Consider the following 72089-nt stretch of genomic DNA (forward strand, 5'->3'; position numbering starts at 1 on the left):
CAGACATTAAGATCTCCTCTGCTACAACCAGTCAGATCTCCAGCACACTCCTTTCCATCCTCCAGGAGCCTTTCTGATGATGATGTGGATCGTGTGGTGTGGAGCCTTTTACTGACACAGGCACTTGTCAAACTGCTGTCGGCTCCAACCCAGAGGGATTCAGAACCAACCAAGTCTTCCCCTTAAACATCGATTCCTTCTCCGAGCTGACTTGGAACCTCACAGCCAGAATTTCTGGAACGGATTGTAGTGGAACCAATGGTGCCGAGACCTATCCTGGGATCTTCAGGCCCAATTTCTGCTCCGACATCCTCGGTTCCATCTGAACGGTCGGGTCCAGAGAGGAGAGTTGAATTGAACATTTGTTTGGTCTGAACTTGTCACTCAGGGCTTTGGCATGGGTAAGCTCGGCTCCTACATTGGACTTGGAGCCAACCCTTTTGGTCCAGGGGATGCCTTTTGACTCTTCGGAGCTGGAGGTCTCCTCGGATCAGGGGCAGGGGGCTTTCAAGGTCATGAGAGTACTGTCTCCACAGTCAGCTCCACTCTCAGGTCCTGACATTCTTCCCCCAAAGGCACCAGGGTCTGTCTCAGCACCACAGCATTTACAGACACATGGAGACCCTAGGCCTCAGGGTGCCCCATTGGGTGAATCCCTCTCTTCCAAAACCTCCCCAGAATATCCTTTTGAAGTGGTCCCTCGTAAGAGACTTTGCAAGAGGAAGCATTTAGACTCCCCAGAGGAGTCATTCACTTCTGATACAGTCCTTGATGAGTCAGAAGGGCCCCCATGGTTGCCCTCTGATGATGTCTCCTTTGTTGACATCCTGGAAATCCATAAACAGAGAGGCAACTGGAAGTCCATCAGTCCTTCTGAGGAGGAATCTGTATACCTGAAGTCTTTCAAGTCTCACCCTTCCGACACTTGTTTGTCTTCGTCTTTCAATGAGCTCATGGGTTTAGTTAGTCAAAAAGCGTGGGAGACTCCAGACTCAGTGGAACCTGTTCATCAGACATTTCTGCACCATCAGACAAAACATTTATTACCAAAGGTGTTCCATTAGATGCTATGGTGGTGACAGCAGGCACCAAAAAGGAATTGTCAGAGGCATCCTCATCTGTCCATCTGCCAAACAAAGTGTCTTGTACAATGGACAGGTATGGGAAGCGCACATTCTCCTCAGCGATTTTTCCACTCAGATTGCTGAATTATCTGACGCACTTTACTAGGCTACAAAGAGATCTCCTGAAGGAGCTAGGAGATACTCTCCAAGGCTTAGTAGCTGCAGGGGTATCAGACAAGGTTTCCTTTCAGCTCTCCACCTTAAACTCTTTGGTTAACTCCTCCATGAGGCCCACTTCTTGTGCAGCAGATTGGACAAGTAGAGCAGCGGGTTCAGGAATTTCCCTAAGGAGACATTCCTGGATGTGCTTGTGTGACTTTGCAGAACCCTTCAAATCTACCTTTGTTAATGCCCATTTTGATGGCTCATCCTTGTTTGGGCCAAAAGTCAAGGACACAATAATCAGGAGTGAGCAAGACGGAAAAACTCTCTCCTAGACCTTACCCAAAAGGTCAAAAGGGAGGAAAAATGTGGTTCCAAAACTCCCAGAGAGTGTTTCAGGACACGCATGGTGAATCTTCCCCCAGGGGCAGAGGGGGAAGCAGTATTGGAAGATGCCGTCCATGTGGGAGAGGTGGTCTGCAGAATCAGGGTGACAGGGAATCATTCCATGGTAAGCCTTTCCAACTCTCTTGAAAGGAAGCCCATCTGTCTATCTCTGGAGGCAGTCGGGAGTTGCTTAACTTTGTACCCAGAAGCCTGGCTGAAAATAATAAAAGTGAAGTGGGTACAGAGTATCGTATACAGAGGCTATTCTATACCCTTTTCCTTCCCCATCCCAAACACAAGAAACATCCCGGGCATTCCACCCAGTCAGAGGGAACAGGCAACTCTAGAAATTCAAAAGTTGCTAGACAAAACAGTAATCCAAACATTCTCTGCAGATCAGATAGGATCCAGAACTTACTCAAGGTTCTTTTTAGTACCAAAGTAAATGGGGGACTGGAGACCCATATTGGATCTCAGCAGATTAAACAAATCAGCCAGAAAAACAAAGTTCTGGATAGTAATACTGCAGTCAATATTCCCTTTGTTGGGAAAAGATGATTAGATGTGCTCAATAGACCTCCAGGATGTGTACTACCACATAAAAATGGACAGGCCATCCAGGAGTCATCTGCGGTTTCGGCTGGGAGCCAGTCACTAACAATTTCAGGCTCTGCCCTTTGGTCTCACTACAACCCCCAGAGTGTTCACCAAGTGTATGGCAGTGGTCACAGCTCACTTGAGATGTCTAGGATTCCGAGTGTTTCCGTATCTAGACGACTGGCTCCTAACTGCTACCACCAATCATCTACTACTAAAAGTAAGAGACACCACATTACATTTCTGCTCTCATCTAGGAATCACGATAAACTACAAAAAAATCTGCCTTGTCATCACAGTGTATCATTTTTTATAAGAGCAGAACTAGATACAACAAAAATGATGGCAAAACTTTCCCCAGAAAGAGTTCAAGTGCTACGACATCAGATCTCAAACCTTCTTTCCAGGAAAAAAACTACAGGCAAGAACATCCCTGAAGGTCTTAGGAACCATGGCAGCAGCAATAAACTTAGTACCATTAGCACGCTTGCACATGAGGATTCTGCAGTGGCTACTGTTCACTCAGTGGTCCTTACAAGAACTTCCCATGCCCCACGAAATTTCCATATCGGAATTTTGCAGGAAAGATCGTTGCTGGTGGCTTCACTCCACTCATGTGACATCAAGTTGACCCCTTGTTCTACAACAGTCATTAGCCACAGTAACTACGGACGCTTCCAAGATAGGTTGGGGGGGCATTATCTGGGGAGGACAGTCCAAGGAACTTAGCAGGATCACGAGGCCCATTTTGACATCAATGTTATAGAGATGAGAGCGGTGCTGTTAGCATTGCAAGCATTCCAGAACTCTCTTCCGCTGGGAACTATTGCAATACAAATGGACAAAATGCCAGTCATTTGGTACATAAACAAACAAGGTGGAACCAGATCTTGCACCCTTTGTCAAGAAGCTCTCAGAATATGGCAGTGGGTGACTTCCTCCCAATGCTTTCTGATAGCAGCGCACATCCCGGGGAAATCCAGCATGATAGCAGACAGACTCAGCAGAGCGATTCTGTTGCCTCACGAGTGGTCCCTAAAACATGAAGTGGTGGAGATAATTTTCTGCAAATGTGGCCAGCCTTGCTGCGACCTTTTTGCCACATCCATAAATGCCAAATTCAGTAGCTTTTTTGCCCTAATCTCCCCTCCAAGGGAGTCACCAAGGGATACACTTGTACATGATTGGCCCTCGGGTCTCCTGTACTCCTTCCCTCCCTTTCCCTTGATACCCAAAGTTCTTCAGAAAGCCACCTCAATGGGAAGAAATTTGATACTCATCATGCCATACTGGCCTCACCAAGTCTGGTTCCCCTTCCTTTGGCCTCACCTCCAGGAGGAGCTGTGGGTTCTGAACCTTTTGATTCATGCATCAGGGATGCTCCATCCTTCTCTTTGAACCCTCAAATTGACAGCTTGGCTGCTTCGATTCCAAACATAGCCAGGCTCCCCAACCTTTCATCTGTGAAACATATCTTGATCTCATCCCATAAGGCTTCAGCAAGGAAGTTATACATGAGCAAATGGAAAAGGTTTTCTTCCTGGGCATTAAATAACCAAATTGATCCCTTCTCTGTACCCATAGTTTCTATTCTTGAATTTTTGACAACGCTATTTAATGAAGGCACAACTGCAGCAACTATTTAAGTTCAGTTAGGAGGGATATTTAATTTTCACATAGATGACTGGGGCCCAAATCTGATGTCTCACAGGCTATGCAAAGCTTTCTTGAAGGGCACTATTTTATTAAGACAACCCATTAAGACTCCTCCAGCTCCATGGGATCTAAAGTTTGTTTTATCCCGTTTGATTCTCCCTCTGTTTGAACCTGCATCATCCTGTGATTTAAAGTTTTTGACATGGAAAACAATTTTCTCGATTGCCTTCACTTCTGCTAGAACACTATCAGAGCTACAAGCATTATCTATAAAGCCCCCTACATGCTTTTCCACAAAGACAGAGCATCCCTTTGAACAAACCCATCTTTCCTACCAAAAGCATGCTCAGAGTCTAATTTGAATCAGTCCATAGAACTACAAGTCTTTTTCCCAAACTATGGCAACAAGGCAGAATACATGCTTCACCAACTGGATGTACATAGACAATTACGTATCTACTTATGCAGGACAAAGAACTTTAGAAAATCTGACCAATTATTTGTTTCATTTTCAGAATCTAAGAAAGGTGCTAAAGTATCTAAGGTCACACTTTCAAAATGGCTATCAGATTGTATTACTTTCACTTACAAATCTCACAACAAAGATCTTGCCTTTAAAATCAAAGGGGATTCCACAAGAGCCATAGCAGCCTCTTCAGCTTTTTGAGCTAGACTACCAATTGACACTATTTGTGCTGCCGTAACATGGGCAAGGACTCATATCTTTATCACTCATTACAAAGTGGATTTGGCCTCCAGGAACATGGCCTCCTTTGGGTCTACTGTTCTGAAGAATATTCTCCATTGAGCTACCCAAGAAATATGGTGCTAGGAAGGCTGTCCCAACCAGTGAAGAATGAAGGTGAGATAGGACAACATCACATAAAGAAGTTATGCCCTCAGCATAACATTCCATGTGTGTGTTGTCCATATTGCCTTCATTCTTACATCCAACCCTCCTTTCCCCAGCCTTTGGCTCCTGACGGACAGAGTGATCATGATTGGAAACAACTGTTTTCTCACCTTCTTTGCTCTACAAGTTCTTGGATTAGTTTTTATAACTGCTTATAGTTATATTAGGAAACAAGATCTGGGGACCTTTCCTAGAGCATGATGGGATAAGTATACAGCCATGAGTTAGTGGAAGTCCTCGAGCTTTTGTATAAGGCCGAGTCGAAACCAAGGATTAGTTCCAAACCCAAGCAGTGAAGAATGATGTCGAGATGAACAACACACCTGGAACGTTATGGTAAGTACATAACTTCTGTTTTTATACAATTTAATTGTGGTAGACATTTTGTGCAGAATGAAATTATCACTGAGCTTGACTTTTAATGACTCTAACAAAGCAGATCTGTTCCAGTTCATTTATTTCAAAGTGCTAATTTTGATTATGGAAACTTCTTAACTTTCACTAGGGCTAAGACCAGCAGGTACACTAAACAAAAGAACAAAAGGTGGATGCACTACTATATAACCAAATAAAACCACACTGAAACAGGATAATCCACTAAACAAGTAGGTTACTAACTCCAGAATGCAATCAAGATGTACGCACTTGAGCGATAAAACTTTTTATTCTCCAAAAACCAGGCAAGATTTTTAAGCTTGGAAAACAACAATTACTTTTCATCCTAAAACAATGAACAGGGCTTCATCAGAAAATGCATCCCTCCAAAAGAACAAGCTTTTTAAAAGATAGAATCAATTACATGCCATAGCAAAAACAATTAATTAAATAATCAAAAAATGAACAACCAGATCATGCAAATTACTCATTAAAATAATCATTTACCTCATAAAAAAAAAATTGTAAACAAATCCATATTGATAATAGCCCCTATTTTGCCTGTTTTCCTACCCCTGTTTGAGCCATCCCTCTTGGAAAGATCTTTCTCCATTCTTATGTTGGCTTAGTTCTTAGAATACTGTCTGCAACTTTATGAATATTATAATCTGTATGGTATTAGTTCTCCTTAAGGATCTGCATCACTTTTAACACTTGAGTTATAACCCTTTGCTTATACTATGTATGAGCCATAAGTGCATAGCTCTAAAATAACCATTCAAATCAGGTAATCATGAGCCTCCTTGTTCTGTGGGGGAAATTAACTTATCCTACTTAACTCTTGCCCTGTTTTCCTCATAGATTCCTTCAACTCTAGTTATTCAAAGCTAAGAAAAAACAGTCTCTTGCACCATAGTCCTCTGTACGTAGCAGATCCACGAATATCCAAAAACAAGCAAACAGAGAACAACCACGTTGATAAAAGTACCAAAAAACTTTATTTCCACAGATGAGCGCTTTCAGGCCATATGCCCTTCATCAGATAACACACAGTATAAAACCTCACATATTTAAAATAAATATCAACCTATCACATTTCAATAAAAAAGCCCTCCTTTTCTTTAGGATGGGTTTTAAAGGTATATACCCATTAATAACAGGAGACCTATCTGCTCCTAATCGCACTATCCACCTGGTTTCAGCACATTCAGTTTCATTTAGCAAATTGCCCCCCCTGGTGTTTGGAATCACAACTTGTATCACCATAAATAGAAATGAATGTGTAGGGTTATCCTTCACATGTAATGCCAAAGCATTACGCTCATTACCAAGTCTAATATCTGATAAATGTTTGTAAATTCTGGTCTTAAACATATTGTTGGTTTTCCCTACATAGTAAGTTTCACATCCTTGACATACAGCTATATATACCAAATTCTTAGTTTTACAATCGGCATATCCTTCAAAAACATATTGTTTATTTGTCCTGGGATGTATAAATATTTGAGATTGCAATATGAAGTGACAAGCCTTACATTGATAACATGGGAAGGTACCTTTATTATTAATCTTAATATTTCTCTTATTACTAGGTTCCTTACATAATATATCCTTTAGATTCTTATTCCTCCTAAAAATAAATTTCGGAGCATTCCCTATTTGTGTCTTAAGCTCTGGATCAGTGTATAATATTTGCCAGTGTCGTTTAATAATATCACAAATGTTGCCCACGTCACTGCTATAAGTGAGGACCATTTTGATGCCCTCACTATCATTTCCCTTGGTAAATATTTTATCTTTATTTTTCTTTACCCCTTCATGCATCCTTCTATTCATCCATGGTTTAGCTGTATTCTTCCTCATCATTTTACTATGATCTATTAGGGAGCTAGTCCTATCAGATTTATACCCTCTACCTATTAGATTCCGTTGGAAGCATTCCACTTCCTCATTAAATTTGTTATCATCACTGCATATCCTGGAAATCCTACACACTTGACCTTTAACTATGTTGTCAAAAGTGTGTCTTGGATGCATACTACTATAATGAAGTAAGTTGTTACACCAACATTCTTTCTTAAACAGTGAAGTGGTAACTTTCCCCATCACATCCCTTTCTATTCTAACATCTAAAAAATCTATATTACTGGTGGAATAATGAATGGTAAATCTAAAAAATGCTGAACTATCTTCTAAATACTGAACAAACATTTCTAACTGTTGTACATCTCCATCCCATATGAAAAAAACATCATCTACGAAACGTACATAAAAACGCAAATATTGTGTCCATGCATGTGTAGAATTAAATATAGCCTGATCTTCCCAATGCACCAATACCAAGTTGACGTACGAATTGGCACAGGGTGTACCCATGGCAACACCCTGTTTCTGTCTATAATATATGCCCTGACAATCAAATACATTGTTTTCCAAAACTATTTGCAATAATTTATACACACATTGAACCTCATCATCATTAAACTGTGTTTTACAGCATACTAATTGTTCTATTGCTTGAACTCCATAGACATTATCAATAACAGTAAATAAATTATTGACATCCAATGTCACAAACATTGACCTTGTCTCATTACTTGTTAATAAATATTCTGAAACAGAACCCAAATAATGTGCTGTGTCCCTTAAAATCCTTGGAACATCCTCCACTATAGGTCTCAGTGTAGTCTCCAACCAGATGGATATGTGCTCAGTGACCCAACCCCTACCTGACACAATAGGTCTCGGGGGTGGGTCTTTAGCATCCTTATGAATCTTAGGGAGGGGTTTAAATATCGGTGTAACAGGATTTTGTATGAATAAAAAATCTCTTAGGTCCTCATTAATAAAACCTGCTGAATGCATGTTCCTAATAGAATTGTGTACTTTACCTATGTGGTTATTAACCATAATGGGATTCATCCTAATGAAAGTGTGCATATCACTAAGCATCACATTTAATTTGGAGCAATACATTGATTTGCTCATTATAACAATTGCCCCCCCCTATCTGCTTGTTTCACAATGATGTTTTCATTTTGTGTTAATTCTTGTAATGCTTTTTTTCTGTTCAAGGGTTAAATTATGAAACTTTTTCTTCCTAAAACTATTAAAATATTCTTCAAATTCTTGTTCACACATTCTAATGAAAACATTTAATGCTGGATTAAAAATTGGCATGAAAGTGCTAGGATGTTTAAGTTTTAACATAAGTAGGGGGTTAACTTTATGAAGCAAGTTCCTACCATCTGCTTCATTGGTCAATTTGTCCAACGTTCCTCTAGGATTATAAGCCAATTCCAAACTTCCTTCATTAAACTCCGAAATGTGTGCTAAGAGAAAGATACCACTGTTCACAAAGCTAAGAAAAACAGTCTCTTGCACCAAAGTCCTCTGTACGTAGCAGATCCACGAATATCCAAAAACAAGCAAACAGAGGACAACCACGTCGATAAAAGTACCAAAAAACTTTATTTCCACAGATGAGCACTTTCAGGCCATATGCCCTTCATCAGATAACACACAGTATAAAACCTCACATATTTAAAATAAATATCAACCTATCACATGTCAATAAAAAGCCCTCCTTTTCTTTAGGATGGGTTTTAAAGGTATATACCCATTAATATCAGGAGACCTATCTGCTCCTAATCGCACTATCCACCTGGTTTCAGCACATTCAGTTTCATTTACCAAATTGCCCCCCCTGGTGTTTGGAATCACAACCTGTATCACCATAAATAGAAATGAATGTGTAGGGTTATCCTTCACATGTAATGCCAAAGCATTATGCTCATTACCAAGACTAATATCTGATAAATGTTTGTAAACGTTTGTGCTGAAACCAGGTGGATAGTGCGATTAGGAGCAGATAGGTCTCCTGGTATTAATGGGTATATACCTTTAAAACCCATCCTAAAGAAAAGGAGGGCTTTTTATTGAAATGTGATAGGTTAATATTTATTTTAAATATGTGAGGTTTTATACTGTGTGTTATCTGATGAAGGGCATATGGCCTGAAAGCGCTCATCTGTGGAAATAAAGTTTTTTGGTACTTTTATCAATGTGGTTGTCCTCTGTTTGCTTGTTTTTGGATATTCGTGGATCTGCTACGTACAGAGGACTTTGGTGCAAGAGACTGTTTTTTCTTAGCTTTGTGTACACTGGTATCTTTCTCTTAGCACACATGTCGGAGTTTAATGAAGGAAGTTTGGAATTGGCTTATAATCCTAGAGGAACGTTGGACAAATTGACCAATGAAGCAGATGGTAGGAACTTGCTTCATAAAGTTAACCCCCTACTTCATTTAGACGTACAACGCTTGACTAATATGGATTCTGATGCAGAAGTGAATAATGAAGGTGAGCCTGAATTTCAAGAGTTGGCCCTGAAGCTGTACAAAGATGTTATGAGACTGAAGCGGCTTCAGTGGCAAATATTTCATCTAGAGGCACGCCTGAAATATAATGTAATCCCTAGGGGCATGCGAGTTTTATGCATGCCGACACAGGGTGAACTGTATCCTAACCTTTTAGCCAAATGGCAGGAAATTAACCTGCAAGCTAGTTTATCCTACATACGTTTGTTGCTAGAACACTTCAGCTCTATTGAACAACAACTTGTTAGAGACATTCAAGAGTTACAAAAGGATATGGAGAATCGCTTTTTGGCGGAGCATCCAGTGGAGAGATTAAATAATATTTTTTACTCAGCGTCAGTGTATGACAGCAAATTACAACAAATTAGGACCAAAAAATTAGAGCGAGATCTCAAGGATTTCTCCCTGAATAATATATTCAGTTGGCCTAGGGGTAGAACGGACACGATTGAGAGGCATATGGGCGCCACCAATAGGGAGCCAGCCCCTAACCAACAAATGGAGGAGAGATTAGCAGGCAAAGAGAACACCACCAATAGTAAACAGAGTACGTGCCCTCCACTTCCTGGTTCTATGGTCAATCCCTTGCATACAACAACCACAGTGTGTATGCCTTGCAACACGGAGGAAATACGACAAGGACATTCTGTTAACAATGAATCCAGCAATGTTGGACTAATGCAGGGAGCTAGACCAAAGAATGTTTCTAACGTTTACAGCAAAACTTTTCCAATGCTGCCAGCACCAGTGCGCAAGAAGAACATTCGCAGATGGAGTTCGGCGCAGACAAATGAACACAAGAGACGAAATGTGTCAGAATGACTAGGGGAGTCAGTGACAATGGTGATATTGTTGTTAATACTTCAGATATTATTCTGGATGATATAACATTGGAAGTACTCAATAAGGGACTAACGTTTATACCAGAGGCTCTAGCAGAACACAGGTGATTTTAGATATTTTAAGTTTCGCAAGAAATGTGATGTTACAACAGATGTATCAGGATACTAGAAATGTTATTAGTAATGCAAATGAAAATGTAAGCAATGTTTTAAAACTTAAACATCCTAGCACTTTCATGCCAATTTTTAATCCAGCATTAAATGTTTTCATTAGAATGTGTGAACAAGAATTTAAAGAATATTTTAATAGTTTTAGGAAGAAAATGTTTCATAATTTAACCCTTGAACAGAAAAAAGCGTTACAAGAATTAACACAAAATAAAAACATCATTGTGAAACAAGCAGATAAGGGGGGGCAATCGTTATAATGAACAAATCAATGTATTGCTCCAAATTAAATGTGATACTTAGTGATATGCACACTTTCATTAGGATGAATCCCATTATGGTTAATTACCACATAGGTAAAGTACACAATTCTGTTAGGAACATGCATTCAGCAGGTTTTATTAATGAGGACCTAAGACATTTTTTATTCATACAAAATCCTGTTACACCAATGTTTAAAGCCCTCCCTAAGATTCATAAGGATGCTAAAGACCCACCCCTGAGACCTATTGTGTCAGGTAGGGGTTGGGTCACTGAGCACATATCCATCTGGTTGGAGACTACACTGAGACCTATAGTGGAGGATGTTCCAAGGATTTTAAGGGACACAGCACATTTTTTGGGTTCTGTTTCAGAATATTTATTAACAAGTAATGAGACAAGGTCAATGTTTGTGACATTGGATGTTAATAATTTATTTATTGTTATTGATAATGTCTATGGAGTTCAAGCAATAGAACAATTATTATGCTGTAAAACACAGTTTAATGATGATGAGGTTCAATGTGTGTGTAAATTATTGCAAATAGTTTTGGAAAACAATGTATTTGCTTGTCAGGGCATGTATTATAGACAGAAACAGGGTGTTGCCATGGGTACACCCTGTGCCAATTTGTACGCCAACTTGATATTGGTGCATTGGGAAGATCAGGTTATATTTAATTCTACACACGCATGGACACAATATTTGCGTTTTTATGTACGTTTCGTAGATGATGTTTTTTTCATATGGGATGGAGATGTACAACAGTTAGAAATGTTTGTTCAGTATTTAGAAGATAGTTCAGCATTTTTTAGATTTACCATTCATTATTCCACCAGTAATATAGATTTTTTAGATGTTTGAATAGAAAGGGATGTGATGGGGAAAGTTACCACGTCACTGTTTAAGAAAGAATGTTGGCGTAACAACTTACTTCATTATAGTAGTATGCATCCAAGACACACTTTTGACAACATAGATAAAGGTCAAGTGTGTAGGATTTCCAGGATATGCAGTGATGATAACAAATTTAATGAGGAAGTGGACTGCTTCCAACGGAATCTAATAGGTAGAGGGTATAAATCTGATAGGACTAGCTCCCTAATAGATCATAGTAAAATGATGAGGAAGAATACAGCTAAACCATGGATGAATAGAAGGATATATGAAGGGGTAAAGAAAAATAAAATATTTACCAAGGGAAATGATAGTGAGGGCATCAAAATGGTCCTCACTTATAGCAGTGACGTGGGCAACATTTGTGATATCATTAAACGACACTGGCAAATATTATACACTGATCCAGAGCTTAAGACACAAATAGGGAATGCTCCGAAATTTATTTTTAGGAGGAATAAGAATCTAAAGGATATATTATGTAAGGAACCTAGTAATAAGAGAAATATTAAGATTAATAGTAAAGGTACCTTCCCATGTTATCAATGTAAGGCTTGTCACTTCATATTGCAATCTCAAATATTTATACATCCCAGGACAAATAAACAATATGTTTTTGAAGGATATGCTGATTGTAAAACTAAGAATTTGGTATATATAGCTGTATGTCAAGGATGTGAAACTTACTATGTAGGGAAAACCAACAATATGTTTAAGACCAGAATTTACAAACATTTATCAGATATTAGACTTGGTAATGAGCGTAATGCTTTGGCATTACATGTGAAGGATAACCCTATACATTCATTTCTATTTATGGTGATACAGGTTGTGATTCCAAACACCAGGGGGGGCAATTTGGTAAATGAAACTGAATGTGCTGAAACCAGGTGGATAGTGCGATTAGGAGCAGATAGGTCTCCTGGTATTAATGGGTATATACCTTTAAAACCCATCCTAAAGAAAAGGAGGGCTTTTTATTGAAATGTGATAGGTTGATATTTATTTTAAATATGTGAGGTTTTATACTGTGTGTTATCTGATGAAGGGCATATGGCCTGAAAGCGCTCATCTGTGGAAATAAAGTTTTTTGGTACTTTTATCAACGTGGTTGTCCTCTGTTTGCTTGTTCAACTCTAGTTATTGTTCACAGCTCTGGCTGATAAATATTTGCCTGGCCTATATATAAACTAGCAGGACTAAAAACATTTTCAACACTTGTATGCAAGGGAGCCCGCAGGATTTTTTGCAGGGGGGTGCAAACCCAGAGCCCCACCCACATAGCTCTCCCTGCCCCCACCAACACAGCCCCTCCCAAGTCCACCCACCCCAAGCCCCGCCCACACAGCCATTCCAGAGTCCCATTACTTGGCTATTTCTCCCCATTTGCCATAGACACTGTTCAAATCTCTGTGTGCATACTGTTTTATGCTTTAGTTCTACAATGGTTACAGGCAGTTGGATTTAATTTACAACTTTTATTTCAAACATTATCGCCCAAACACTGATAGACATTTACTAAACCTAAACAAAGCAATAGTCTTGCAACAAAAACAAACTTGGCATTAAAGCTTCTCTACTTTTGAAACTCACATTCAATGAAACAGCATTGAAACCCACATTCAAAGAAAATGCATCTGGCCAGTGGCAGGTTATTTACCTTTGAACTGTTTTCAAGCAATAGGCTCCTTGCACACTGTTAGGGCCATGCAAAAGTTATTTGATTTACCTGATTGTATTAATTATAATATATAATTGAATTATATCCCTTACATTATACAGCAACACTTGAGTGTTTTAAATTTTTAGTTTTGAACATTTTTCCAGTAAGCAATGAAACAAAATATACAAACCAATAACGACAAACTGCCCAATTCAGAACATTTCAACCATAAAAGGCCACTCATTACAATCCACCAATATCAGTCAATACACACAATCTCTGCCGAAGTAAAAGTAATCTGAATAATTCCACATTAAAGATATCTGAAACTAATGAAGAGGTTGTTGCTAGAAAACAACTGTATATTTCAGTGTTTAATCTATAAATTTTCAGTGCCTGCTGCCGTAAAAGAATAAATTGCCTATGTTAAATTAATAAAAAATGGTAAGCTGGTATATTGCAATAGAAAATGGATGGCAAGCTGAAAAACAGGTTCATAGTTATTAGGCATCTCATCCAAAGGAGGACATCCTCAGGACTGCAACATACAAATGTACATGCTGTAGGAATAAAACCTCAAGCCTCTACATTAAGATGCAAGTATTCTACTTGTGGTGCTACTAACATGGCTTTAAAACTTTATACCACAATAGAGATACCATTTGCTAAACAAAACAGTTGCACATTGTAAATAGACTTGGCATGAGCAGCAGTAAACTTCACTTCCCTTAAACCTCACAGTTCCTTGAAAATGCACTTGAAAATAAATTCCACCTGCTAACTCTAACTTGGGCATTTCACTGTCTCTCTCTCTCTCTCACACACACACAAACATGCCACACCCCTCAAGGCCTCAACCTTAGTGCAAGAAATCTGGACAAAGCCTAAAATAAATAGGGACAGATTATAAATATGGCTCTCAAACTTAGAAAATTGCAAGAATAACAGGATTTGTGTTAGTATGCATTTTTCTAAATGATATGATGTCTAAAACTGAAATGTGTCTCATTATTTAGCAACTTCAATCCTTTTTAGGAGGAATATTTGGCAAAAATCTGGACATTCTGCAAAAACCTGGACAGCCGAGGGGTATGCTACCTCCCTCTTACACACACACACACACCCCCCCCCCCAAATAATTCTGGTCAAACTTGAATTAGTTCTGGGAAGGTTGCATTGAACGGCACCATGCTTGATCTGAAGTGGGTGAAATCCTGGTAGCCAGTGATAATAACTGATCTGCAGCTCAGCAATGTAGTGCATTAAAGCATTTTTAGCAGAGCATTGTTTCATCACTACCTATTGTGTTTGCACATAAGCTGTAGTTATTTCAAACATTTGCCTTTTTTGATTACTACAGAGTACATTTACCCACCAGAGCTATTGTGTTTTGACTTCAGTGTGGAGCTTACCTAGTTGTTGCAGGGCTTGGCTTTTAAGTAAGGTAGCAATGCTTATTTACCATATACCATTAAAGCCACCCAACTACAAGTGTACTAGCACACAGACACTGCTATAAGACACTGGTCTCCAATAAAATGTAATGAGCTTCTGAAAATACTGTAATCCTGTCCTTTTATTACAAAAACTGTCATATGCATTTCAATACCCAAGGCTTATACATTATCTAGTTATGTAAATATTCTCTGCATGGCAACAACGAAAAGGCTTTCAATGCTGGTAATTCTTTAACAGTATGCTTACTAAAGCTTACTTGCATCTTACAATCTCCGACAAGCTTACCTGATGTTCATTAAACCATGGCTACTTAAACAGAGCAACAGGGCACTGTGACAGCATGCAGTTCCTGAATAATAAGAAGCATAAATCAACAGTATAAAAATCTGATAGAAAATCAGAACATTCTGCAAAATCAAGGACAGATGAAAAGCCACGGTCGTATTTGTGATCTACCTTGGATGGGGGAATATTCTGCACACTTAACACTGCATAACTGCTCCTTGCCTTCCTTGGACACATCCAGAGCCACTACAATGGGGGGTGGGGTGCAATAAGTATGTCATAATTTGAAATGTCTCTGGCCGACAGTGATGGCACTGACACTCATACCTCTCAACTTCAGAGCAAGAAATCTGGGCAAAACCATACATAGAACTAGAAGTGGGACACAGGCCCAAAAATAAGGCCAATTTTTAAATATTGCTCTTATTAACTTAGATAATAGAACAGTAGTAGATCTTGCATTAGTACGAATTTTCTGAAGGGTGTAAAATCTGAAACTCAAATGTCTGCCATTATTTTCTAACTTTAATCTTTAATGACTTGCCACTAATTTGCCAGAACACCACAATTTTATGAAAAACGGACCAAAATGTGATGCAAAAATATAAAGTTGCCACACAATACAGCTGGGAACCTTTCAAAAAAGGGACACCTTTTTAATATTAACACTGTTAACTTGAGCAGCTAACAAAATAAGAGCATCTACATGCATTTCTGAAATAAAAGTAATCTATAACTCTGATCATTAGGTGGAGAATGATGTGTATGTGTTTCAGCAACATAAATCATGAACTTGTACTATAAAAAACTGGGCAGATCTTTTTTGCGCTTACATGACTATGTGTTTGTGAAACTGCAGTTTGCTAACCAAATTCAAGGATATCATTTTAGTTCCACCAGCAGCCAGGTTTGGAATCCCTGGAGATTCCATTATGAGTCCCTTCTTTTTCTGTGTAGATATCAGCCAGGCAGCTTTTCCTGCTCTTTATCTACCTGTAAGACACTCCGATATGTCAGTGATGTCATTTTCTGCAAGCATCTACTATCAGTAGAGATCCTGTCCACAGACTTCCTGAATGACTTTGCTTTCTGTGTAAAACTAGCTCTCCTAAAATAGATTTCTTTTAAATATCATCAAAAGTAATAGTGTTGTTAAGTTCTCAGGTCTCTACATGTTACCCATCCTCATTTCAATCAAAATATGAAAATCATCAATGTTACTTACGTCGGATACCCTAGTTACCTTGCACCTTCCTTTTAAAGCCTATAAGCCTGTATCCTAAACATCTGTAATGCCACAGGTACTATACTTAAAACATGCATTTAGAGCCACTTCTGTTCTTTCTATGATTCCCAACTTGCTGGTTATGGCTTCACACTCATTTTTCTTGCCCCAGGGCCCTCCCTGTTAGTTATATATTTATAAATCTGTAGTGTGCTCCTCAGTACCCAGCAGATTAACTTAGTCCAGAGTTATATCTGTCATTTTGTTCTACCTGTTTCTAGACTTATCCATCCTTGCAAGCTCTACTCCCTGCATCACAGGTTCCACCGAAGTATTAGGTCATGATCATTTTATCTTTCATTAACCACACAGTCAGGTCACAAAAACCTACAGAGTCCTACCATATATCTACACTCCTCAGCTTTGCCTGGTTGTGCCACACCAGATCCTAATGGCATCTTCTGCTCCACGAGGATCAAGTTCACATGCTCACAACCAAAAACTTTCATTGCATGTGATCTTCTAAATTATAGCCTGAGTACAAGCATTCCCAGAATATTTGCAATTGAAGAACCCAGGCCAGATCTTGTTAATGCTGTCACAGATCACCTGATGTCATTAGAAACTGTTGCTGATACATCTGAAATCGGTCCATCCCAGCTGTACCTTGACACCCAAGTTGCTATCTACTCACAATTGTGTTTCTGCTTTAGGAGAAAATACCCTTTAAAATAGTTCACAAAGATGTCTGAGTCCCCGGGATGCCTTTAGGATGCACAACTGGAAAAAGTAATTTTGGAGTAATTCTGGGGGCTAGGAAACTAGCTTGTAGAACAAGCATGGGTTTGGAGCACTGCTGGCTGGGCCGGTAAGAACGATGTGGAAGGGGAGCACCAAAACTAAATAAAGAAAGAAAGAAAGAAATGCAGTTTATTCTATGATATAATAATGGCCTGACTTAACCACTTTGATCTTAAAGAGGTTCTGTATATTGCAATTTGGAATGTCTAAATGGTACCATGTGATTTTCTACTTGATTGTGTAACATTTCAATATTTAACAAAATTCTCAGTTCTTCATCACTGAGAGCTTGATAAATGAAACAAATTCTTTCCCACAGCCAATGGTAACTAATAGAAAATAAATAATTTTTTTCTACATGTTCTTAATAAGTAAAAATTTGACAACCAATATTTCTCCTTGCAAATTTCCTTTGGATGCTCCTAAGCATTGCGAGATCTCCTTTGAAAATCATTAGAATAAAGAGATAAATTCCATTATCAACCTTATATAAATAGTATATAATTTTACAAGAACAACATGAAAAATGCACATTAGTCCTGAGGCACTGACTAAAAGTGTGAAGCTCTCAGGGACATTCTGTGAAACCAGGGACAGTTTCAACTATGTTTCACACAGTCACCCAGGAATATATATTCCATTGTATTTGGTACAAATATACACTAGTCCTATAAGGAAAGATTTAAAAATAAGCAAACAACAAGAGGGTAGGTTGCTTTCACCCACAGCCACTCCCTTACTTAGTGACTACACTTATCAAGGATTTGCCAGAAAACCACATAATTTGTGAGGGACAGACCAACAACATAAAGCAAAGTCAGGGACATTCTGTGAAATCAGGGACATTTTCAACTATGTCACTTACAGTCACTAGATAATAAATATTCCAATGTAATTCATACAAATGCAAGCTATTCATATTAAGTCAGACATTAAAATGATCAGTCAACATGCAGTCAGACTTTAAACTGAGCAAACAAGTTGTTTTCATCCAGATTTAAAAAAACAATCAAATAACAAGAGAGTAAGTTGCTTTCGTCCACAGTATGATCCCCCCCTCTAATTAGTGGCTGTAATCCTCAATGATTTGCCAGAAAAAAATATGTGGCATAGACCAAAATAGGAGACAAAGTCAAGGACAGTCTACAAAATCAGGAAGAGTTTCAACTTCATTTTACACACAAGCTGTGACCACAAAGCAATGTATTCAGACTTTAAACTGAGTCAATCAGAATAATTAGAAGTTGCCCTCATCCACAGCCAGCCTGCATCCCCCTTATTTACTGACTGCAACTATCATTGCTACATCTGGTTGCCTGCCAGGATAAAAAATACCCTCATGTTACTATGACCCTCTAGAGTAGCCCACAACTCTCTATTCTACTATTTAACACTTGCAGGCTTTCTGCTCATTGCATTCTGAATGAATCATGGAAAGGCAATAATCAGAATGTTGTTGCACTGTACATGTAATCATGGTGGCTGTTTAGTTTTAAGTAAAGAATTGTTTCTTTACTTAGAAATAAATAAATATAGATATATAAATAAAATAGTGCACTGGCCTGTGCTGTACATGTGCATATTGTAGGCATTGCCTGTATACAGAGGAAGCACTCACAGTGCGTATTATTTAATGTTTCATGTATTTTACCAAATGTAAACATATTTTGTCAGTGATTATTATGTTCAGCAAATAAGCTATCCAAAATTAGCAATTATAAACATAAGAACATTTTTAATTAAATTATTTTGTTGGCTGGTCATGGGCCCCATTGGAGCTGTGAAGCTCAGGCAGCCAACTGAATTGCCCCTGTTAGAATCTGCCACTGTATACATCGTTAGTTTCTGGTTGTCTCAGGCCTGTTCTATTCAAATGTATATACCATTAGAATTGAGGTTCCACAGCATTGTCTTTAGGGATGATCCTCTTCTCCTTGCTTACTACTGACCTAACATTTCATCTTTCAAAAATGGAGGTGACCATGAATGCAAATACCCTTCTCATTAAGCCAGGCAAAAACAACTTCAGCCCTCCAAAGAGTTGCAAAAAAGATTTTAGCAATGTCTGATAGTGGATGAATCAGAATAAATTAAGCCAGCTCTAGAAAGATTTAAATAACTAGCAGTAGTTTGACTCTATCACCAATTTAACTTTACCATTTCCAGACTCAACAGTAAAGATACCTGGGGTCTGAATCAACCTAACCATTTCTTTTAAGTTTCATGTTGGGATATTTACAGACTATGTGCTAAGAGATAGTAACACTAACACACACACACACACACACACACACAGTCCCATCTTCCGTCCAACTACTCACTCTGAAAGTGTCCCATCTTCCGTCCGTTTCAGTTTCCGCTCGCTCCTAAGTATCCGTCCATCCCGCTTGCGAACCCGAAACCGTCCGTGTCCCGCCTCCATCTTCAGTGAAGTCCGTCTCAGTTCCCGCTTGCGAACCCGAAACCGTCCGTGTAAGTTCCCGCTCGCAAACTTGAAAATATGAGCACTGCGCGATGAGCGATGATGTCAGCACACCCGCGACTGGACTTCTGTCTTCTTAAAGAAGAACGCGCCCAAAAAAAAAAAAAAAAAAATTTTTAAAACTAACTAGTCAGCCGATTCCAGGGGGGTGCAAGTGCACCCCCTTGCACCTGCCTGCGGGCGCCCTTGCTTGTATGTGCTATCTGTATCCCTAATTAAAAGCTTCCAATTTCAGTATGTTTTTTTTAGTTTCTTCTCACGTCAGAATCTTTTTTTTAATCCATGCAACTAGATCCTTATGTTCCCATCAATACACGTACTGTTGAAAGAGTTTGCGTGGCTACATTTTATTGTTTTTAATTTTACACCTCCAAAAGATTTGGAACTATCTCAAAATGTTCCAAAGCAGCAAAATATCTTTTAGATTTATCATGTACAAAATATCTATAAATAAAGCTAACGATTCTATGTATACTTGAACTTGAGAGCCCCTTATTTTCTTTGCCAATAGCTCTAAATATAAAGGAAATAAAGGTGAAAGAGGACACACTTGCTTGGTTCCTCTTTTCAAACACAACTTGTCAGAAAAGGAACCCTTCCACCTTAATTCTTGCCTCTGAATCATCATGTGTATTATTCTAAATACCCTATTATTCTATCAGATTGCAAATACTTCCATTGCTCCACTCATAAAATCCCGGTTGACTTTCTAATGCTATCTCTGCATCAAGACCCATCAACAATAGTGGTATTTCTTACATTGTGTGTCTCTGGATCATCATTGCTCTATTAATGTCAAATGTTTGCATCTCCTCCACAAAACCACATTGATTGATCTGTATCAATTTTGGCAACATTTGCCACTCTCTTTGCTAATACAGACAAAATTTATCATCACAGTTTAAAACTGAAGTGGGTCTATATAAAGTTTCTAAACTCACACATATTATCTAATCATTTTCCCTTTAACAGTTTGCAGTTGCTCCTCTTGTTCTGTGAGATTCCCTTTGTTCTACAATACTTCATTTTTTGTCAGCCCTCTAAATAATTCTTATTACTTTTTTGTACTTCTGTCATTTTGCCATATTTTAAATTCCATTTTCATTTTATCATAATCACTAGCTGTCCCTTCAAAAGGAATGTGCATCTTCCTTAATAACTCTTGAATAATGTCTACTTACCCATTTCTTAGATTTCTCTTTTTTTAACTAAACACATAGGAAAGTGCCAGCATCTCATCTGCACTTCATTATCCTGCATATTTATCTTGGATTTATCTGTGCATGATCTGAGTTAGGAATAGGTCGTGCAAGTTTTCAGTTAAATACATATGCTCATGTGAAATAATTTCTATCCACTTTAACCTAGTTATTGTACCTTGGGGAATATTTAAATTATGTCTGGGTTCCTACTACTGAATTCAAATCTTCCATACCAAATATTCTCCTTTCTTCAGAAATCTACTCTGGGTTCTGATGATACAAGTACATATCAAGTTCCTGACCCCATCCATAAATATTCCCAGCTGAAAGCTGATTAATTCTCCCAAAGTTTTCCGTAATAGCATCATTTGGTGGAACACAAATAATGCCAGCTAAATCCTCTTCCCATAACCCTTTAGTACCACAAATCTACCATTGTCTTGTTTTCTCTTCTATCACTATTAGAGCCTCTCTACCAGCTAGCATTACTATGCTTTGCCATTGTCTCTGATTTTCTGCTGAATGTCCATCCAGAAATACTGTGATAAATTCTCATGCTCATTTCGATAAAAATGAGTCTCCCGTGGCATTGCTATTTTCACCCTACATTTCTATTTGCTTTTTGTCTGTCTCTATAAGGCCATTTTCATTCCATAGTAATGCATAGAATAGCCATGAAATCTATTACCTCCATTTGTTATACATGACAGTTCTACCAAATTTCATGGCTATTCTATGCATTACTATGGAATGAAAATGGTCTTACAGAGACAGACAAAAGCAAATAGAGAATTTTAAGAAATGTAGGGTGAAATTTTCAACTTTTGGCTTACTTGCACACACTGTTAGGCAGACTGATCTTTTAAGTAGTTGTTTCTTCTCAACTCTGAACATTTTTGCGTCAATGGAAACAAAAGTAAATTTTCAGAACTCTGCCATCCCCTTTCAACTTGGAGCAAACCCACAAAATGTACATTTATAAAAAAAATTACCCATCCAGATAGCTGTTACACCAAAATGAAATAATGGCTGTACTCACAGGCACTTTCTAATCTAAAATTAAGGTTACCCAGGCAAAAAGTATATGTTTATAGTCTGTGTTTCCACTTACACTGATTGATCTCTGTTCTTTTCTTCTCTTTATTCCCACTCAGATGTGAAAACAGATTGCATGCTTTCAGTAAATGTGGACTTTTTAGCCTCTGGAAAAAGTGCTTTGGCAGTCTTTAAATAAATAAACTAAATTGTGTTATCTTCTGTTAAATGCATTAATATATATAGGCTGCTATGGAAGCTACTGCTACTTATTCATATCCCAGAGTTTTAAACTATTTCAGTTGTCACTGCACTGTTAACATTTCTCAGTTTTTTCCCTTGTATTGCTAACTTTGTAAATTAATGAAATAATCTTTGTAACTTTTATTCAGAACCCTAATGTACAGACTTCCCTGGCCAGCTGTCTATATCTGCAGACATTCATTCCCTGCGCCAGCACTAGCTAGTAGGAAACTTTTTTTTTTTTTTTTTTTTTTTGCAGATGCAAGAAATATGCAAATCTGATGTTGTTAATCTTCATTCATCCATTTCTTACTAATTGGTGTTGGTTCCGTCCTGGGAACCGAGTCAGCCTTATAACAAGCTCATGCCAGCCAAAAAACCCTTGAGTTAAGCTTTTACCCACAGTGCCCTTCTCCCTGTTACCTCAGATCTCATTTGCCATGTAGCCGTAAAGCTGTGTCAAGCCAGCTCTCAGCTGAGTACTTCAAAATTTTCAGTATTTTCGTATTAAAAACCTTTTCTCTTATTAATTTTCTGGTCTAATACCTTTAACGTATTTCTTAGTTTATCGTTAACTTTACCCACTCCTTTACCACTGTTGTTGGTCTACTGTCTCCCTTACCTACTAGGTAATCCTTAAATATCATTGTTGGTACAGCCCCTTTCTCTCTCCCTTTTTCTTTACCTTACCCCTGAGGTATTTGTATACCATTGTTGGTATTCCCTTTTCCCTTTCTTTCTTTCTTTCTTAAAAAAAAAAAAAAAAAAAAAAACTTTCCTCTATCTTTCTTTTACAGTTGGATGTTGTAGCAGTAGTTGATAATCTTCTTTTTGTCCGCCATATCGCAGATAAATTAAACTTCAGGATTTAAGCAATGCGACCAGTGTGGCCGCAAAATGCTGAATTCAGACACCCATGTATCGTATGTGTATTGTCTGAGTGTTCCTCATCTTTCTGTTCAGCCTTCTTGTACTATTTGTAAAGGGTTCAGTTCTTGAACCCTTAATGAAAGAAAGAATAAATTGATTTTGAAGGACCTTCTTAAGACATCCTTCTGAGAGGCTGTTTCTGGGTTGGAGGGCTCACCACCTCCTAGTAAAGAGGACAAAAAGAGACTGCATTCAGTTCCTTCCTCACCCTCTCATGATAAAAAGCAGGAACCAAGACAAATGATACCAAAATTGACTTCTTCAATCTCAGGGCCTAAAATTACATCCATGGCACCATCTTTGGTACCGACTTTTCTGCTGTCTTCCAAAATTGTGTCTTCTGCACCAGCCATGGCACTGATAATGTCTACAGCACCGACCTTGCCTAAATTGGTGATCTCTGCCTCAGTGCCATCTTCAATAATTGTGTCTATGGTTCCAAGCCTGCCTCCAGTATCTGCTCCATCCATTTCAGTACCAGACACCCTTTCCACACATGTCTCTACTCTTGAGACCTCATTGCCAATAGACCATTCCACCCAGATCTGATATTCATCCATGGTGGAGCCTTTGTTAGAGCAGCAGTTTAACCCTTTCTTAGAATGTCCTGACTCTCCACCAGGGATATCAACACGATCAACCAGGAGCCTCTCAGAACTGGATGTGGTGCATCTTGTGGATCAGCTGCTAATGGCTAGAGGGATTACAACACCTTCCAAAACTCCCCTCCCATTTGGAGCTGGGAGTCTATCTCCATGGACTCCAGCATATTCTCCTCCTTTGACCTCTGTGCAGGCATCAAAGTCCCCAGCACTGATGCCTCTTTTGGTACCTTTTCTTCAGTTCCACTGGTGGATCTCACCGTGGTTCCAGGGCCAACCCTTTGGTCTTTGGTTCAATTGGAGCCGGGCCATTCTCAGGATCATGACTGGACTGTGGGCACCAGGACACCTAGTACAGCACCATTTTTTCCACGGCACTGTCTACCACGGTTCCAGGAGTCCTGACAGTAAGTAGTCCTCTTGGGGCACCTTTCTTTTGAGCAGGCCCATTGGAGCAGTGTGACCTTGGTTCTGAGGTTGTCCTTCTTGGTTCTGGGCTCCCATTCCTCTTTGTGTGGGCTAGCTTTCCAGGTGATGGAGAGGGCCTTTGCATCTGCAGGCAAGCCATCAGCATCAGAATACCAGTTATATCCTCCCTCTGAGCTGCAGCTGACACAAGCCACTTGCTTCGGGACATTGAGCACAAGAGCCTCAAGATACTCTACTTCATGGTGTCCCCTCTTCAGAGTCTTCTTCAGAAGCCCCCACTGAAAATGTACTGCACAAGAGGACATGCAAGAGGAAGCACGTGGACTACCCAGAGGCGTCCCTCACTGAATACATGGACTACGATGAAGGGGAAGGGTCCCCATAATTGCTCCCTGATGATGTCTCCTTTGGAGACGTCCTGGAAATCCTGAAACAGCGGGATGACTGGAAGTCCACCAACCCCTCCTCCAAGAAGTCCATATTCTTGCAGGCTTTTCGTGCTCAACCCTCTACTTCCTGGGTGACCCCGCCTGCAGATGAGCTGGTACAACTCATCATGCAGCTCGCATGGAAGAGTCCTGATACTATTGAACCAATCCCATGGAGGCCGGACAAAATTTTATCCCCTCCCAAGCAAAACCTACACTGGTCCAAGGGCCTCCCTGTAGATGCTATGGTGGTGGCGGCAGCCACTAGGAAGAAGCTTGCTGAGGAGAGCCAGACTGTCCATCCCTCAAACAGGGAGTCTCAGGCAGTGGACAGGTTTGAGAAGTGAGTTTTTCCCTCATCAACCTTTGCCATTAGGACTTTGAACTATCTGGCATACTTCACTAGGCTCTGGACCCTTAGCAAGAGCAGTTTCTGATGAGGTATGTGACAAAGTTGACTCTCAGCTTGCAAACCTAGAATCCATATCCAGCTCTTCCATGCATTTGATTTCTCATGCTACTGAAGGAGTGGCTAGAGGAGTGGGTTCAGGCATTGTCATGAGACGTCATGCCTGGATGCACCTTTGTGACTTTGCGGATCCTTTCAAGTATTCCTTTCTTAATGCTTCAGTGGAAGCTTCTTCTCTTTTTGGCCCGAAAGGACATGTTGGTCAGGTGTGAGAAGGATGGCAATACCCTGTCTGCCATGGGTGTACTTTTTTCCACCCCTCAATGGCCTTACTCTAAGAATCACAGGAGTGGAAAGATGTGGCCCAAGAAATCTTAGGGTCCTTTCCGTGACACATGTGGCGAGTGTACCCCCCCCCCGAGGCAGAGGTGGTAACTCATCTGGAAGATGCCCCTACAGAGGCAGAGGGGGTCTGTGTAACCAGGGAACCAGAGATTCCTTCTCTGGGCAGCCCTATCAGCACTCCTGAAGAGCGGTCCAATTGTTTTCCTCTGGAAGCAGTCAGGGACGTTGCTCTCTGCACCTCCCTGCCTGGCAAACAATAACTACAGATTCTTGGGTGAAGAAGATCACAGCCAGAGATTACCACATTTCATTCAACATTTACCCAAAATCATCAAGATGAATTCCCAGCCTTCAGAGTCAAAGGGAAGCAGCAGCTCAAGAAATACAAAAGCTGCTAAAAAAAAAAGAGTCATCCAAACAGTCCCACCAGACCAAATAGGATCTGGATTCTACTCAAGATTCTTTTTAGTGCCAAAAAAGACAGGGGACTGGAGACCAATTTTGGATCTCAGCATCCTAAACAAATTTGTAAAACAGGAAAAATTCCTTATGGTCACGGTTCAGTCTATCCTTCCGTTTCTGGAGAAAGACGATTGGATGTGCTCACTAGATCTTCAGGATGCATGTTACCGGTTTACTATTAATATGTCGAAGGTCAGAATAATTTTCTGACACACATATCGAAAGTAAACCTCGAAATTTAAAATATAGAACAAGTTAAAATGTTGAATCAGCTGAACGAATTCAGCTGATTTGACATTGTTTTCAAAAACATCGCCTGATGTTAGCTATAGGAGTTCACTTTACGTGACCTCCTATAACTAACATCACATTTTTGCAGGGGACCTGCTAACCATATATTCCAACTCCTAGATTGCACTACAGTGAGGAAAGGAATGAATTTCCCTAACCATACTGTGCCGCAATCTCTGTACAATTCTTCAAAAGTTTATATTAGCAAATGCCCACTGCATTCACTAATATAAACTTTCGAACATTGAGATGTTCACCCAGATGAAACTTTGAACATCTGTAGTTTGAAGTTTTCATATGGGTACATCTCAACTCGACATTTTAATAATAAACCCGTATTAGCACATAAGAATGGACAAATGCTCCATAAGAGTCCTTCGCTTCTGGCTAGGAGCCAATCACTTTCAATTTCGGGCACTGCCCTTTGGACTCTCTACAGCCCCCAGAGTGTTCACCAAGTGCATGGCAGTGGTAACAGCTCACTTGAGACTTCAAAGATTCCTGGTGTTTCCATATTTAGATGATTGGCTCCTCACTGCCCCCACCAAGCGTCTACTGGAGATAGCTCTAAACTATACTCTCACACTGACAGAATTTCTGGGAATCTCGATAAGTTGGGGAAAATGCAACCTAACCCTCTCTCAAACCTTGGAATTTATAGGAGCAATTTTCAATACACATGCTTGCCTGGTCTCTCTCCCAGACCACAGATTATGCAGGATAAAATCCCAGATCCTGATGATACTCTGTCAAAACCAAGTCTCAGCTCGGATGGTTCTTAAACTCCTCAGTTCGATGGCAGCATCAATTACAATAGTTCCCATAGCAAGACTACATATGCAACTTCTCCAATGGATCCTACTGTCGCAGTGGTATCACTTGCACCATCCTACCTCCTTTCAAATCTGCATAACTCAATGATGCAAACAAGATCTAATGTGGTGGATGAAGCCAGATGAGGAATTAAGGAGTTACCCTTTTTCCCCACCTCACCCCAGGGCCATAGTGACCATGGACACTTCCCTGATAGGGTGGGGGGGGCTTTTCCAGGGGAAGACGGTCCAAGGCCAATCTGCATATCAGTGTCCTAAAACTGAGGGCAGCCCTTCTGGCCTTGCACACATTTCAATCTGCCCTTCCATCAGGAACAATTGCTATACAGTCCGACAATATGTCAGTAGTCTGGTACATCAACAAACAAGGAGGAACCAAGCCCTATCTGTTATGTCGAGAGGCCATGAGACTTTGGCAAAGTGCAATAGCTTCCAACTGCTTTCTGATAGCAATACATATTCCCAGGATTTCCAACGTGATTGCAGACAAGCTGAGCAGATGTATCCTACTGCCTCATGAGTGATCCCTCAATCCAGTCATGGCGGCGAAGATCTTCAGCCAATGGGGCCAGTCCTGCTGTGATCTTTTTGCCTCCCCAGCAAACCACAAATGCAGCAGCTACTTTGCCTTAATCCCCCCACAGGGGAGAATCCCTGAGAGACCCTTTGATACATGATTGGCCCACGAGACTTCTATATGCCTTCCCTCCCTTCCCCCTGATTCCCCAATTTCTAAAGAAGACCCTTTGTCTGAGAAGCAAAGTAATCCTCATTGCCTGGCCATGACAAATTTGGTTTCTCTTCCATTGGCCTCATCTAGTGCACCAGACCTGGATTCTGGATCCAACTCCGGAATTGATTTCACATCCGCAAGGGTTTACTCACCCCAACCTTCCCAGTCTCAAGCTGACAGCTTGGTTTCTCCACTTCCGGTAATAGCTAGGCAGAGTAATCTTACCTCCCCAGTATGTTGTATCCTTCTGGCTTCACATAAACCATCCACCAGAAAAATCTATCTCAGCAAGTGGAAGCGATTCCTTGTTTGGTCCTGACAAAGAAAATTGGATCCTTGCTCAGCTCCTGTTACTGTGGTTTTGAATTATCTGTCAGATCTTCTTCAATCAGGAGTGGCAGCCTCCAAAATCCGAGTGCATTTAGCTGCAATCTCAAACTTCCATAATGGGTTCCAAGATTCGTCCTTAATCTCCCATCGTCTCTGAAAAACCTTTTTAAAAGGAGTCTCACACATCAGACCACCCTTCAGTGAACCCTTGGAGTTTAACACTAGTACAGCAATCCCTGACACAACCACCTTCGAGCCTGCAAACTCTTCCATATGAAGTTCTTATCCTGGAAGTCACTATTTTTAGTAGCCATCACCTCAGCAAGATGCATATCCGAGCTTCAGGCCTTATGCATCAAGCACCCTTACATGGTTTTTCATAGGGACAGAATATCACTTCGGACTAACCCCTTCTTACTTCCAAAAGTTATTTCAGAATTGACAATTAACCAGACAATTGACCTAACTGTCTTTTTTCCTAACTACTCAAATAAAGGGGAATACTGCCTTCATTTGCTAGATGTAAATAGCTAATTACAGTTTTATCTGCACAGAACAAAACCGGTATGTAAATCAGGCCAGTTGTTTGTCTCCTTCTCAGGCCCGAAATTGGGGGACCCTGTCACTAAAGTGACCTTATCAGAGTGGTTGAGAAACTGTATATCCTTCATCTACCAACATAATAAAATTCCTCTACCGAGCAAAGTCAAAACACACTCAACCAGATCAGTTGTAACTTCTGTTGCTTTTCATTCAAGGGCTTTAATGGATGATATCTGTGCAGCTGCAACCTGGTATACACCTCATACCTTTATTACTCATTTCAAATTGGATCTGGTCTCCAGGAGAAAAGCATCCTTTGGTTTAATGGTACTCGGGAACATTCTTCCATAAGGGCCTCCCAGGACATAAAGAAGCTAGGGACTCTGTCCCATCAGTAAGGAATGAAGGAAGATTAACAACATCAGATAAAGAAATTTTGGAAGTCGGGTATTATGACTTCCAAAATGTTGAGCTGAAAAGGCTGATGACTGCATAATACCGATGTCCCGGAACACCTACTTTCCACTCCAGGTAAGCAACTGCTTGGCCATCCTGACAAAAAAGTAAAACTGAATGAAAACAAACCCACTCATGGGGAGCTTTGCCCCCACACCCCCTAACTAAATATACCAACTCCGAGATTGCACTACTGCGGGGGTAGCATAGTTCAACAGGATGGCCAAGCAGTTACTTACCTGGAGTGGAAAGTCGGTGTTCTGGGACTTCGATCTTGTGCAGTCGTCTGCCTTTTCATCTCGGTGTTTTGGAAGTTGGATAAGTGAGCATTTCGGTTTCTGAAGGGGACCTGTATATATATATATATATATATATATATATATATATATATATATATATATATATGTGTGTGTGTGTGTGTATGTAAATATGCATGTATATATACACACACACAAATTCTGTTTTCACATTGAGAGCTCAGCTCAAAGTATTTTTCAATGTACAACCATCTTGGACTTCTATTGAATGCTTTATTATCAAATTACAGATACTTGATAATTTGGCTTGTATTGTTCTTAACTTAACTTTAAAAATACCAGAGAATTATGTTTCATCTGTGGAGCAGTTATGCTATCTAGTATTCATTTCTGAAGGTAATGACAGCTCATGTGATCAATCTTGTCATGTCACTTGACCCTACATTTCAGTTTGAGTCCTTAACAGGTTGCTGCAGTATGGACAAACTTTTCCTCCTGGTGTAGGATTATTACAGCACCGGAAAGGTACCATCATTCAGTTTGCATATGTCTTTGCAACTTGGTTTCTTACAAGCAGACAACCTGTCCACTACAGATCCTTTTTTATTTATGGATAATCTTGATTATGTAGGAGCAACTGCCCACATTTCATGTTGTAATTGTAAACTTTCAGAAACATTGTTTTTTAGGTGACTGAACTTCATGCTTATATACAACAGCTCACTAAGCCAAACTCCATAGGATTTTGGGTTTAATGTACCTTCATCCTAGGAAAGGTTGTTGCATGCAGATGGAACTACCCCCCCCCCCAAAAAAAAAATAGTGAGGTCAACTAAGGTAATAAACCACCTGGAGGAATAACTGCAATATGACCAACATTCCTAAACTAGTTAAAACATTGATGCTTCAAAATTAAAAGAAAACAAACAAATGTCCTCAGCACAATTTCCAGGTGTTTGAGGTATGATGGAAAAAAATATTCGTGACCATGTTTAAGAGAGCTTTCCATGAGGTATCAAGTTCTGTCACAAGTTTCAGCAATCCAACTCAGTGTAGTGCCTTAAATGTTTATAGGCACAACAATTTAAAGTTTAGCTGTGACTCAGTAATGTCCCATTTCTCCACTGTATCTTATGAAGCAGCTAATATGAAAGCATTTAACAATTCCATTAAGTAAAGTTTAATTGAAAACATTTCACAAATCAGTTAAATATAGCAAAAGGAGAGTTTATAATCACATGTATCACCATCCAGGTAAGCTCCTTACAGCACCTTCAAACAATTGATTTTGTGTGCATACGTCAGTCCCTATCACTGAAGTTGAACATGTATAAACAAGTACATTTCACTCCAGTAATAAAAACTGACTTAAAAAAAAAAACAAAAAAAAAACACAAGTAGCTCAGTATGGAACTATAGTATATCTATGCATTATGGCTGTCACCTTCGATCTTGTATTCTGTGAAACAAGTCTTACTTGTAGCCATCTTATTTGCATAAATTAAGTGCTTCTACTTCAGAAAATGATGACTCCATATGCTATGCTCACATACCCACTGATGTTCATCATATTGATCACTGCTGTAGTAGCCTTAGCTATATGGGGTTATATCCTGCCAAGTATATAACAAGTGGCCAGTTTCCAAAGCTTCAGGACACCTTCCACATGTGCAAACTGTCAGGAAGATTGGGCTGAGTTGACTAAAAGACAAGTTTGAGTGCCAAGCCCCAGAGCTTTAATGCTGCTGAAGAGCATGTTCCTCTAAGGCTTTCAAAAATCGATGGTTGGCTTGATGCTGTTCCTTTGCTAGACAGATAAGTTCCATTTGTGAAAAAACTTCCATTTTCTTAATGTTTGTGTTTAATCACTTTCCTCTTCAGCAAAGTTATTTTAAAGCTAGGAGTTTTGTGTTTCATTGGACTGCTATGAGACTGTATCGTACTTTTAAATGGGAGCTCTTTTTTTATTTCCCTGTCAGTTTAAAATTTGTGTAAAGTAACTGAAAAACATTTTTTTCTTTGGAGAAGTTGTGTTTATTTTACTTTTTTTGTGTCTGGCAGTGTGTTGTAAAGTGCTTTTCTTACATGTTTTTCTATGAAAAAGAGTGTCTTTTAAAGACTTGGAGGTTTTTACTGGCATTTGCTGCTTGTTTTCACCAGGTAGGAGGCACCATTTTCAGCATGACCATGGAAGAAACTTTCAGTCACAAAAAGAAAGTTAAGCAAACAGCCTTTGCCATCACAGCAGGCTAACAATTTGCCTCAGCTGCAGGTGGATGACTCTGTTCTGGCCATTTGTTGTATCTCAGATCACTCATCTTTTACCCTGGATCCCTCTGGTGTAGCACCTACAGTCACTATGGACTGGGGGGTTAGTCACAGCCTTTGCGGCTGTTGAGGTCCCCACAGTGGGCAAGGGAGAGACACTGTTGTTGGTCCTGGGAGAGGGAACAGAGAAGACTTCCCTGCCAGAACGTTGTCCCCATCCCTGGGAAAACTGCTGCTGCTATTACTAACATGGTTGGCCCAATTTTTCATGTCAAAAAGAAACGGAAAACTACACTTGAGTCTCCTCCTCAAATTTCCTTAGTCAGCAGTAGTTTACTGGATCTGACTCAGGGTTTAATTCAGGCTATTGAGCCTTCTTGAAAAGGAGTTTCTGGTAAAAGAAAGAGGGATACCTCTTTTCCTGAAGAGATTTAAGATTCTGAATCTGGCTAGGAAGATGAAGGGACAGATACTGGGTTTTCTCCTCAGTTTACTGATTCAGACGTGGAGGAGAGCTCAGTTTCTGATTCTCCCTGTAGGGTTTCTCAGTCATACCTCTCAACTGTCCAGATTTTTGCCCCATATTTTTGGCTTGTTGCTTATGAAATTTGTGGTTTTCTAGATTTTTGTGGTAAATCACTGAGGACTGAATTCACTGAATATTAAGCATTTCACTTTCAGACTATATCCTTCAGAAAATGCATGGTAACACAGTATATTTTATTCTAGCAACTTTCTAAGCTTATAAGAGCAAGATTTAAAATTTGTCTGTATTTTGGAGGCTTTGTCCCCTATTATTTTTGGCTTTGTCCAAATTTTTTTTGTGCCAAGAGATTGAGAGGTATGGTTTCTCTTTCTTTGAGACTATTACTAGAGTGCCCCAGTGTTTTCAGTGGGGGAATACTGAGGTTTCTCAGTCCCTCAGAAAACACTGAGTGTTAATACAGAAGGAATTTCCAAAAACTATACTCATTCTTCCTGTTCTATCTGCTTTAGAGGATGTGTGTATTAACTGCCTGCAATTTTCCTAATCATCAGCTAGCTGCCCCTAAAAAGGGAGATAGGGTATATAAAGTTCTTCAGTCTTTTACATTTTTATACACTATTCCCAATCCTGACCCAGCAGCTGTAGCTTTATTTGATCCCACTGCTACTAAACACTAAGTTAATTTAAATCCTACTCTTTCTCGTAAAGATTGGGAAATTATTGATAAGTGTTGGGGGGGAAAAGTGTATACTTCTGCAGCCTTGATTTTCAGAATTTTGAATTATCACTCATGTTAGTTTGTTCTGACTAATTGTGCAAGTATTAGGGATCTGATGAAGTCTGTGTTACAACCTGGATGAAAGCACTTAACCCGTGTTTTAAATAAACTCAACCTATCGTTCATAGCTGCCTATGTTCTACCTATTTCCTTTATCCGTTGGTTTGTTTCAAGTATGAGATGTTTTATCTGCAACTCCTTTTGTGAGGAAAAATTAGCTTTAAATAATTTAGTTTCTTCTATTGTGCATGTCCCTACTTACTTTTGCAGTGTATGACTCTGCTGATACTTATTACATGGCTATGGCCACTGGAACTGCTATGAGGTGATTTACGTGACTGCATTCTCAGAACCTCCCTTTTGGACAGAGATGTAATTTTTGGCCCTTCTGCTGCAGAGGTGATCAAAAAGTGTAATGAAAGTGGGTAAGCTGATCCAGAGAATCTCTAAGGTTTTTGAGCCCTCCTTTTCTAAAATTTGTAAGGGATTCAGTAACTCTTTATCCAGTTTTGTTAAAAGGAAGAATAAACAGTCTCAACAAAATACAGGCAACCAGACAATTTGCTATTGTCTTTTCTATCCATTCAATGTATAGGCACTTTGAAGCTTTTGGATCCAGTACTCGGGCTTCTCTGTTTACCCATAATCCCTGGTGTTATTTCAAATACCTTGGATCTTATTTGCCTGCACAAGCATAGGACAAATTTGTGGGTGCTTAGGCGATAAGTGATTAGTACTTGACAAATCTTTTATAAATCCATATTTCTTAGTTAAATTTTTGGCTACTATTATATTTCACCACCCCCAATTATCGTTTTCCTGTTTTTTTCTCCTTGGGCATTGAATTTTTGTCTAGATTTTCTTCCAAAAAAGGCTTTCTATTTTCATACCTTTCCTTTCCTGTCAGAGTATTATTATTATTCGTATTACTATTATTATTATTATCATCATCATCATCGTTATTTCTGGTGTTATGATTACCTTATTTTCCTTTCAGCATATCAAATAAACTTTCTGGTTTTAAAAATTGTGTGGCTTTTTCTCACAAGCTACCCAAATGGTTCTATTGTCAGGGCCTTTCAGACCTGGATACAGCCTTCTCCATCTATGAAGCTTTTGGCCAGTCAGCTGTAGTAGACAGAATAAATGAACTTATCTTAAAAGGACTTCTTCTCCAGCCCCTGCAGAAGAAAGTGCTCCTTTTTCCTCAAAACCTTCTTTTACTTCTCTTCCTAAAAAAATCTGTGGACACACCAGGGGGGAACAGGGATATATATAAAGAAAAGGAAAAGTACAGATCTTCGAGGATGAGGTCTTCTTCTCATTCTTCCTCTTCTGATCTAGTGTCAAAAGTTCCAAAACTCTCAGAGCCAATCATCTTTTCAGATCTGATTATCAGATCCAATATCCCGCCAAGTTTCCTCCAGAGCCTATGCCAACTATGCTCCGTTCACCAATCCTACAACAGAAATGGTATCATCATTCCAGGCCTCTCTCCACTGATTCATTTTTCCAGTCAGCCAGATCTTCCAGAAACCTAACTGAAGCTGATGTGGACAGGATGATGAGGAAATTCATCTGGACCCGGTCCTCCTGGCTCTGGCCTTCACTGGAGCAGAGGGAATGACTTATCCACACCTAGTAGTTATTCCTTCTGTGATCCATCCTTTTGGATCAGGGCTATTGGCTCTTCCCCCACCCAGGCCAAGTCTGCATTGCAGGACAGGCCAGGTTCCTTGACCCCAACAAGTTCTCTGATTCAGTTGACTTTGACAGCTTTGGAGCTATCTAAATCTTGGAGCTGAGCAGTTGGTGCTGACTCTGACTTGCTCAGCTGAGATCAGAGGTCCTCAGAGGTGTTCCTCCCTCTCTGAGCTTCTGCTCCAACATCAGCCTTGGATCCTAGCCATGTGATGTTTCCAGATGAGCCTCCGTGCAGGGCTTTGGGTCTTTTGGTTCAGCTGCCTGGACTTGTTTCAAGCTCAAGCTCAGTATTCAAGGGTTTTGAGAAAGTAATCTGTTATTCCAAAGAAAAGATTTTACCTTTGAGTTTGGATCCCCTTGTCTCTCAAAGGATCTCCCAGGGTCTGGATCCTACTCTTCTTGTCCAGTTGGGACAGCCAGTGACCAAAAATCTCACACTGGCTCCTATGGGGAGCATACCACATCAACTTTTGAGACCTCACTAGAGTATTTCACTGAGGAGATACACAAGAAGCATGTGTGTAAAAGGAGGCACCTAGACTCTCCTCAAGAATCTATATTCATGGGCACTGACTTTGATGAAGGAGAAGATTCCCTCAGATTCCCCCTTGAGGATGTGCAATTCAGAGAATTCCTTCAACCACTTAAACAGACAGCGGGATGGTCTTCCCAGTGAATCTTTTGGCTCTGGCCCATGTACATCTTAGGTGGTCCTGTCCATTGAAGAAATGCTAGACCTGATCTCCATATGGGATTGGAAGGAAGTGGACACAGTGGAACCCATTTCCAAGAAACTGGTCAAATTTCTTGTCGCCTTTAAAGACTGCCCCATTAGAGCAAGGGCCCAGACATAGATTATGTGGTGGTGTTGGTGGTGACCACTAAAAAGGAACTATTGTAAGAGTTCCTCTGTCCACCCATGGAACAGGGAGTCATACATTGGATAGATTTGGGAATCGAGTTTACACCTCATCTCATTGAGAGCTTTGAACTTTTTGGCACATCACACAGTTTCAGAAAGATTTGAATAAAGAGATCTACAAATCTCTTTGAAGGACAATACCTGCAGATTACAGGAATTCCACTGTGCAGCTGGCCACCCTTCAATCTTTGTACAGTATCCGTATGTGCCTTATCTCTAATGTTACTGAGGGTATGCCTAGAGCAGCTGGCACAGGCATATCCATTAGAAGACATGCTTGGATAGGCTTTGCAACTTTGTGGGAACACTTAAAGACTTCCTTCATGAATGCTCCAATGATGGCTCAAATCTTTTGGGTCCCAAGGTGAAAGATTCAATCTCCAAAAGTGAAAATTCGGGCAAATCCCATTCTGCCAGAGGGATCAAAATTTCCACCCCTTAAAAGACTGTTTCCAGGAATCAAAAGGGTGTCAAAAAACTTAATTATGTAAATCATAGGGGTTCTCACCCAACACATCTGGAGACAGGGTCCCCTATGGCAGAGGGGGAACTCTTATAATGGGCATTGCCCTAGGCATCAAGGTGGTCCACAGATTCAAGGCTTCAGAGGTCCCTTCTATGAAAAGCCTTTTCAGTGCTCCTGAGAACTTGACCAACTGCTGTGCTTTGTTGGCAGTCAGGGGGTGCCTATCTCTGCATCCAACAACCTGGACATTCATCAGCATAAATAAGTGCAGAGAATAATAACCAGGGGCTATTTCATCCCTTTTTATACCATTCCTTTAGTCTCAAAAAGACTTTTTGATGTTACATCCTCCCAAAGGGAAGTTTGTCAGCTTCATTACTAAAGAAGCACGTAATAAGTTGAGTTATCCAAGATGTCGCACTAGACCAAAGAGATGAATGGGAGCCTCAGACCAATTTTAGATCTAAGCTACCTAAACAATTTTATAAAGAAAATGAAATTGCAGATGGTCGTGGTAGGGGTGATTTCTCTCCTTTTGAGAGAGAGTGACTGGATGTGTTTGATAGATCTTCAGGATGTGTACTACCACATAAAGATGGGCAGGCACTCCAGGAAGTATCTTTGCTTCTGGCTGGGAGACTGTCCTTTTCATTTCAGAGCTCTGCCATTTGGTCTCACCACAGTTGCCTCCCCGGGTGTTTACCATGTGTATGGCCATGGTTGCACCTCACCTCCAGCTGCAGAGGTCCCAGGTGTTTCCTTACTTAGATGACTAGCTCATTACCTCCTCTACCCAGGATCTACTCCTCCAGGCCAAGGACACCTTTCTCCACCTCTATTCAGACCTGGGAATTACAGTCGATAACTCTACCCAGCTCAAGCCTTAGAATTCATAGGAGCCCAGTTGGACACAAGACTTCCCCAGACAAGAACTGCAGCCATTTGCCATCAAGCTTTAACAGTTCTGTCCTTTCAGAAGCCACCAGAAAGAATGATTCTCTGTTTCTTAGGGTTCATGACAGCATCAATTACCCTGGTTCTTCTAGCCAAGTACTACATACAAGTTCTTCAGTGGACTGCAGTCCAGTGGTCAATAAGACAACGACCCAGGTCATTCCAAGTACTCTTAATGGAGATCTGCAAATTACACATCCAGTGGTAGTTGGAGTCACCACATGTTTCACAGGGATGTCCTTTCAAACTTCCCTTCCCCCAAGCCACAGTGACCATGGACTCTTCCCATTTGGGGTGGGGAGCACTTCATGGGAAAGATAGTCCAAAGGACATGGCCACAGTCACAAGACAGACTTTACATCACCGTATTGGAGATGAAAGTAATCCTCCTAGTGTTGCAGGCCTTTCAGGGTACTCTTACGAAGGATGTGATATCTGTTCAGACAGACAAACAGTTGTCTGTTACATCAGCAAACAGGGAGGAACCAGATTTTACCTATTATGTCAAGAGGCCATGAGAATGTACCAATGGGTGATATCTTTTCTCAGCTTTGTAGTAGCAATGCATATCCTGGGCAGGTCCAGTTTGCTAGCAGACAAGTTGAGCAGGTCTATCCCTTCTTCCCCATAAGTGGTCCCTTGATTCAGTAGTCATGGAGCAGATATTCAGCTGTCAGGGCTGACCTTACTGTGATTTCTTTGCACCTCCCCTCAGCACCAAGTGCAGCAAGTTCTTCACTTTGATTCTCCTGGCGAGTGAGTCAGTGAGAGATGTTGTGTCCTACAGTTGGCCCCAAGACTCCTTTAAGTATTCTCTCCATTCCTTTGAGTTCAAGACTTTTGCAGAAAACAATAGTGAGAAAGATCACAGTCATCCTCATAGCCCCTTATTGGCCTCAACAGGTATGGTTTCCCTTCCTCTGGTCACATCTAATACACCCTTCTTGGGTGCTGAGCTTCGTTACAGATTTAGTTCTCACCCATTGGGGTTGCCTCACCTGAACATCATTTCCTCAAATTGACATGTTTTGGCAAATTCCAGTGATGGCTACATAGTCCAGGTTTTCATCCTCAGTTGTTCATATTCTAGTTTCTTCCCAAAAGCCTTTTACATGTAAGATTTACAAAAAAAATGGACAAATTCTCCATCTGGGCAGCTGAGAACAATCTTGATCCCTTCTCATTCCCCCTCTCAAGCAATACTGCAATTCATGACAAACCTTTTTCAGGGTCTACTTTAATTAAACGGAAAGCTGATTCCAGCAAATGCAAATCCATCGACACATATACATCGAAAGCTGTAACAACTGAAACGTAACTCCATCGAAAGTGAAAACATCGAAAAGCAATAGTTGGCCCACAAATCGTTCCTAGTGTGCCGAACGTAAAGCAGAAATGGCTCACTTCTGAGCGTAACGTAAAGTAAAAATAGCTCTTTCTTGAGCGTACTATAAATCCTTAAATCTTCCTGTGTTACACACAATCATTATTGCACTGCTGAAATTAAATTATAAATAGCTGTCTCCTGAGCATACTTCAACTCATGAAACCTTCCTATGTTACATATAGACATTATTGTCACTAATTGTGTTCTATGTGCACTGAAGCAAAACATGTAAGAAAGTACTCTATTAATATGTTCATAGAGAAAGTATTGCAGTTTAAATGTGACACATAACGTAATATAAAATGCATAACATAGCAACACTAACTGGAAATAGTGTCTTTAAGCAGTATCCCATATCACTGGAAATCCTACACTTTTAGTAGCATAGCTACTGCTGTCAGGAACTGCTGTACGTCATATTCTTCCTATGTCTCTAGCACAGCCTGCAAATGGCTTTGCCGATGAACTATTTTCCTTTTCTTAGGTGAGGGTGGACAAGCTGTTAGTAGTTGCAAATGCAACTCGTCTACCCTGTTTTGCTCCCTGGCTAACACTTCAAGTACGGCAGGGATATCACAGATACGTCTCCCAAGGAGGCATCTAATCCTCCTATGCCAGCCCTCTAAATAGTTTTGAGTGCATGGCAAAGACTTCTTGTTCAGTGAAGATATTTTCCAGAACGATACAGGATAAATAGGTGGAAACCGAGTAGGTGCCATAGTCCTAGTTACCTGTTGTCGTGCATGACCAAGCAAATGTACATCTGAAAAGTACTCCAACAATGGCTTGCCCTCAGTAGGAAAATCATTAGAAAACCCACGAAACGCTGCATTGACATCACATTCTTTAAGAAAGGCTAATGCTATAAGCTTTTTCATTAACTGTTGAAACTGAACAGAGTTACCATATAGCTGTGCCAAACCGACAGATTGCACTTTACGCCAGATATTTTGGGCAAAATGAAATAGGCACCCTTTACTGGAAACATCTGCAAAATTATATGCAATACTTTTAATAGCAGCTTGTTCAAAGTCACATAGCATATACTTTACTGATGGCTTTAAATGTGATTTATCTAGTAAAGAGAACAGACACTCCCACATGTAGTTATATGCTCTGAACGATTTTTTAGTCATTAGACAGTATAACAGAGGTACACATTTCTGATTACCACCCTGTGACACCAGTGCATGAACACTATATAACTGTCTACAAAATTTTCCTTTTGTAAGGAAAACACCATCCATAAACCAAATGTCTGTGTTGCACAAGTCTGTTAAGTTCTGTTCTGTAGTGAAAACCAATACGTGTAGATTACTATGTATATCTACTTTCCTCTCCTGTATAAACCTACATTCTTTCAGTGGGTATTCATCTATAGAAACCATACTTAATGGTGTACTTGCCTTCCTGTTCTTACGTAACTGTACCTTTCTAACTCTATTTACCATTTGTAACATAGCTCTATGGGTAGGTAAAGCCACAGTACTTTGAAGGGATGTAGTAGTGACGACATCGTCTACTACCAAAGCTGGTGTACTCCTACACAGGGTATCTAACTCCCTTAATTTTTGACATGACTGATACCTTTCCACGTCTGCAGGGTCAGAAGCATGGTCATGGGGTGTAGATTTTAATAGTGTCTCTTCCACGTCTGCAGGGTCAGAAGCATGGTCATGGGGTGTAGATTTTAATAGTGTCTCCTCTGCACTGCTTGTTGTACTTATCGCTCTAACCCTACATTTTACTGTATGTTTTAAGCGACAACACGAATATTTTTTAGTTTTCAATTGTTTTCCTAGGTTATACAGGTAACTATCAACTATCAACATGTCTCTATTTTGCTGTGATCTTACAGTTTGGTATGCTTTACCTAGCACACCAGGACACGTGAACATTTTGTCAGCCATCAGTAGTCCAACAGGATGTGGTATGCAGAAATTACTTACGGTAACTATCGTTTTAAAACTGTTACACATATGGTATAGATTAGTAATGTAGGTCTTCATTTGCTTTAATTAGTATTAATTTGTAGGGATCTGCAGTATTACTTTACAAATACGGTTTACATTTACCCACCAGTGCTACAAATAGTTCGCATTACGTGATCAAACGTACATCACAGTAATTTAGAATTTTACGTGGGCCAACTAAAACAATTCGATTGAAGGTGTTTCGACCTTTACGTTGTTCGACCTTTAAGCACTTCGATGCTTATGTGTCGATGGATTTGCATTCGCTGGAATCAGCTTTCGTTTAATTAAAGTAGACCCCTTTTTCAGACTGGAGTAAGGTATTTAACTATTAATGTGCATTTAGTGGCCATATCATCTTTTCACATTGGTGAGAATCACACGTCCATTACATCCTTAAGACTATCTAAAGTTTTTCTGTGAGGAATTTTTCTGTTGCAGTTCCTGTAAGAAACTAGCACAATTTCTCCTTGGAATAATACTGTTTTGCTACAAGCCCTAACTAGTCCTCCATTTGAACTGGCTGCCAAGACTGATTTAAAAATTTTTGTCATGGAAAACTCTTCTTAGTTGCTGTTACGTCTGCTAGGAGGAGTTCTGAGCTAACATGCCTTGTCTGCTAAAATCCCTTACATGTTTTTTTTCACAAACACAGACTGATTCTGAGAACCAATCCTGCTTTTCTCCCAAAGGTAGCTTCTGAATCCTTCATCAACCAAGCCATAGACCCCTCCCCTTTGTTTTTCCCGGATTTTTCAAGGAAAGTTAAATACACATTGCACTTACTAGATGTTCACGGTCAATTAAGATTCTATTTACACGGGACCTAATATTTCTAAAAAATGATCAGTTGTTCCTCTCTTACTCCCCTGTCAAAATGTGAAAAGGAGTATCCAAGGTCACACTGTCGTGTTGGTTGTCTGAGTGCATTTTCTATGTTTACAAGCAGATTGGACTGTCCCTACCTCTTCCCTCAAAAGCTTATTCTATTAGATCAGTCACTTTCACAGCATTCTTTTCCAGAGTACCCCTTCATGACATCTGTGCAGCTGCAACCTGGTCTAAGTTTCACAGATTCATTTCACTTTATAAATTGGGCATACAAGCCATATCAACAAGGTTTGGCTTTTCTCCAGAATATCCTTTCATAAGACCACCCAGGTGCTATGAAGCTGGAGACTCTGTCCCTAATGTTGAGGAATGGATGGAAAAGACAACATTAGATAAGAAAGTTATGTACTCACCATGTGTTGTCATTTTCCATCCTTTCTCAACTCCTCTCCCACCTTCCCCCTTCCATGTGCTTGATAGCATTTGATCTGGCTCCTGGTTTTCTCTGACTGATCTAGCCTTAGCTACTTCAGGTTACTTATCAAGGCATGTTTTTTTTCAGATTTTTTTCCTTACGTCTTACACTCCATACTCTTCCTTTTTTCCTAGAGGCAAACTCAAATCTGAGGTATTTCACACAACACCAGGGATTATGAGTAATGGGAGGAGCCTGCACACCAGATCCAAAAGCTTGAAAGTGGCTGAAGTTAGATCCGTTTATCATCAGATCCCTGTTCATCCAGATGTCAGACATTTCATAAGGTTTTTCTCTGTGTCTGGATCACATTATTAGTTCTCTGCCTTATCCTTTGGACTATCCATTGCACCAAGAGGTTTCTCAAAATATCTAGCTCCAGTTATAGCTTATTGCAGGGTACAGGGTATCCACATTTTTCCATATTCAGGCTACTTGCTTATCTTTGCAGAGCCATTTTCAAAGTGTCAGGAATCTGTGTCTTGGGTGAGAGATCTTACACAAGGTAAGATTCCAAGAGAACATTCAAAAGTCTTTCTTGACTCCTTCACAGAGGATTGTGTTTCTGGAATGACAACTAGACACCTGAGGTCAAAGAACTTTTCTTCCTCAGGAAAAAATAGATCTTTATTTTGATCTGCTTCTAAGGTTTTCCACTCAAACTTCAGTCACTACGAGAGAATGCCTCAGGATTTTGGATCTCATGCCTTTATGATTCTTATGATACCCCTGGCAAGACTCCACTTTAGAAAGATACAGTGGTATCTGAAGTAAGTCTCTTTGGTCTCAGCACCAACACCCTTTGTCTTTTTCTAATCCCAGTACTGGGATATATCAGAAGAGAAATCTTTTGGTGGAGACAACATATATCCTTAAATCCAGGTCTCCCCTTCTCTCTCTCCCTGTCCCAAAGCAGTCAGTCCAGAGCTGGATCATGGTCAAATGGGGTCTTAGACAGATCTGGTCACCCCAGAACAACCCTTTCTGCAGCAACCCCCCCCCCACAACAGCACCCTCCCCAGTCATTCCAGTGTTGCATTACTTAGCTATTTCTCCCCACTTACCATAAACACTGTTCAAACCTCTCAGTGTGCATACTGTTTCCTTATTTACTTCTCCAGTGATTGCAGATATTGAAATAAACGTTTTAAATTAAAACTTTATAGCACAAACACTGATAGCCTTTTGCTAAACAAACAATACAGTCTCACAGTGATAACAGACTTATCATAAGTAGTAAACTTCTCTGACCTTGAAACTTTCATTCATTGAAATGACATTAAAACCCACATTCAAGGAAAATGCATTTCGCTAGTGAAGAATTTAGCTTACCTTTGGGCTATTTTCAAACCATAGCTCCTTGCACACAATTTTAGGGCCATGCATACATGTATGTGTTCTTTGATTCACCTTCCTGATTGTATTAAACTATATTCCTTGCAAAATACAGCACCACTTGTTCGAACATGTTTTAAATTTGTAGATCTGAAGTTGTTGTTTTCATTTGATTTTCAACCTGTGGGACCTAGATCCAGTACGGCTCTGACTCGGCTGCATACTCCAGTATTGGATCCAAGCACCAAGCTTCTCCCCTACCCATAATACCCCTGTCTCCCTCCTCCCCTCAGATCTCATTTGCCACTCGTTAGTACAGCAGTGTGGTTCTCAGTTTCAAGCTCTGTTTAACAGTACATTTTGGTCTTTTCCTCTCCTTTCTTCTTCTCCTTTATGGGTACTCATCATCTAATATTTCTTCTACCCTACCCTATTCCTGTGTGCTCAGTGTTGGTTAAAAAAAAAAAAACTCTCTTTCCATCTTTCTCCTTTCTTGTCTTGTGGTGAGTGAGTGTGGTGTGTGCTCCTGTTGCCATGGCCGAACCCTTTCAAGCCGGACTTCGGGATATGTTCGTAGGTTAGTACTAGGCTAACTGCCCTTATGGGCCATTTTTAAGCCTAACCAATTACCCCATGTCAGAATCAAACACTGCACCTTGTGTTTCTAAGATAAGCACCTTATCCATTACGCCAACCTCCCACCCGTATGTGCAGAGTGTGGCCATAAATGTCCTCCTTCTGATGGCCACACTCTGTGCGTTGTCTGCCTGGGTGTATTTCATCAGGACTCCTCCTGCTTGATCTGAGTGGGCTTCAACCCCCATGCTTTGCTCGACAGGAGGAACAAGTTGATTCTTAAAGGCCTTCTACCATACCAAGGGATCTTCTTTCAAGGGGCAGGGCATCCTTTGGCTCAACATCCTTCCATGAGGACCTCCTAGGGGTTTATTGGTAGCTGGGGGCTCTGTCCCACAGATTGAAGATCAAATGAAAACAACAACTTTAGATAAATATGGTATGTACTTACCACCATAACGTTCCATCTGAGTTGTTGCTTTTCATTTGTCTTCAATTGTCCCCCCCTCCTTCCCCCTGCCTTGTGTGGGCTGTGTAGTGGACCAGATACAAGAATCATAGCCCCTCTATTCTGGCTAGTCCTTCTCTTGATAAGTTTTGTGGGTAGTGCCAGGATTATAGTTATATGGTCTAGGTTGGGATGCTGTTGTTCTGTAACAAACTTGATCTGAGGGGAGGAGGGAGACGAGAATTATAGGTAGGGGAGGAGCTTGGATCCGATGCTGGAGTATGCGGCTGAGTCAGACCCATATCGGATCCGGGTCCCACATGCTGAAGACAAATGAAAAGCAACAGCTCAGATGGAACATTATGGTAAGTACATAACTTATTTTTTTAACATTCTTCCAGTAAGCAATGATCAAAATGTATGAAACAATAATGAAAAAATTACCCATTTCAGAAAAAATTTCAACCATAAAAAGCCACTCAAATTTCTGTCATTACCATCCACCAGTATCTGGTGGTATGCACGATCTCTGTAGAAGTGAAAAGTATCTGAATAATGCCACGTTAAAGAAGTCTGTAACTAATGAAGAGGTTGCTACTGGCAAACAACTTTACATTTCAAAAACAAACAAACTAAAACGGTCGCAAGACGTAGGGCTCTAAAAACATATGATTTATTGTATTAAAGTAAGGTAAGCGCTTTCACCACCTTCCTGGTGGCTTCCTCAGACCATAATGACAATAATAATACCATATCACACTTAAATACAAAATCACTTACATTTCATAAATTAAACACACTTGCTGCTTGTAGTATCAATCCCTTCCTTCCAGATTAACCAAGCCCATGCTCCCTACTGCAGCACACGTCATCCAGCTAGCAAGCCCAGAAATTCTTAGAAAGGCAGTCCTAAAATATAGCTTGCATACTAATCTACTATTAGATTACATTCAACTACAAGAATATATTAATATATGCATGTAAATGTAAATATAAGTCTATATTAACATATTAAAAACTCCTCATTAAAATGTGCATTTATAAAAATACTAAAATATATGGAGGAAAAACATATAAAAAGACATACAAAAAAAAAATGTAATTTCATCAAATGGTATAATACATGATGATATTTATTCCCCGCTATTCCTAACTATCTCCATACCTCTATACTTAACTATTAACTTATAACACCTCTAGATTCCCGGATAGGCTTAACTAAAACTTTTGTATTTAAGCCATATCCCTTATTTACCCTAAGGCTAAGGATCCATCTGAGCTCCCTGCTTTCCACCTTATTCCTAATATCTCCCATTCTATCAGCTAAGTTTACTTTCTCAATGACAATAAATCAAAAATTATGTATCATGTTGTTAGTGAAATCATATCTAGAAGGAGCACTAACTGAATGTCTTGCCCTTAAGCTATTAACATGCTCTTTGATCCTATCTCTTAACATACGTGTGGTCATCCCCACATAAAAATATTGAGAACATTCACATTGCACTATATACACAATGCATTTTGATGTACAATCTGCTTTAACCTTAAAATTATATTCTCTACCCATAGTCAGGTGTGTGAACTTACTACTACTGTTCATATAGCTGCACCAATTACAATGCCCACATGGGTAAGTCCCCCAAATAGTCTCTACAGTCTCACTTTTAGGGTAACATAACATCCTCTTCAAATCCTTACAATTCCTATACTGGAAATTAGGTGTATCCCCCACCACATCTCTAATCTTATCATCTGTCAGTAAGATAGGCCAGTGTTTCTCCGCCACTGACGTTTTCCTCCTTATATCAATAGTATATGATGTTAATATGGTAACCCCTGTTTTAGCTGTTATTGGTTCCCCAGACCTAGGATCTTTCCCCGTATTCAATGAATAATACGGTCCCACTCTACTACTTCTCAAATGGATGACCTCATCTAGATTAGTAGTTATTTCCCTCTCTTTGTATCCTCTAGATACAAACTCACTCGTCAAGCTCTTCATCCCATCCTCAACATCTTTCTTCTCTCTACTGAACCTAGACAGCCTTATCCCTTGACCTTTTACCACTTTGCCAAAGGTTGTTCTGGGATGCATGCTCATCCTATGCATGAGTGTATTCCTATAACATTCCTTCCTATACATCCTAGTGTCCAGATTCCCATCTATTAACTTCTCAGCACTCACATTATGATAATCTATTCATGTACTGGAAGACTTCATAGTAAACTTTAAAAATGTTGTTGTACCTTGTAACTGTTCAACAAACTGTTCAAGCTCCATCTGTGTGCCATCCCATAAAATAAAAATATCATCCACAAATTGTCGATAAAATTTCACTCACTTCAAGTATAAATCTAATTTAAAGACTAGATCCATCTCCCAGAACAACATCACTGTGTTGGCGTAGCTATTAGCACAACTTGTGCCCATAGCTACGCCTTCACACTGAACATAGTATAGCCCATCAAATACAAACACATTGTTGTGCAACACTATATCCATGAACAAACATAGTAAGTCCACTAACTTCCTATCATACCCACTCTTACTTACTAAATATCACCTAACATATTCTACCCCAATGTCGTTTGGAATACTAGTGAATAGAGAGAACACATCTAAGGTCACAAGTAAAAACTGCCTAGTCCCTTGATGATTATGCATGAACTTATAAAGGTCCTGCAAAAACATTTTTCTGTCCTTAAGTACCACCTCTGTCTTCTCTAATATCGGTCTCAGATGTTTTTCTACAAACACTGAAAATGGTTCTCTGAGCCACCCCCTCCCCGCAACAATAGGTCTAAAGGGTGGTCTCACTGGGTCCTTATGTACCTTAGGAGAACCCTGAAACATGGTTATAATAGGATGTTCAACATTAAGAAAATACATCAAATCCAGAGTGATCTCATAACATATCAAACAATTGTTCAACTTGAAATGAACATTTCTAATCATGCAATCAATATCATGCATATGAATCTGTCTATATACCTTTTTATCATTCAACATTAGTTTGAGAGATGTCACATAATAATCTTTGTCCATAATTACGATCATCCCACCCTTGTCAGCAGGTCGTATCATTATGGACACATCAACAGTAAGATGTTTTAATGCTTCCTGCTCAGGCTTACTTAAATTTCCAAACTTTTTCCCTTGTTTTTTTCTGCCCCAGTACATCATGCAATTCCTCCTCACAAACCTTATTAAATGCTTTGAGAACCGGATTATTTATAGGTATTATACTACTACATTTCTTAAATGCATTGTTAACCAGCAATTCATTGTCATGATACAAAAGTTTTAGCATAACACCTCTACAGAATAATTTCAGATCAATTAAAGTGTCAGAAAAATCAATGCCTTGCACTGCAATAAAGGACAGGCCTTTACTCAGCACTGACAATTCATATTCAGTTAATACTTTTTTAGAGATGTTCCACACTATCTCTCTCTGTATGATTACACATCTTCTTCAGCGTGAGGTAATTCATTGGCTCTACCTGCCCCTTCCATTTTCTCCCCCCCAACTCATTGACCGATAATGCTCTCTCCCCCTCTCTTGGCATATGGGTAATGGAAATTTTGGAAAAATCTGCGGCATCGTTGGAAAATTAATTTTCCTTCTCACTACTGTTTGCACTGGTGGTATCTCTGAGGAGTCATTCTGGGTACTAGCCCTAGGAGAAATCACTTCATGTGGCATTTCAACTGAGATCACTCTTCTGCTGTCAGCCTCAATCTCAGGCATCACAGTTGGTACCTGCCTTCTATCATCAGGCTTATCGGTTTGTTCTATATTATGAGCAATACCTTGTGAAGCAGCCTGTTCTACATTGTGAGCAACAGTGTTATGTGAAGTACTTGCTTGTCTCCTAGCCTCCCCCTTAGGCCAGGAGAAAACTTGTCCCTTATTAAAGTTTGACAGATCCCTGTCCAACCTTTTCCATTTTTGCATAATCAACTTTTTTTCATATAGGCTCACAGTCTCTGCTATTTCACTAATAGCTCGATCCACCATCCGTACCGGAAACTGTGCATACAGCTCCTCCTGCTGCTTCTCTGTCTCATTCACACAGTCTTTGGGTCTAAAAAACTCATTCATAAGCCTTAGATAGCTAAAGCTGGTCTCCATTTTAATATTCTGCTGGAGCGCCATCAGTTCAAGATGTTGAGTGCCATATACTGGCATCTTAAGGACTCTAAGCCCTCTCGGCACTACCCAATAGTGAAGGCAGGCCTCAAAATGGAACCTTTGTGCCTGTTGCCTTTTCAGTTTAAACATATTATCTTCCAGCCTATTTAGGCAAAGCCTAAATCTAGTCCAGTCAGCATTCGCTTCTTCCTCGCTTAACATCACATCTCCTACCTTTACATCCGGTAGGAGAAGATTTGTATCTTTATATAATATGTTGCTCAAACCATCAGACCTTTTACCACTCCGAGCCTCTGAGGGGTTATAGTCCAACTCAATTCCATTACTTAAAGTCCCTTCTGCCATACTCCTGCTCATAAACAAAAGCCAAAAAAGAAAAATGTAGAAAAACACTGAGCACGCAAACGTGTGACTGCAAACCATCAGTAATATGCAAGAACAAAAGAAATAAAATGGTTGCAAGATGTACGGCTCTAAAAACATACAATGTATTGAATTAAAGTAAGGTAAGTGCTTTGACCACCTTCCTGGTGGCTTTCTCAGACCATAATGACAATAATAATACCATATCACACTTAAATACAAAATCACTTACATTTCATAAATTAAACACACTTGCTGCTTGTAGTATCAATCCCTTCCTTCCAGATTAACCAAGCCCATGCTCCCTACTGCAGCACACGTCATCCAGCTAGCAGGCCCAGAAATTCTTAAAGGCAGTCCTAAAATATAGCTTGCATACTAATCTACTATTCGATTACATTCAGCTACAAGAATATATTAATATATGCATGTAAATGTAAATATAAGACTATATGAATATATTAAAAACTCCTCATTAAAATATGTGTATTTATAAAAATACTAAAATATATAGAGAAAAAACATATAAAAGACATACAAAAATACATATGTAATTTCATCAACTAGTATAATACATGATGATATTTATTCCTAGCTATTCCTATCTATCTCCATACTTCTATACTTAATTGTTAACTTCTAACCCCTCTAGATTCCAGGATAGGCTTAACTGAAACTTTTGTATTTAAGCCATATAGTTTTCATAGTTTTTATAGTATAGTACTAGGCTATCTGCCCTAGGGCATTTATAAGCCTAGCCATAGTGTACGTGGCTTTTGCCACCCCATGTAATGATACAAAAGTGTACAAAATAAATTTAGTTTACTGTGCCTCTGTCTAGTAGTGACACAGAGATGACCCCCGGGGTAAACCTACGATCACCCATCCACTCGTCAAGATTTCTCTTGAAGAGAGTCAGTGAAGGGCTCTGCCTAACATGGACTGGGATCCTGTTCCAGAGTGCAGGAAGCCTCTGGGTTATGAATCTGTCCCTCCAGCATGTCCTGTTCATATTTGTGCTGAGGTTTAGATCTTTAGCTCTCGTGGCTCTGATGGATTTGGATTTTTTTTTGAGGTGGAGCATGTCCATTAATTTCGGATTGGACATGGCCTTGTACGTCAGGCACAGATCACCTCTGAGCAGGCGGTATGCTACTGAATAGAGATGGAGCTTCTTTAGTCTGGCAGCATATGACATATGTTGGAGACCCTTGATCCTCTTGGTGAGGTATTTTTGGGGTCTCTCCAGCTGCTGCAGGTGTCGGGTGAGGTACATACCAAATAGGACATTGTACTCAATCATAGGCCTGATAAGGGAGGAATATAGGGGTACAATGACATCCTTTGATCTGGATGCGAATCCCTTCAGTGATAAGGTGGGCAAGGTAGAAGGTCTTTCTAACCACTTTGGCGACGTGGGTGTCAAATGAGAGGTCACTGTCAAGTTGGGTCCCCAGGTCTCTGATTACTTTTTCCGTACTTAATGGATTACCACCTATGTGGTAATTTGTGGGTATTTTGTTTTTCCCAAAGGGGATGACTATACATTTTTTGGCATTTAGTTTAAGGCCATGACTCTGGCACCAGTCATCTGTTTCTGTAAGGCCCTTCTGAAGGATGCATGTGTCAGCTGGTGTATCGACTATGGCACCTAGTTTGCAGTAATCTGCGAACTTTGTCAGCCACAACCCCCCTATGTTTGCCTGCACATCTGAGAAATAAATGCCGAACAAGAGGGGGGTCCCAAGACAGAGCCCTGTGGGACTCCACTTGTGACTGGCTTAGAATCTGACATAGCCCCAGCTATTCTGACCTTGTGGGTTCTGTCCTTTAGCCAGTTTGCAACCCATCTTGTGACATACAGGTTTACATTTAAGCTGTTGAGCTTGTCTATGATGCCTGAGTGGGGTATTGTGTCGAAGGCTTTTGCCAGGTCCAGGTAGGCTGTATGAACTGCTTTGCCCTCATCGATGGCTCTAGTGACTGTTTCAAAAAAGTCCACCAGGTTCAAAAGGCAGGATCTGCCTTTTACAAAGCCGAACTGGGTAGGGTCAATTGTCTGTAGGTCCCCGATGTCTTTGTTTATGAGTTCCATAATGATCCTTTCCATAGCTTTGCAGACCAGGCTGGTTAAGCTTATGGGGCGGTAGTTTCCAGGGTCTGTAGAGGTGCCTCCTTTGTGGAGTGGGACCACTGTTGCTGTATGCCAGTGTTCAGGTACATATCCTGTAGTAAGGCTAAGATTAAACAGCATTCTTATGTGCGGGTTTAGCTCCTCTAGGAGTTCACGTAGCACGCAACCTGGGACACCGTCGGGTCCCATTGATGCTGTATTTTTAGCTTTGCTGAGAGCAGCTCTCACCTGGACATCTGAGATGTCAGGGAGGTTGCATTCAGCTGGGATAAATATTTCATCTTTTGGGGGTGAGGGAGGGGAGAAATTTGCACTGAACCTGTCTGCCAGTATGTTGGCAATATCTGTGGGTTCACTGTATTTCTTGCCATTATGAACTAACTCTGAGCATATCTGAGGGTTTCTGCCCAGGTTTCTAACATAGCAGAAGAAGGCCTTGTGTTTATTTTTAGTGTCCTTAGCGATTTTTCTCTCAAAGTTGGCCTTGGATGATTTTATGAGCGAACGTACTTTTTTGCTAGTGCTGATCAGAGATGCCTTCCCTTTATGGGATTTTGCTCTGTCTTGCAGTAGCTTCCTTCTCTTGTTATAAAGTTTGTTTATGGCTGGGGTCGACCAAATAGGATGCCTGCCTTTGGTGGAAAGGGTCTTGGTTTTATTTGGGATTGCATGATCCATGCATTCTTGGAGATGTCCGTAGAAAGCATTTGTGAAGGATTCAGCAGTGTGGGATGTGGTTTCCGCCAGGGGCTTGAAGGATACCATTTCAGTCTTAGTGTAAAGTCGGCTTTTGAGAAGTTTCTCACTGTGGTCTTTTGTACTGGGGTGGAGGTGGGATATGAATATCTAGGGTCATTAGTTTGTGGTCTGATCTCACTACTGAGGAGTATACTTCCGGTGTTGAGCATTTTGTCCCCATGTTAGTGATGATCAGGTCAAGTATATCATCTTCCCTTGTGGGGGAGGTGACTAGTTGTTCCATCGGATTTGAGTTGATGAATTCCAGGAATCTTTGGGCTAGGGTGTTAGGGCTTGAATAATGCACCCAGTCTATGTTTGGGTAGTTGAAGTCTCCCAATATGATGGTATTTGGTGAGACATCCATATCCTCCAGTGTCTTCAGGAAGGCTGAATGGAGTTCCTGAGATTGAGAGGGTGGTCTGTAGCATGCTACAAGTTGTATAGCAGTTTTGCCTATGGTTAGCTGCACATGGATGGTCTCCGATGCTTCGTGCATTGCCACTAACCTGGAGGTGTGGGTGTCTTTAATGAATATGGACACTCCCCCTCCCTTTGTGGTTCGGCCCAAGTTTTGGGGCCGAAATGCATGATACGAGGTATAACCTGGTAGGGCTGGTGTGCTCTCAGGAGCCTTGAACCAGGTTTCAGTTACTGCACAGACATCGATGCTCTCCATACTGAGGAGTGCTTCGAGAGCCTGCATCTTGAGATTTAGACTTCTGGCGTTGAGCAGCATTACCCTTAGTTTTTTTCCTTTTTTTGTTTTCTAAGGTGGTCGGTTTGTCTTTTGAGCCTTGCCTAAAAAAGGCACTATGGGGGTGGCAAGAGCCTTAGCCAATATCCGGAAGCCCAGTGGTGACAGGTGCAAGCTGTCCCTTGCGAAGCAGTGTGGCTTGTCCAGCATGTCATCCCAAGCAGACAGACATTGGATCCCCCTATAATGACACCAGTAATTGGGCCAATTATTAAAGCTGATCATCTTGTCTTTGTATTGTGGCATCATTCTTGGTGAGGGCAAGATGCTGCTCAGGGTCAGGGTCATACCGGCCTAGGCTACATAATCAGAGAGCTCCTCTATGTCTCTTTTCATGTAGTCCAAGGAGGTACGTCTCAGGTCATTCATGCTGGCATGGACAATGATGGAGTCATATTTGTACTTGCTTTGGAGTGACCTGAGTGCTTGTGTTATGTGGCAGATCCTAGCACCTGACAGGCAGCTCACCGGTACCCTCTCCTTGTTCAGCCTGGTAAGCGGAACGTCAGTGTGTCTGACTATAGAGTCACCTATTACTAGTGTATCAGGCATGGTGTTTCGCCTTAAGGGCTGTGATTGTTTGGCACACTGACTTAGTGAACTATGTGTTGCATGTGCTGTGTTTTGAGGTGGTGATTTCTTGGATGTCTGCTTTGGGAGCCTCTGTTGTTTTGGTAAGTTTTTTTATTAGAGCCTCTGAGTATGTCTTTGTGTTTTTATGTGTTTGGTTTGCAGTTGTGGTTGGTTTATGTGAGACTGGGTTTGTTGTGTGTGTGGTTACCTTCTCCTCATGTCTGGTCTTGCTAGTCCTGAGTTGAGAGAGTTCAGCCTCCAGTTTGCCTATATAGTTGCATCTCTCACATGTGTTTGTTGGGAGGAGGAGAGGGTTGTCTGTGTACATGAGACAATTGTAATATTGTTTCAGGATTCCCAGATTAACCAGCTGAACTGGAGAGGACGTCAGTAATATACCACTCGACATGACAGAATAGTATAAGGGAGTGATGTGAAACTGGGTCAGAGAGGACTTTGAAGGGAAGTGGGTATTAACATGGGTTGTAGGTGGATGTAGTGCTTACTTTAGTTTAAGGGTGCTTCACTTGAAAGAAAGGTTTTAGGAGCAAGTTCTAGGCTTATAATATAGCGAATAGACTGACTTTGTTGAAAGTAGAGCTTTCTTAAGGGAAAAACTGAAGTGCAGACTTGGTGGAGCCAGGAATAGTTTAAGCCTGTTTAACCGGCACTGCGCTATGCGCACAATCACGCAAAGCCACGCAAACGCGGATTTTAATTTAAACAGGGAACTTCAAAAGAGCTAGAAATGGTCCAAAACGACCAATTACTACAAGCTCTTGTGCTGAGGTCACTCCTTCAGGGACAGATAGGCTGCTCAAGGCTCCCCACTCCCACTGGTGAGCAAAGAAACTTCCTTCTATCCAAGTAAGGCAATGGACAACACAGGAACTACACCACAGTCCAGAATACAGCAAAGCCTGTATACTGGTCTAAACTAGTCGAGAAAAGGCAGGAAAACAAGGATATTTTTTTTTTTTTTTTTTGAGTTAGAAAGTACACAGAAATGCAGGAAACAGTAATAAATCAATTACACAGGTTAGCGCACTTTAGTGGGCAGCCTCAACAGTTAAATTTAACAAACAAACTTTCGACCAACTGTAACTTAAGTGCAGATAATGTACAATGCAAAAAACAGGTAATAAAGCAGTTTAAACTTGTTCAAAGTAAGAAAAAGAAGGTCGCTTAGGTAAAACAGCAAAAAAATACTTAGATCAGGAATGTAGTCGCTTTTCTCAGTTCTCTGCTTCTAGCACCACTCTGCAGGACCACGAGGAGCTGTTTCTTAGTAGTATAGCCAGAAAAAAACACTCAGAGGTGGATTTTAAACAGGGAACTTCAAAAGAGCTAGAAATGGTCCAAAACGACCAATTACTACAAGCTCTTGTGCTGAGGTCACTCCTTCAGTGACAATGAATTGATGGGTAACAATGCATTTAAGAAATGTAGTAGTATAATACCTATAAATCATCCGATTCTCGAAGCATTTACTAAGGTTTGTGAATAGGAATAGCATGATGTATTGGGGCAGAAAAAACAAAGGAAAAAGTTTGTGAATTTAAGTAAGCCTGAACAGGAAGCATTAAAACATCTTACTGCTGATGTGTCCATAATGATACGACCTGCTGACAAGGGTGGGATGATTGTAATTATGGACAAAGAGTATTATGTGACATCTCTCAAACTAATGTTGAATGATAAAAAGGTATATAGACAGATTCATATGCATGATATTGAATGCATGATTAGAAATGTTCATTTCAGGTTGAACAATTGTTTGGCATGTTATGAGATTACTCTGGATTTCATTCATTTTCTTAATGTTGAACATCCTATTATACCCATGTTTCAAGGTTCTCCTAAGGTACATAAGGACCTAGTGAGACCACCCTTTAGACCTATTGTTGCGGGGAGGGGGTGGCTCACTTAATCATTTTCAGTGTTTATAGAAAAACATCTGAGACCAATGTTAGAGAAGACAGAGGTGGTACTTAAAGACACAAAAATGTTTTTGCAGGATCTTTATAAGTTCATGCATAATCATCAAGGGACTAGGGAATTTTTACTTGTGACCTTAGATGTGGTCTCTCTATTCACTAGTATTCCAAACGACATTGGGGTAGAATATGTTAGGAGATATTTAGTAAGTGATAGTGGGTATGATAGTAAGTTAGTGGACTTACTATGTTTGTTCATGGATATAGTGTTGCACAACAATGTGTTTGTATTTGATGAGTTATATTGTTTTCAGTGTGAAGGCATAGCTATGGACACTAGTTGTGCTAATAGTTACGTCAACACAGTGATGTTGTTCTGGGAGATGGATCTAGTCTTTAAATTAGATTTATACTTGAAGTGCATGAAATATTATTGACGATTTGTGGATGATATTTTTATTTTATGGGATGGCACACAGATGGAGCTTGAACAGTTTGTTGAGCAGTTACAAGGTACAACATTTTTAAAGTTTACTATGAAGTCTTCCAGTACATGAATAGATTATCTGGATGTGAGTGTTGAGAAGTTAGTAGATGGGAATCTGGACACTAGGATGTATAGGAAGGAGTGTTATATGAATACACTCCTGCATAGGACAAGCATGCATCCCAGGAGAACCTTTGGCAATGTGGTAAAAGGTCAAGGGATAAGGCTGTCTAGGATGAGTAGAGAGAAGAAAGTTTTTGAGGATGGGATGAGCTTGACGAGTGAGTTTGTATCTAGAGGATACAAAGAGAGGGAAATAACTACTAATCTCGATGAGGTCATCCATTTGAGAAGTAGTAGAGCGGGACTGTATTATTCATTGAATACGTGGGGAAGATCCTAGGTCCGGGGAACCAATAACACCTAAAAGAGGGGTTACCATATTGACATCATATATTAATGATATAAGGAGGACAAAGTCAGTGGTGGAGAAACACTGGCCTATCTTACTGACAGGCGATAAGATTAGAGATGTGGTGGGGGATACACCTAATTTCCAGTATAGGAATCATAAGAATTTGAAGAGGATGTTGTGTTACCCTAAAAGTGAGACTGTAGAGACTACTTGGGGGACTTACCCATGTGGGCATTGTAATTGGTGCAGCTGTATGAAAAGTGAAATAAGTTCACACACCCGACTATGGGTAGAGAATATAATTTTAAGGTTAAAGCAGATTGTACATCAAAATGCATTGTGTATATAGTGCAATGTGAATGTTCTCAGTATTTTTATGTGGGGATGACCACACGTATGTTAAGAGATAGGATCAAAGCGCATGTTAATAGCTTAAGGGCAAGATATTCAGGTAGTGCTCTGTCTAGATATGATTTGACTAACAACATGATACATAAATTTTGATTTATTGTCATTGAGAAAGTAAACTTAGCTGATAGAATGGGAGATATTAGGAATAAGGTGGAAAGCAGGGAGCTCAAATGGATCCTCAGACTTAGGGCAGATAAGGGATATGGCTTAAATACAAAAGTTTCAGTTAAGCCTATCCTGGAATCTAGAGGAGTTAGAAGTTAATAGTTAAGTATAGAAGTATGGAGATAGTTAGGAATAACTAGGATTAAATATCATCATGTATTATACTATTTGATGAAATTACATATGTATTTTTTGTATGTCTTTTTGTGTTTTTTCTTAAATATTTTTCTCCATATGTTTTAGAATTTTTATAAATACACGTATTTTAATGAGGAGTTTTTAATGTGTATATTTACATTTACATGCATATATTAATATATTCTTGTAGTTGAATGTAATCCAATAGCAGATTAGTATGCAAGCTATATTTTAGGACTGTCTTTCTAAGAATTCCTGGGCTTGCTAGTTGGATGACGTGCTGCAGTAGGGAGCATGCGCTTGGTTAATCTGGAAGGAAGGGATTGATACTACAAGCAGCAAGTGTGTTTAATTTATGAAATGTAAGTGATTTTGTATTTAAGTGTGATATGGTATTATTATTGTCATTATGGTCTGAGGAAGCCAGGGCGGCCTCGGTGGTGCAGCGGTTAGCACTGCTGCCTCACAGCAAGAGGTTCTCCGGTTTGATTCTCAGCTGGGCTGCCTTCTGTACGGAGTCTGCATGTCCTCCCTGTGATCGCGTGGGTTTCCTCCCACATCCCAAAGACATGCTGTAGATGGATTGGACACTCTAAATTGGCCCTAGGTGTGGCTGTGTGCATTTGTGTGCCTTCTGTGGAAGGTTGGGTGCCGGGCTGGCAACTCGACACCGTAAAAACTCCGCTGCCAATCATGAGCGGACAGATGATCCGCTTTGGCGACCCCTAACCGGGAAAAAGCCAGAAGAAGAAGATGGTCTAAGAAAGCCACCAGGAAGGTGGTGAAAGCACTTACCTTACTTTAATACAATAAATCGTATGTTTTTAGAGCCCTACGTCTTGCGACCATTTTATTTCTTTTGTTTTTGCTTATTACTGATGGTTTGCAGTTGTACGTTTGCCTGCTTAGTGTTTTTCTACAACTTTACATTTCAGTGTCTCATTTACATATTCAATGCCTGCTGCCCTTGAAGAATTAATTGCCTATGTTATATTAAAAAAAGTTGGTAAGCTGGTAAATTGCAATAGGGTATGACTGACAAACCAACAACAAGTTCATAGTTACTAGGCATCTCATAAAAAGGAAACACTCAAGAGTGCAGCACCCCTATCCCTCCTTAAAATGCACCACATCTTCAGCAGTCAAACAGGCACTGTAGTATCAGCACTCCATCTAAATGGTGTGGGAGTAGAATCCACAACGTTCTGCACCAAAGGCAATTATGCTACTAAGACACTGCTTTCATATTCTACAGCACAAACAGTGACTGCCATTTGCTAAACAAAACAGTTAGTTGCACATTGAAAAACAGAGTTAGCATGAGCAACAGTAAACTTCTCTTCCTTTAAAACTCATAATTACTTAAAAATGCACTGAAACTCACAATTCCCTGAAAATGTACTGAATCTCAAACTCACAATTCCTTCAGTAGTCTAGTATTTGGTGTAGAAGATCCAGGCTCTTGTCTCCACTGACGCTCACAATTCCTTCAGCAGTTTGGTAGTTGGTGTAGAGGATTCACATTTATGCCTCCTGTAATCAAGTTACAGGGTCAAGCCTGATCAAGTTAATTGACTAACCTGCCCCCCTCCCTTTAACTTGGGCATTGCACACCATACCTCTCAACCTCTTGATGTAAGAAAACTGGCCAAAGCCTAAAATAATGAGGATACAATGGCCCATAAATAGAGAATGATTTTATATAGTGCTCTTTTTAACTTGGGAAGTTGCTAGAATAACAGGATTTGTATTAGCATGCATTTTCTGAATGATATGAAGTCTGAAACTCATATATACATCACTATTTAGTGACTTCAGTTGTCAATGATTTGCCAGAAAACCACAAATGTTATGAAAAACAGACCAGAACTATAAGGCTAAATCTGGACATTCTGTGAAAATCTGGACAGTTGAGAGGTATGTTACAGACACAAACACACCTATTTTCTCTCTCATACAGCAACAAACAAGCTGCTATTTTAAATTCCACATCTACATACCCACCAACATTCTCCTTCATCTTCTTTCTCACACAGGAACACACACACATGCCTTCTCTCTGACATAGCAACATACACACATTTTTCTTTCTTATACAGCAACAAATAGAACAGCTAGTTTAAATTACATATGCGCGTATACACACACACACAGTCTTTCATATATAAATGAATGGAATGGCTAGTTTAAATTACACACGCACACATACACATGCATACACACTTACACACACTTTATCCCTGTCATACAGAAATGAATGGAATGGCTTGTTTAACTTACACGCACACATACACATGCATACACACTTACACACACTTTATCCCTGTCATACAGAAATGAATGGAATGACTTGTTTAAATTACACGCACACATACACATGCATACACACTTACACACACTTTATCTCTGTCATACAGAAATGAATTGAATGGCTAGTTTAAATTGCATATACACATACACAAATGCACACACGCGCTCGTGTGCACACACACACACACACACACTCGCACACACTCTCTCTCTCATACAGAAACAAATGGAATGGTAGTTTAAATTATATACACATACGTATACACACTTATGCACACTTTCTCTCTCAACAGAATGGCTAGTTTAAATTGTGCACCCAAGTGTGTAATGTGTTTGCATCCACTTTGGCGTGCGTGCGATGCATGCATGGTCCTCCTTAAAGGAGAAGACTCTGACACAGCGGTGTTAAGAAGTGTTTTATTTTTTTTTTTAATTAATTAACTAAAAAGTTAATGTGCCCCCCCAGCCACATGGCCCTAGGCGACTGCCTAAGTCACCTAGTGCTGGATCTGCCTTTGAATCAGTCAACACAGATGCATCAGACTTTGCTTGTAGAGCAGTTTTAGAGATGCTTACCATGATCAAGGCAGTCAACTCTCTGAATCATCATTGGCCTCTGGGATGGTTTCAGGTTGTTAAAGACAATACCACTGTCATGGTACATTATCATGCAAGGGGGAACGAGGTTGTTCCCCCTTTGCAGACTGCCATGTTAGGTTGGAATACAGCTTCGCAGCACAATCTCATTGTATAGGTATCCTACATTTCATCAGAGCAAATTGTATGGCAGACAAGAGCAGAACCAGTGCAGACTCTCATGAATGGGAATTAGATCATGGGGTCTTCCAAGATTTGGCCCATCTGTGGGGAGTTCCTCAAGTATAAACCTCATTGCCTCCTCTCTGAACATTCAACTGGCAAGATTTTGTTCCAGGGCCCTATGCAAGGAGACCTTGAAAATATTATTTTTCTTTTCCTTGGATGGGAATGTCCCTGTATGCTTTTCTACACTTTCCACTAATATCCAGAGCACTGTTGAAGACTCAGAAGAGTTTCTTTGAGAACTAATCCTTCTTTTATGCCTAAAGTGATATCTGAATTTAATTTAAGCCAAACTCCCCATTTTCATTCCTGAACTTAAAAATGAGCGAGAAAAGATATGCTGTACCTTGGATGTCCACAGACAACTTAGGTACTCTTTTGACAGAACTAAATCTTTCAGATCTTTGGATCAAGTGTTCATTTCTTGTGATGGTAAGTAAAAGAAAAATGGACAACCTGTGTCAAACAGACCATTTCCAAATATTTGTCTAAGGGTATTACCTTTAGTTATACTCACCATAACAAAAGTATTCCAGACAGGGTCAAGGCACACTCTACCAGGGCTTTGGGTTTATCTGTGGCTTTTTGGAAAGGATGGATTCTAGAAGCTGCTACTTTGTCCTCTGTACATACTTTTACAAACACTATATGCTTGATTTCTTCTCTAGGTCCAGGTCAGGCTTTGCTAGGACCATTCTCCAGGGGCTCCTGGACTGTTCTCCTTCCACCTCCCAAGTGAAGTGAGCTAGTGAATGGACTTCCAAGATGGTTGCACTTTGAGTAGCAGCTTAGTTTCAGCTCTCCTATTGTGAAAACAAAAATTCAGAAAAGAGAGCAAATAAACTCGCATTTTTGTTTAGATTTCAGTAACTGGCTAGTAAGTGCACTGCCTGGATGTCAGCAAAAAAGAAATTCAGAGAACCTGAAAGAAAAATCAATCACAAAAGGTGAGGACTGTGAAGACTTCTGCAGCTGTTCAGCAAAAAGCAGTGCAAGATGCATGACTTCTAGTAACCTAGAGGAAAAAATAAGTCAAATGTACTCAGAGCTCATTAAAATAAATAAAACGCTGATGGAATATGTCAACTCAAGTAACAAAAGGCTCGAAAAAATGGAAGAAGCTTTAAATAGATATTCAGTTGAGGTGATAAAACTGCAAAAATCAGAGGTCAAAATAAAATGGCTGGCTGAATATGAGACTGCTCAAGATGAGATGTTTCAAAAATAATGGAATTAATGGTGAGGGCTTGTATAGAAAACCTGAGATTTTCTGCTGTACCAGAGAGGCTGGAAGGAATAGACTGTGTTAATTTTATGAGAGCACAAATAAGCAACTGGACTGGTATTTCACAGTAGGAGTTGTTAATAGAAAGGGCACATTGTGTATATGCTCCAAACCTGGCTATGAGAAAGCAACCTAAACCGTTAATAGTAAAGATGCAATCCTACTAACAGAAAGAGTTGATTCTGACAAAACTGTGGCAGCAGGACAAAGTGCTAAAAGTGGGAGACAGTGGACTGTTTGTGGAAAATGATTACTCACTGTATACCAGGCAGAAGAGGAATACATTTATTCCACAATCCAGTTGCTTCACTCGGGCTCGCTCCACTCCCCACCCTGCCCCCTTATCCCACCCACCCCCACTACCTCTACATTTATTAGGTTAACTAGCCCATCCCACGTGCTCTCTACCAATTACGACCGCCCCTCAATTTACTACTACTCCTCCCACACTCTCGGCCTTCCTCCATTACCAAGTAAAGTCTACTAGTCCTCCCAACTCACTAGCCTTTCTCTCTCTACACCATGGGCAAAATCACATACTCTATCACCCCTCTTATAGTACTACTCCTTTATATTCCTTATTTTTTAACAAGATACGAAAACCAATCTCTGTTGGGAATTCGCTTCCCCAAGGGTTACACTACCACCCATTCAAACCTTCCCTCTCATCCTATCCCAGCTTCTCTCTACCCTGATAAAACTCTATGCTCCAAAATAGTGCATCTTACCCTCCATCACCCTAAGATATCCACCACTAAATCTAATCTTAAGTTGCTATGCAAACTCCAAAGATTCTTAGACCACCTGAAAAAACGCATAACCATAGACGGTGACATCCACCCTAACCCAGGTCCTACCACTGTCTCAGACTCTATCCCCACTAAATTCGCCCTAAGTTCTACTGGCTCCTTCCTCATATTCCATCTTAATCTAAGAAGCATTAACAACAAGGTTCACAACCTACATGCTATGTTAGCTACTCATTCCCCAGACATTATGTGCCTATCGGAAACATGGCTCAAACCTTCCACCAAGGATGAAGAGATTCTCCCACCTGGGTACAATATCCTCAGGACTGATTGGATAAATAAAAAGGGTGGGGGAATAGCTGTAATGTTTAGGAATATATTGAATATCATTATGAATCCATTACAACCTCCTAAGGTGTCTAATATAGAACTTATTGCCCTAAAGATATGCCTAAACACCCAAAAATGTATCAATCTTATAGTAATTTATATCCCACCAGGGAAGAACACAGAAAACTTGGAGCAAACTCTCAGCTGGTTAACCACCAGCTACCCTCAAGAAACCATAGTACTAGGAGACTTCAATATCAACTGGTCTCACTGCTCCGCACATATAAATCCACATCCTATTAACTTATATGGTTTCTCCCAAAATATTTTATCTCCAACTAGAATTCGAAATGCTCAACAAAAAGAGAGCACCGTTGACTGGATTCTTACCAATAAGGATACACACAATTATACCACAGGGACCCTTCCCAATGACCTCAGTGACCATCTTATTACCTATATTATAAAACATAAATGCTCATCTACCAACCCCCCCCTCATATAGACTAGTCAGAAACAAGAAGAAATTTATCCCACAACAATTCCTTGCAGAACTTAATTCCTGTAACTGGTCCATCCTAAAAACTCTACCCCTACATGAGAGCGTGACATACTTTAATGACACATTCCTTAGCATACTTGACTCTCATGCCCCAAATCGACAAATCAGATCCAAGGAAAGGATAGCACCTTGGCTAACTAAAGAAACTAAAACTAAAATTAAACTCCATGACCAGGCCTGGGATAAATGGAGAGCTACCAAAACTCCCCTAGATTGCATTAAATTTCAACAGCTTAGAAACTCTACTAAAACAGCCATTACTCGAGATAAAAAACAGTATTTCTGCCACCTCCAGGACAAACACCAGAATAACCCAAAGAAGTTCTGGGCTGGATTTAATAACCTCCTTCATCCTGGTAAATCTACTACCCCCACCCCTGAGAAACTCATTGGGAAAGACCCAGAAGAAATAGCCAACACCTTTAACTCTTTTTTTACTGAGACCATCCAGTCCCTAGCCAGTCAGCTAACTACTACTTCCTCATCCTTAACTCATACTAATGACTCAGCTCCCCCCTCCTTTAACTTAGAACCAGTATCTACCTCCTATATTCGAACCCTTTTGAAAAAACTTAAACCAACCACCCTAGCGGCGGATCACCTCCCAGCGGAATACCTACAAATTGTGTCAGATGCCATTGCCTATCCCATATCAATCTTGATTAACAAAACTATAACTGAAGCTACCATCCCCTCCATCTGGAAAATCTCATATATCATCCCTCTTCATAAAGGAGGCACCTCCACGGAAACATCCAACTACAGACCTATAGCAATATTGTCTCCAATAGCTAAAATTATGGAACGGTGTGTTCACAAACAACTCCTACACTACCTAACCCTCAACAGTCTTTTGTCTAATTCCCAACATGGTTTTCGCCCCCATCACAGTACAACCACTGCCCTCCTGTCCTTTGTTGACTCAATCAATAAGAACCGTAATAATAAATTAATATCCTCTGCTCTCTTTCTTGACCTATCGAAAGCCTTCGACATGGTCAATCACCAGCTTCTGCTCCACATCCTGGAAACCCTACATCTCGACAACCTAGCTCTAAGTTGGTTCAATGCTTACCTCTCTGGTAGGCAACAAGCTGTCCAGTGGCATAACAGGCTATCTGACCTGCTCCCTAACACCATTGGTGTTCCTCAGGGCTCTATACTTGGTCCCCTTCTTTTCTCCGTCTTCATAAATGATCTTCACTCAGTCATCCCCAAAGCCACCTGCATCCAATATGCAGATGACTCCACCCTGATCTGCTCTGACGTCTCTCTCCAGAAACTCCAAGCAAATACCCAACACTGCTTTGCTATAGTCGAAAAATGGTTCTCTGAATTGAAACTCATACTTAACCCAACAAAAACCAAGTTGCTTCTATTTTTCCCCTTTGTATCCACTCCCCTCGGAAAAGAACCTCCAATAGCTAACAATATGACCTTCCATGTGGAATCCACCAATGGCACCATCATAGAGCCTGTTTCCAACACCAAACTATTAGGTGTCACTAGCGACCACAAGCTTAAATTTGATATGCACATTAGCCAAACCATTAAGTCTGTAAACAAGAAACTCGGCTCTATGTACAGAATAAAGAACTTTTTAACCCCTCATGCTAAACTAACCATTGCTCGCACTCATCTCCTCTCCACCCTCTTATATGCCTCCCCGGTACTTTCTTTCCTCAATAAGCAAGAGCTCAATATGCTCTCTGTTGCCTATAATCATATTGCCAGATTTATAACAGGAACACCTTATCGTACCCACCATTGCCTTAACCTAAAGAAACTTGGCTGGTTGGAACTGCCCAATCTTCTCAAACTCAACCAACTTATTGAAGCATTTAAAATAATCAACCAACCGGATAGAACCCCCTCTCTGAGTAAAATACTGACCCCCTACTCCAACCTCAACTGCCTTCGATCATCAAATAGTGTTCAGATACTAACCATTGAATCTAAGAATTCGGGTGGTGATGCTCTGTACGCAAATTCCATCGGAAAGCCTTGGAATTCCCTTCCAAACAACCTAAGACTTATGACCTCACTTAAGGAATTCTTTGAGATTATTTTTGAATTGATTAAGTCACACTGGTTATGCCCTTGTCCTAAACCAGACTAAACCCAAATATCTCATACCACCTTAGTCTCATCCCCATTTCAGAGATTATAATCTCACCCTCTCAGCTTCACCATGTAACCATGTTTTAAGACTATCTACATATTATGTTAATCTTATATAATCAGTATGTAAAGCCTGCTGTTTTCTTTCATCTTTATGTTATTGCTATTTCTTCTGCATGTAAATGTATTGTGTCTTCTCATTATGTTGGAGCTTTTCTCCCTGGGCCTCTACTGAAAAAGGACATGTATCCAGCTAGACTAGCCCGGTCAACAAATGTAAAATAAAATAAATATGTCGAGAAGCAGGCATGAGATTCAAACTACTGTAACCAGCTCTCTTCAGAATATTCTTTCCAGGAGGGACAAAATCATGTTTTAATGCAGAACACCCTAAGGAGGAAATGCAAATGTTTCTTTAACAAAAAATGAGCTGTGAAACAGAAGGAGATTCTGCTTCTTGTTCTTCTGGTAATAAAGACCACATAGTGAGTGTGCCAGTCAAACCTTTTCTAGTGTTTCAACAAAAAATGCTTGAGAGAGAGAGAGAAAAAAAAGCATAAGAGTTGACTAGAAGAACTGATAGTACACTGGAAATGAAGCAGAGAGTGGATTTGGGAGATGGAGATAAACATGAATAAAATTGACAAATAAATGTGGGATTACAAAGCATTAATTATATTTGTGAAACATGACAGAACAAGAACACCTGGAAATATTGCACTCTTTTGACTTTGTTAAACTTGTAAGGAACTCTAAAGCATCTGCCCTACTTCATGTCTTTAATGTTTGGAGGAGAAGAGGGGAAGAGGAGGGAAAGAGTTAACTGTAAGTAAAAAAAATGTTCTTAACAGTAATATTTTTTATAGTGCTTGATATAATCTGCATGCTATAAAGTAAAGTTTTCTCAGTTATTTTCAACTGTAATGGGGATAATAAAGTAAACAGGTGCCCCTGTTTTATTTCCTTCTTATCTCTTTCTCCTTATTCAGTTTTAAAAAAACGTAGGCACTGCAATGTAAAAAAATAGAAAAATTGGGTCAAAGGAGTCTGATACAAAAACAATTATGTGCTTTTTCTCATTCTTCTATAAGGGAATGGCTGGATTAAGGCCCTTGGCTTGATCTAGTGACAAGTTTTAAGAGAAAGCAAATAAAAGAGAACATTGAATATAATAAAACTTTCCTCTAGCAAATAAATAAATGCTTGTAGAAGCAACTCTGTATCTGGTTCTCATGTCTCCATGGAGACAATCTGATAAAGAGCAATAAAAACAGAATACCCATTTCTTTCAATGGCTAGGAGATGTTTTCTGAAAGCATTCAAGTGTTTTCCCATTCTGGGAGAGCAGTAAAGATAAGATAAAACCAGACAGCACTTAGTAGAAGCATCTTAGCATGGATAATGTTCTGTTTAGGTTAACCCAAATCTGTGAGTATGGCTGTCAGTTTGGGACAATTGTTCCTATTAGGAGGGTACATTTTCATTATTTGAAGATGTACATAGTTGTATGTGTTATTATTAAGTCAATAGCTTTTAGGGGTCTATTGGGGTGTATTTTTGAGAGCTTTCAGTAAAACAAAAAGTCTTCTAAGGTGTGACGTAGGCTTAAATGGATATGACAGAAAACAAGTGTATAAAATATCAACCTGCCAAAAAATAGTGTGTGCATGTAACACAAAAGTTGGAACTAAATACTTAACAAAAAGCTGTTACAAATAAAAGGTTGGCATAATAACTTTTTGACATAATGACACATTCTATATTATCTTTAAATGTTAGTGGTCTCACGGATATATGCAAAAAAGAAATAGTAGTGAACTATATTAAAAATGTAGGGTGCAAATAGCTATGCTACAGGAGACACATTCTTAAATGAAATGAACATGTGAATTTAATAAAGAAAGGTTTTCAGGATGGTTATTCAGCAGAATATCTAGGAAAAGAGAAGTACTTATATTAATTGCAAGAGTACTAAGGGTCTGCTGGCAAGGAAGGAGGAGGATTAGATTGGCATGTATTTATATTCCACCTAGGACTGCTGTAATGAAGCTTAAGAAAATTCTGGGAGAAATAATCAGTTTTCAGCAGGGAATATTAGTTATAGGTGGGGACTGGAATTTGATTTGCAGGAGTGAAGATGTGTCTGGGAACAGAAGGGAAAATATAACAAAGGAGGGTAGATTTTTGAAAAAAATTAAGAAGTTTTTTTTTTTTGTCATGGAAGATGTGAATTCAGTAGTAGGAGTTTGGAGTGAATTTACATATTATTCCCCAAGATAAAAAATGGATTAAGCAAGTGGGTAGAATCATTTCATCTTGTAGATACTTTCAAATATAAAGAAGATAAATCTTTGTTGTTTTCCCATCAAGATCACAGATTTGGTACCCAAACTAGAATAGATAAAATATTTGCTGCCCATGAATTACACTCTAAAATCATTAATTTCTCAATCACTCCCTGCCCCTTTTCAGACCACAATTCATTGATACTAAAACTTCAAATTGGGTACAAACAATTAATCTGTAACTCCAGAATTCTAGCATAGATAACTAAAATTAAAGAGTTCAAACCCTGGTTATTATCTGAATTACAGTCCTTCTTAGATATTAATTACAGCACAGAGATAAATAAAATAATGATATGGGACTCATTAAAAGCTTACATATATGGTAAAACCCTAACTTGGTATAAAAAAAATCAGAGAATGGGATTCTGAATTATTAGATCTACAATCCAAACTTTTGTCAGTAAAAGCTGAAAAAAGTCAAAATCATTTGGAGATGAAAAGGAGCGTAGAAGTATTAAACAATAAATACAATGAAATTCTAACACATAAAACTAGCTTAGCTTTAGAAAAACTAAAACTAAATACCTTGGCCACTTCTTCCAAATATCTACATAATTTATCCACAAGAATCAAAATACAATAAAAAACTAATAACATTAAAAGTATCTTCCATGAAAAGAAAGGAAAATGTCTCGGATATAGGTGACATTTTTGATGCCTATAGAAATCACTATATGGAACATTTCCAAAAAGAAAATATACACATTGATCAATTAAATCTGAATGAAAAATGTTGTAATATAAAAAAAAAATACCAGAAAAATTAAAACTAGATCTGCAAGCACCCATATCCTACAAAGAAATTACAGATACAATAAAAGAGGGTAAAAATAATAACGCTCCAGGTATAGATGGCATAATTATGGAAATATATAAACTTTTTCCTTCAAAGATACTATCCCTGTTCCATAAAACTCTATTAGAAATTCAGTCACAAGCTTTAATACCACCCTCTTGGGGATATTCCTTAATCACACCAATCTGAAAGGAAAACAAATCCCCAAACCTCTGTACCTCATATAGACCTATATCATTATTAAATAATGACTATAAGATATTTATGACAATATTAAATAACAGAATGAAAATACCACTATCTAAAACAATAAATAATCAAACTGGATTTATATATCATAGACGCACACATGACAATATTAAAAGGATAATTTCTCTTATAGATTATGTTACTAAAGAAAATAAAGAAACACTCATAATTGGCTTAGATATAGAGAAAGCCTTTGATTCCCTAAACTGGGACTATTTATTCAAAATTCTGGTGTTATTTGAATTTCCTCCTTCCTTTGTTCAACTACTAAAAAATATATATACAAATAATTTAACGTATGTTAAGCTACGTCCTTTCACATCTGAATCTATACATATAACAAAGGGTATTAAACAAGGATGTCCCATGTCACCAATTCTATTTGCTTTGGCTATTGAAATATTGGCAGATTCAATACATAACAATACAAAAATCAAAGGAGTAGATGTTTATGAACAATACAATTCTAAAGTAATGCTCTTTGCTGATGACATTTTATTAACATTATCCAATACAAAAGAGACGTTAGAAGAATTCACTTTTTTAATTGACACATTTTACAGGACTTCAGGACTCCATTTCAATAAATCAAAATCAAAAATTTTATTTTTAAATAAAATGAATTGCAGATGAAGGGGAATCACATTATAGGGAAACAAGAATCTACCTTAAAATAACTAGGAATTGAGTTATGCAACGATAATAATGAATCAGTCTCAAAAAACCTACAATAATCTCATCAATACAATTAAAATCTCTATGGAAACGTGGAACAAAATAATATTAACATTTGAAGATAGACTACAGTTAATACAAATGGTTTTACTACCCAAGATTCTATATATAGCTTTGGCAATACAACTGTTACCAGAAAGGAATATACTCAAAGAAATAAACTCATGCCTAATAAAAGTTTTATGGTTTCCCAAAAGAAACAGAATAGCTTTAATACATTATATCATACCTTGGAAACAGGGAGGATTAAACTTTCCTGATATAGAAACATATATATAAAAGCATCAGTATATAAAACAATATCAGATTGGATAAGTTCAAATTATTCTGAAAATTGGAAAGAATTACTAACTGTAATACCAATAAATGAATTTGATTTACAAAAGAAATTTCAAATAACAGATAAAAACAATTTGCCATGGCACATATTATGTATTAGTATGCAATATAATATAACTAAGCCCACTAAAATTGTATGATTAATTACATTGACTTATTTAGGAAAATTATTAATGCAAATATAGATTTAAAAATCTGGCTGATCTTTTAACACCACGCATAGTTACAAAGAGCTATCCACATAAAATATACAGAGAAATACTTAATTCCTGGGAACAGAAAGGATTTGTTTGCTGGTTTCAATATATCAAAAAAACTAAAAGTTCTGGATATGCAAACAATAGAAACAACATACAAAACTTCACAACAAGATTGACTAACTATGCAAAGCATTCTGACATATCTGCAAGATTTATGCAGAATAATTAGTAATTCTTCATTTAAAGAAATACCTAAACTTACAAAATACCTATATGAAATCATATATAATGATTATGACATGGGAAATAGTATTTCAAAATTTTACAAGATATTGATAAATTATAAAACAACACCCAAATCCTCATATTGGAATTATATAACAAAAGGACACTCATTACAGTTAACTGAAGAAATTAAATAAAATATTTTATTATCAATAAAACATACATCCTTTACACAATACTAGAAAGTTTTCTATTGGAAATGTTTGCACATAGCATTCTTAACTCCAGATAGAATTACTAAAATTAATTCTTCCACAAAAGGAAAATGTTGGAGGTGTGAGCAAATACACAATGCGGATTGGAATCACGTTTTTTGACTGTGTTAAAATTAAGCCATTTTGGAATGGTATTAAAAACATTTTACAAGCTTTATTTAATGAATCATTTAACTTATCTAAAGATCTAGTATTATTAAATGTGTAAGAAGGTCCTCATTTGAATGAGTCAAATATGTATCTAGTATGGATAATGCTTGCAATCTCAAGGAAGTGTATAACAAGAAGATGAAATACAAACACAATACCAACTTTGGAATACTTCTACAACCTGCTGAAGACCACAGCATTGTTGGAAATTAAAATTAAAGAATTAAGGAGTCATCCTAAGCCATTTATTAACAATCCATGGAAAAAAGTCTTATCATTGATTGACACTTTACAATAACTGAACAGATACACTCATAACTGGATTGTTATACCTATGAAGTAATTGTCTATATTGAGCTCTGTTATAGTGTCAGGCTGATGTAAATAGTGTACATAGTTATTTAAGATGTTATATACAAATACTATGGAATTTATTCAACTGTATTTGAAAAATAATTTTTTTTGAGAAAAAATGGATTAGTCTAGACAGAACACACATTTCACAGGAACATGTGCATTTAATTGAAAGTTTTGATACATATCCAATAACTATTTCAGATCATACACCAATAATAACTAAAATAGAAATGCAGGGTAATGAAATAAAAATGAGACACTGACACTTTCCCACCTATCTGTTGAAAAGAGAGAAATGTAAGGAATGAGTAGTAGAAATTATTTGGGAGTTAGTAGAGAAAATAAACATTTCATCTAAAAATATAGCTAAGGAGTGGGATAAAGTTAAAGTGGAGTTTCAAAATAGGGTGGAAATAAAGAGATATGATTAAGAAGTAAGAATTATTAGACTGACTGGCAAATGGTAAAGTATTGCAAAACGGGGGGAAATCTCACAGGACAAAAGAGGAGCAATTGCAGAATGCTAAGCAGAAAATAAAAGATTACCTAAATAATATGCATGAGTTTAGAAATATTGCTGTTATGCAACTTTTTTTTTCTTTTTTGATAATGACACTAGAGCACAAAAACTTTTAGCTCAGCAACTCAGGCAACAGAAAGTAGAAGGGGCTATTGCTGAGCTTGGGGAGCCTATAACATGGAGGATAACAAGAGATCCTGTAGTAGTACTAGAAATATTTTGAAAATGTTATGAATATCTGATAAAGCAGAGAAATATGGAGATCAAGAAAAAGGTAAAAATGGAAATGTTTATGGAAGATTTAAATATGCCAAGGTTAGAGGTAGATGAGGCTCAATTACTAACAGTTAGGATAGGAGGAGATGAGATAAAAATGGTGATGTATAACCAATCCACAGGAAAGTCCCCAGAAATGCATAGTATTCCTGTGGAAGTTTGGAAGCTAGGAGGGAAAAAAAATGATAAAGATCTAGAAAGATTTGTTTAGCATTATTTTAAGAGGAGAAGAAGCACCAACATCCTGGAAGAAAGCGGTGCTGGCTGTAATACCTAAAGAGGTTAAAGACCTATCATATCCAGCTTCATACAGGTCCATTTCAATCCTAAACCATAATTATAAAGTGTTTATGTCTTTAATGGCTAAAAGAATGGAAAATATGATGCCAAAATTGATAGATATGGATCAATGTGGTTTTGTTGAGGGGAGAGAAACACTTGACAGCATTAGCAGTACATTGCTGATTCAGAAGGAAGTTGAATGTAAGTAAATACTACCATTGTTCGTGGGTCTTGATACAGAGAAAGCATTTGGCAGAGTAAGCTCGGAGTTTATAAGCAGGGCAATGGAAGCATTTGAATTCCCTGATAAAATTATAAGGTTGATTAGGAGGATATATGAAGGATTTGAGGCAAAAATTAAAGTGGGTGGGTTTCTCTCTGATAATATCTGTTTGAGCAGGGAAACCATGCAGGTGTGTCCTCTTTCCCCTTTGTTGTTTGCACTATATTTACAATCATTGGCAAAGAAAATAAGAGACTCAGAAATTCAAGGATGTAATTGGTATGGTAGTCAAGAAAAGCTGGCTCTGTTTGCGAATGATAAAGCTGCCTCTGTTTGCAGATTATATTATTTTATACCTGATAAAATCAGAAAAGGATATTTCAGTGTTGTGGAATATTTTGAGACAGTTTCATATCTTCATGGGATACAAAATTAATGAAGCTAAAACAAAGGCAATGGCTGTAAATTATGTACCCACACACAAATTGGTTCAGCAATATCCATATTTATGGTGACACGATAAAATGAAGTACTTAGGAGTATGGAATAAAAAGTATTCTGATGTGGCAACTTAGGATATGTGGGAAGAGACTAAACAAAAGATAATACAAAAACTGAGAAACTGGAAGCTCTGTTATGTGGATATGGATAGCAAGATACAAGCAGTTAAAATAGTTTTAATTCCTTTACTCTTATACACAGGCCAGGCATATTGTTATCAACCAGAGGAGAAGTTATGGATAGCAGTTAATAAAGAGCTGAAGGATTTTATCTGGGAAGGGAAGATGGCAACAGTCAAGTGGGATAAGCTGATTCTTCCAATTGCCCAAGGCGGTTTGGGATTACCAGATTTGAAGGGGTATTTCAGAGCTACACAGTTAAGGCTCCTATACATAGCACAAACAGAAAC

The sequence above is a fragment of the Protopterus annectens genome, chromosome 9.part0 (genome assembly GCF_019279795.1).
Source record: "Protopterus annectens isolate FY-2018-M chromosome 9.part0, PAN1.0, whole genome shotgun sequence".
NCBI lineage: Eukaryota > Metazoa > Chordata > Ceratodontiformes > Protopteridae > Protopterus > Protopterus annectens.